A 72089-nucleotide genomic window follows, 5' to 3' on the forward strand; every position below is an offset into this window, starting at 1 on the left:
TGAAGCTCCTGGTTCCTGCTTTCCATCTGGATTCTTGCCTTCCTCCTTGCCCAGCCATGGGTGTTATGGGCATTTATTGGAGTCAATCAGCAAGTGGAAAATCTCCCTTTTTCTCTTCACTCCTCTTTCTATAACTCTACCTTCCAACTAAATAAAAATATATTAAAATAGATAAACCTTAAACTAGGCAGTGTATATCCTAGTACTCCAGTCTATTTGGGTAAGTCTGGATGACAATAGGCTTATTTGCATGAGGACATGTGAAACTTCCTGTAAGATTGTTTATGATAAAATATTAAATTTGATGAGTGTTCCATGTAAAAATACTAATGCATCTACTTTAACCTTATATATTTCTATATTTAGAAATAGAGTTACATTTGAGAGTTCAGTTTGCAGCAAAGTCCCCATAGTTGTGCTGTCATTCAATTATTCTGTAAAGTGAAGGATACACTCACCTTTAAAGATACCGTTAAATGGATGATATCTATTTTGGAGGTATTATCTTCATTGCAGCCCTATAGCTACATATAAATGAGTCAAGTTCATGTAAGAGTAGATAAAATGAATGTAAATGTGTGTTCCTATTTCACAGCTTATTACGTGACTCTGAAATTACAAAGTGTACTTGATCTGATTTGAATGTGATGTTATATGCCTGGAGCTTCATGTGGTAAACCGTGGAATAGCTAATGATGAAGCTCCATGGACTGTAATTTACTTGTGATTTCTTTATCTTTTTTTTTTTTTAAAGATTTATTTATTTTCGTTGGAAAGGCAGATCTACAGAGAAAAGAGACATAGAGGAAGATGTGTGAGTTGATTCGCTTCCCAGATGACTGCAGTGGCTGGAGCCAATCTGAAGCCAGGAGCCAGGAACCTCCTCTGGGTCTCCCATGTGGGCACAGGGTCCCAAGTCTTTGGACCATCCTCTACTGCTTTCCCTGTCCTTAAGTAGGAAGCTTGATGGGAAATGAACAGTCAGGCCATGAACTGGTGCCCATGTGAGATCCTGGCATGTGCAAGGAGAGGATTTATTCACTGAGTTACTGAGCCAAGCCTGATTTATTTATTTATGTATTTATTTTTTATGATCTTGAATTTTGCCCCAGAACCCTAAGGAAAGATAGTAATTCCTTTTGCAGTTGTTATCTGGGATAGTTTTATATTTGGAGGCATTTATAGAACTGTTGAAAGAAAGCAAGAAAAAGGCAGAAAAATAGACATACATATATAAACAAGCCAACAATTAATAAAGAAGCTTTCCTTTACATGGTTTCTTGTAGATAGGTTTCAGGAATGTTAATGTGAATGGTTAGTTCAGAGCATGAAAAAACTGTTTTCTATTGCAGAGGGAAGAGAACTGTTGCTTGTTAAAGTGATTTTTTCCCCATTGGAATTTCTATTACTCTTCTTAAAATTAGTGATCAAAATTCTGAGTGTTAATACGTTTGTGTACTCTTTACTAAATGAAGCATCCTCTAAAGCTTTTCATATGTAAAAGAAGCTACCAGAAAAAAAAAAATAACCATTCTCTTGGTAAAAAATGTCAGGTTAGGGCCCGGCGCGGTGGCGCAAGTGGTTAAGTCCTCGCCTTGCACGCCCGGGATCCCATATGGGTGCCGGTTCTAATCCCGGCAGCCCCGCTTCCCTTCCAGCTCCCTGCTTGTGGCCTGGGAAAGCAGTCGAGGACGGCCCAAAGCTTTGGGAACCTGCACCCGCGTGGGAGACCCGGAAGAGGCTCCTGGCTTCGGATCGGCATAGTATCGGCCCGTTGCGCTCACTTGGGGAGTGAATCATCGGATGGAAGATCTTCCTCTCTGTCTCTCCTCTCTGTATATCCGCCTTTCCAATGAAAAAATAATAAAAATAAATCTTTAAAAAAAAAAAATGTCAGGTTAAGAATTCATTGTTTCAATGATCAGGTTGACAACAATAATGATATTGTGAATCACACATGTGAAGAATATGGCTCCTGAAATTATAAAATGGCAAAACAGCCAAAGTGAAACAGCTGTTACCTGTTGCAGACTCACCCTAGTAATGTTTGTATTAGATAAAGGGGGAAGGATCTTATGAATATCCGTAGCCTTCACATCCTAAAGGAACAAAACATTCACAGAGAGGAGGGTGAAAAAGGATCAAAATTCTAGTTCGTTCACTTCCTAAATACATTGCAGACAGAGAAAGGGAAGCAAATGAAAACCCCAAAGCAGGAAGGCACAGGCTTGTTCAGGGAACTGTTAATAAATGGATTTGGCTGTGATAATGTAGCATTCCTGAAGAAAGGCACTCAATAAGAACATTTTAAGAATTAAAGAACAGAGATGTTTTAGAGAAGAGCAACTACTCAATATGATGCTATAAAGGTGGGTATGCATTATTATACATATGTCTGAAACTGAGCTCTAATGTAAGCTATGGACTTTATAGCATAATGATGTGTCAATGCAGGCAAGCTCACTAATAGTAACTAACGTAATATTATGGTGTGGGATATTGACAGTGGGGAAAGATATGTGTGTTGGGGGGAGGGGAAGAGAAGGTATATGGAAAATCTGTGTTAGCTCTTTCGCTCAGTTTTGCTGTGTACCTAATATCACCCTAAGAAACAGTCTATTTAATGATTTAATCATTTATTTGAAAATAAGTTACATATACACACACAGGCAGAAAGGGAAAAAGAAGGAGAAATCATCAATGTTCCGTCCACTGGTTTACTCTCCAGACAAAAGCTACATGACTAGAACTGGGCCAGGTTGAAGCCAAGAGCTAAGAGTTTCTTCACGTCTCATATGTGTGGCAGGGACACAAGCACTTGGGCCATCTTCCATTGCGTTTTCTAGACTATTGCTAGGGAGCGGGATCAGAAGCGTAACAGCCATGACTCAACGTATAAGATACGTCCTCTTAGAAAATTTTAAGTGTACAATGCAGTATTGTCTATAAGTACTAAGCTTATAGAGTAGATCTCCAAAACTGATTGATCCTGCAAACCTTAAATGTACCTTTTAGTCACCACCTCTCTCTATGTCCTCCTTCTTCCCAACCCTTAAAACCACTGCAAATAATGCTTCTATGTATTGGACTATTTTAGTTAAAATGTAGAAGTTTTCCTGTCCACCAACTTAAGAGTTCTCTGTTCTCAATTCAACAATGTGTCTTAAAAAAAAATCAAAAGAAAAAAACAAAAAATTATAGATTTCTCTGTTTGGCACTGCCTTAAAATGCAAAAGATCTGTGAAACCTCTATACTTCGTAAAATACTATAAAACTGTGTGTATATATATATATGTATATATATACTCTAAATATTTTACCACCCAAAATGTGATTCTCAAAAGTGTTTATGTCTTATAGCAAAGTGCTTTTGGTACTGTGCCAAAATGTCCTGTTTTGGTGAAGTATAGTTTTGCAAAAATCATTTACCTATTTAACCATTTTCAAAATCCAAACTGATGTAAAGTAACTATGGTTTAAAATTCTACATTTTCTTTTAAAATATGTCTTTTAATTTAGAGACACTGAGTTTGTGGTGTGAATTAAAACAACCAATGTATAGGAAAGAGAGATGTAGAGATAATATTATAAGCATGAGAAAATACTGTTGGTAATGAAAGCTTAACAAGACATTTTGGCAGAAAGAAAAATTTGATAAGGAGAAGGAATAAGCTCTTTACAGATGGTTTGTGGAAGTCAAATACTGTGCAAGGTCAGCTTGAGCAAGATTAAACGGGAATTTTAAATGTATACTCTTCTTAAAAGACAACAAGATTGCCCGATTCTGACACATTTAACTGTCCTCCTTGATGAGTTTATACTCTGATATCACATGACAATTTTTTCATGTAAAGTTTTTTTCTGTGTTTTGCACCTGACCTAGGTAACAAAGTCTTATGCATCTCAAAAAGGTTTAAGCTTTCTGTTTTATATACATGTATATATATATACACACATATAAATGGATTTAACATTTGAATCTTAGAGGAGTTAACCTTATAACTTTTAAGATCTAATTTACAGTTTTGATTAAAATGTCCAGAGCAAGCTTCTAATTTGACTGAATGATTTAAACCTGTGACAATTATTTTATATCTAAAACTCTAAAACTGAGTCCTTGACATTGAGGCCAGCCTTGAGGATCCCTGAAACTCAAACGATAAGGCTGTCAACTGAGAAAGATCATAATTGCCCTATGTTTTGTGTTACTCAGGAGAAAACACCAAGAACCCTTCAAGTTCCCTTGACTGAGAAGATCCATACTCTGCCAGACACCATCAAAAGAATGCCCTTCAGCTGTCCCTCAACAATTATGTCTATTCTCAGCATGAAGCACCCTGAATGGTTGTCATCCCATATCCATAGCAACATTTGGGGGTCTAGTTTTCTGGGGAAGGGATTTCTGCCAAAAATGGATGTAAGTAATCAAAAACAATAGTGTTTATGTTATCCAATGATAAATCTGGTTATTCTAACTTTTATAAAAACAGAAAGGTACTCTACCAAAAGAGACAACAAATAGTAAAAGAAAAAGATGGGTATGTGGTACCACTAATTTGGTTATTGCAACTTTTACAAAATCAGAAAAGGGGAGATGTCACAGGCAGTTTGTAATAAACCACAGCATGATTTGATATGGAAGAGCGGGACAGTCTGTGTCTAGATTCATGAGTACACAGACTCCTGGTGTCTGTCAGACTGAGGCCAAAAACTGCAGGCAATGGCTTATGAGTAAGCAATGATCCAAGGCCATGACTGTGTGCTTTGAGACAGTCACACACTGACTTCTGTACTTGGGTCACACTATTGCTTCCTGATCATCAAGCATTGGCTAGGTAACATAAACAAGAACCATAGCTATCAATACTTGTGCCATATCAATTCCTGTCATTTGACTCCCCAAGAATTTCAGTAAAAGATTGAGGCAGCAAGCCTTCTAGGTCAGCCTTCTTCCTCAGAGAAGTGCGCTTCCCTCTGGCTGTCCACTTTTGTAGTCTTTATCTCATGCTTGTCTCTTTTCTGATTTTCTCAATTATACATTGACCACTTTTCAACCCTGTTCATGCCACTGAAGGCAGTGAGTGGTAGGTATTAGCTGATTTTGAAAGGGAAGGGACATAGATTGCCCTGATTAGTTGAAGAGAAGGGTCATAGAAAAGGAATAAACAAATAATTTGTTGAAAGCCAATATAGATAGTCACCTATAATTTTAAGCATGTGGACTTATTTTTGGTTCTCAGCTTCTTTTTTCCTAAGAAATGATACTACATTATTTTCTGACATGGAGGCATTTTGTATTGCATGGGCAGTATTTAGCAATAGTGTTAAATCTACTCATCATAAAAATTAACATTTCTACTATGAAAAATATCTGTTCAAGGCTATTAGAGTGGGAATTACAATGACGTATAGATCATTCTTGCCTTTTTATTTGCCACACAATGTTGGAAAAGGTGAGATAAAGGAAAAGATGGTTCAAAAAGTGGAATAATTTATATATATATATAGTTTTTGGAGGTAGTAACTACATATTGTTAAATTTTTGTGAACTAAAAATATTTCATGTACAGTCAGCATGATTCATGAAGGGATGAAACAACTCAATGTATTAAAATATCAAATGTTTGCCAGTTAAGACAAGTATGGATTCATTGGCAGCAGGCTAAATGAATCAGAAGAGAGATGCTAATGGTATGAATATGTAACGAAACGCTTACTACATTAATAAAGGTATGGGAGCATTAATAAAGGCAGCATTGTGGTGCAGTGCTTTAAACTGCTATCTGCTATGCTGCTATCCCATAGCAAAGCAATGGGTCATTTCCCAGCTGCTCTGCTTCTCTGCTTCCTGTTAATGTGCTTGGAAAGAAGCAGAAAATGTCCCAAGCAATTGGGCCCCTAGTACCTGCATGGGAGACCCACATGAAGTTCAGGGCTCCTCCCTTTATCCTGGTCCTGGCACAGCCATTGCAGCCATCTGGGGACTGCAGCAGCATAAGAAAGATTCATTCTCTCTTTCCTCTCTGTCTCTCTCCCTCTCCCTTTTCCTCATCCTCTCTTCTTCCCTCTCTCCCTAGTTCTAGTCACTCTGATTTTCAAATAAGCAAAATGAACAAAGAAGTAAATAAGAAAATCACACGTAATACTTAGTTGAAAGGAAATGATAGCCCTGCTTTGTTCTGTGCTGGTTGGACGAAATCTTGATTTTTGTGCCCTATTTTGACTTCCACACTTTAATCAGACACAGAAAATTCAGATAATGGATTAACGAGAATTTGAAGGTTAAATTTACATAGGCTGGAGTAGGGGGGTAATTGTGTACAACTTCATTTCTATCTCCAAATGTCTATAAGAGTGTCCTTTGGCAATGTAATTCCAAAACGCAGATTTTTAAAGTAGCAATAGATTAATCTAAATAAGTTCGTTTTAACCAAGCTTCCCCAAACTGGAATCAACTATTATTCAAAGTATGAAAGCAGAGACTAGATGGCCATTTACTTTAGATATAATAGAAATTTAATCAATACATTTTTAACATTATTTTCATTCCTAACACTACGTTCCTAAAATTTTGAATAATCAAGGAGGGATCAGAGTTAAAGATATTTAATTCATGACAAGCATAGTATGTTTGGTTTCAAGTGTAATTATGATGAAATGATAGAGAAGAAAAATGAAATTTAGTGACATAATTTGGTAAGAATTAGGCATAGGAGTACTTTTTGGGCTAGAATTTGGCAGTGGGATAACTGAGCTGGCATTAGCCATTAAAGTGCATTTGTGCTGAATTCAGAAAATGAATTGATGTGAATTTACTAGGCTGCCAAACTCACTCCTTTTGGAGTTCCATACATCCAAGATCAACATATACGTAAGCAGCATTTCCCCAAATGTTTTAGCTCACACAGATCTCTCCATCTTGGCACTTTAGATTACTTTGTTGCCTTCTTGTTCCCATATATATATATTTTTAACACTTTTTTTTTTGTGTTGTTGGAAAGGCAGATCAGGTTTTTTTTTTTAAATTAAGATTTATTTATTTATTGGAAAGTCAGATATACAGAGAGGAGGAGAGACAGAGAGGAAGATCTTCCATCTGATGATTCACTCCCCAAGTGAACGCAATGGCTGGTGCTGCGCCAGAAGCCAGGAGCCAGGAAATTCTTCTGGGTCTCCCACATGGGAGCAGGGTCCCAAGCACAGATTGTGTGTGTGTGTGTGTGTGTTAAAGCATGTACATATGTGTATGGCAGTGTAGTTGTTTGTACAGTCACGGTACCTCATATTCATGATACCACGTAAAATTTTAAATTTTAGTAGGTGAAAATATTTTTGATAAAATGATAGTCATCAGTTGGGTAACAGACTTCGCATTCTACTCAAAAAGTCCCAAAATGTCTGGGAAAAGGAGTGGCCCATAGGGTGAGAGTCTGGTAGTGAAGTTCCTAGGAAAGACATCCGTCTTGCCATCAGCTTTAAATTGTATAAGATTTTAGAAAAATAAAAATATACTTAACATAGTGCTAAAATAGCATGAAGTACAGTAAATGCTACCTATTATTTTGTTCACTAAAGACAGTGAAGTGATGTAAAATCCTAAGAGAGGTAATCCTTTCTCGCCTGAAGTATTTGGGTCCTGGATTAATGAGCTCTTTTGTAAGTATAATAGAATCAGTGCCATGCTTTAGGAATATGAACTTGGAGGTAACACATAGGACAGGCAAGCTAGAGAGGAGACTTCATTTGGGAGTATTTTCTGAAATATTTTAGAACTTTAGTTAATAATCACAAAACCTAAGGTGGTGGATGTGTGGGTGAATATAAAGGAGGAAAGCAGAAGAGGTGCAGTGAAGGGTGATTTTTTCTAGTTACTCTTTAACTGGTTCCATTGCTGAATAGCTAACACCCAACACTTATTAATATATTTGGCTTGTTCTCTAAAGCGACTATCTTGATTTAGTTTCTATTACATTTCCTGGCCTGCTCATGATATCTGGGTTCCTAAGTCACTTATATTTGAGGTTAAAAAGAGAGAAGCTGAGATACACCACAGAGTGACACCTGATACCTGAAGGATGATCTTAAATAAAAATGTCAGAATGGATGTGGTTGGTTTGGATATGGCTTACGGGGCAGACAGGCTAGAAAATTGCTGAAGAGTCACATTAGTTAAGCTTTGTTCACAAGGCTGTAGTTCACAGAATAGTCCCCATCAAACTCACTACATTTTACTCTCATTTAGTGCAGATATAGACACAGAGCTTAAGATAAAAATTCCAACATAAAATGAAACACAGAAATAATTTGTCAAGTCAGAAATGTGCTCCAAGTAATTCACATAGTTTCTTGCAGAAACAGGTGGCTTAGTTCAAGTCCTGCCAGAATTACACTCAGGTATTTTTATACTAGTCGAGTGTTCTAGTCTTTATGTCAATTAAGTTTTCATTAGTCTGCTGAAACCGTATTCTACATGAAGAAGGCAACTATATATACAAGGTACATTCACTCAAAAAATTAATTCTTTCAGCAGGTTTTTAAAGGTATATCTTTATATTATAAAATTGTTAAATAAAAAAACATTAGCTCACATCAGGAATATTGAGATAGGCATAGCGTCATTCTTTTGCATTTTGGCATAGCTTCAATATTATTACATATTCAGTTTTGCAATATATGGAATGAAATTTTCTGACCTAATCTGACCTTTATTTTTAGTTCACAACATTTGTTGCAACCTAACTTCTTTTAACTCCCAAGATAATTAGTTCTTAGGTAATTCAGTAATTATTCAACTGTTGCTGGATTAAAATGGACCTTTATGTAAATAAGTTAGCTACTATGGAGAGCAATAGTCTACTAAGTCCTTCAATTTTCCTTCAGAGAATCTATTTCAAGAATTACTAAGATTTCTTTTGAGTGGTAAGTACATGTAGTGAAAATTGGCAGCACCTTTGGAGAAAAAGAATTGTGAATTGTTGTGGTTTAAAACCATTTGTAGGAAAAATACTCAGACCTCAGAATGACAATTACAAAACAGATTCATTATAAAGAAGACACAAATGATGTCTTCTGCCATGGCATGGATCATTATCACAATAGAAGCATGAATGCATATTTCTCATATATGCATAACAAATGATACCACTACTGGCAAATATAGATTAGAAAAAAATACTGGGACTCAGCTGCAGAAAAGCAGTTAAACAAATGAGAGTTAAACAAATGAACAAACACAGAACAGTACTCAGGGCAGAGGTTTTCAACTTGGGTTTCTAATATTCTTTATTGTCTTTCAGAATCTTTAAAGATTCCAATACTATTCTTGTGATTTCTGGTTCTTGTTAAAGATCAGCTTGGATCAAATCCAATCAGGCTGGTTTGAAAGTTCTTGTTCCAGGACTTCGAGTTCAGATCAGTGGGTCAATTTTTGAAGCATCCAGAAATATAGCCAGAAAGTAATTACAGACTGTGTATTTGGTGTACTTAACTAAACTGGAGTTATCACATCCAAGAGTTTTTAAAAAGTACCTGCAAAAAAACCAAATGGGTCATTAATGTGGCAGAATTGGAATAGCGTGGGGATACAGAACCCAGTTTTATGGGAAACAAGGTAGCAGAAATAAATCCTACCTGGAATAACATGCTAAAACAAGTTATAGTTCAGCATCCAAATGTACTGCACTCTCTTCTAACCTCTATATGATTGAAAGATAAATTACAGGCCATTCAGTTAAATCTAAACTTCAGATGAACAATGGGATTCAAGTTAGGGTAAATATAGCTCAAGTATTGCCCCAAATATGATGTATTTAAAATGTTGATTTTTAATCTAAAATGTAAAATCCACAAGTCTTGTTTTTCTCTGTATTTATCACCTCTGCATGTATGTATGTAGATATTTAACTAAATTTGATCACCTTACTACTTTGCTATTATTTATCATCTAGGTTATTCTAACTTCTACCTTTTTTGAAATTCCCTTTTTACCACAAGCCAAGAATGCTCCATACTGCTTTCTAGCTTTGTGGTTATTTGTCTTCCTAACATCACAAAATGCCTGGGAAATTAGCTGAGGACAATTTTTTTTCCCCCCTAGAAGGTAAGGATTGAGAAACATTTGAGTTTGAGATGTAGGAGGGTAGGATATAAAGTTGAATGCTTAGTAAATACATATCGGGTCAAATAAAAAAGAATGAGTGGTGGCGGCTGATTGTATAATGTCTCTGTCCCTCAGCGATGGACTTGGTGCACGGAGCTGATAATAACATGCATGGACCCTGACTGATGGTCAAAAGTCAAAGTTTATTAGGGGCCTCAGACTTTATACACTGAGAGTCCGTATGGGGTAAGGGAGGAAGTATCGAGCTCATTAACAAAACCCATCAACTGTTTCCGTACTCTTGATTGGAATTCCTTTTGTTTTGTATAGTCCACCAGGTGTTCTCATTCACATGCTGTCTATACAAATGATCTCCCATCAGGTATACAAAAGGTAGCCATTTGGTTGTTCCCATGCAAATACTGTCTAATGAACTGCAATCCTGTGCTCGCTGACCTTCCACAGTCACAATGTCCTCCTACAGTATAACATTATAACTTGATAGAAGCAGTCTGTTTCACTTGGGACCTTTCAAATGAATTATCTTGAGATATGTTTAAAGGTCTATGGCTATCAGTTGAAGAATAATGCCAGCATTACAAATGCAAAGCCTTATGGCTAAATAACGCTTTCCGCATGTATAACATCAGTTGGACAGTTTCAACATTCGGAGCTTCTAATTCCCCATGTTTAAAATAAGCATGGCACCTATACCTCCTTTGAGGGGCTTCTGACAACAGAATGACTATGCAGTGATCACCAATTATGGCATGTAGCAACTACTCTGTGCATATTAGCTAACATTGTTACAAGCAAAGAAAACAAGTCCTGGATCTAGGAACATAAATATGAGTAAGTTAAAAAATGGCAGAGAGAAAAGGATGATGAGTGCATGTAACATTTAATGATGGAAGAGTCTCCATGAACAATGTGGAAACTCTGTGGTAAGCTCTGAGGTTCTGGGTCTAGTCCTTTATAATGTGACTGTTAAAGTCTTTAAAGATGTGAATAAGTTAAAATGAGCCATTTAGCTTGTGGTCCTAATCCAATATGACTATCGGGATGTGCATATGTGGGAGAAAGGCCCCATGGGACATGCTGAGAAGGCTTCCATCTGCAAACCAGAGTCCTAGTGTCAATTCTCCTAATATTTGACCTTTAATCTCTAGAATTATGAGAAGCTTTCTATTTTTCTTTAATGTATGAACGTTTTTATTGTTTAAGCTAATCAACATGTAGTGCTTTGTTATGGCAACCCTAGCAAATTAATACTTTCCAGAAGCTTGCATTTTTTTTTTATCAATAGAGATGAATAGGAACTGTTTTGTGTTATTTATGCAAGAGGTGGTGGAGAGAAACAGTTGTGGAGCTCATGGCCACAGAAAAGTCACAGTGGAAAATTTTCAGGTGTCAAGCTCATTAGGGTATCTTGACTGTCTCTTTGTTGATCAGTGGAGAGACTAATTCATAAGAGAGATTCAGTGTCATCATTTGACCTTTGTTCAGTTCTCTAGAGCTACCCTTGTTAAACTGAATATAATGTAATCTTAGATTGTTGATGACCCATCATCAGGACTTTCTGTAACTTTTGCTTTTCAATTAAATATAATAGAGTACATAGGAGCAATTAAGCTCTGGAGAGAACATAACAGATCTGTTGAGATAAATATTAACACAGGAACAATCAAAGGGCTTTGACAATGCTTCTAACTTAGCCTCAACAGAATTCTTCTCTTGATCTTCTCATTTGATCTCAATAGGTTAGTGTAAAACCTTTGTTTATCTTTCTGGTTTACCAAAGTGAAAAGATTAGGGGAAGAAAAGGTAATCCTATCTGTGGGACAGACATTGTGGTGTAGTTGGCTCTGCTGCTGCCTTCAACTGGCATCCTTTACAGCCACAACTTTGAATCCTAGCTACTCCACTTAGAATCCAGCTTATTGCCAATGCATCTAGGAAGACCAGTGGAGGATGGCTCAAGTGGTTGTGCTGCTGTGCCCACACAGGAGACCCACATGAAACTCCTGGCTTCTGGTTTGAGTCTGGCCCAGCTCTGGTCATTGCAACCATGTAGGGAGTGAACCAGCAACTGAAAAACCTCTCCTATAAAACTCTATCTTTCAAATAAGTAAGTAAGTAAGTAAATATCTCATTTTATCAATAAACTTTAACAGAGAAGGTGAAGCTATATGTCAAAAAGAAAAAAGACATAAAAGAATATGGCAGTCTGTTTCTTCTACATTTGGTTCTTCATAAAGTAATATTGAGAGGGCCTGGCATGGTAGCCTAGAAGCTGAAGTCCTCGCCTTGAACACGCCAGGATCCCATACAGGGGCCAGTTCTAATCCCAGTGGCCCTGTTTTCCATCTAGCTCCTTACTTGTGGCCTGGGAAAGTAGTCGAGGATGGTTCAAAACTTTTGATCCCTATACCCACATGGGTGAATTAGAAGATGCTCCTGGCTCCTGGTTTTGGATTGGTTCATTGCTGGCTGTTGTGACTACTTGGGAAATGAATCAGCAGATGGAAGATCTTCCTCTCTGTCTCTCCTCTCTGTGTATCTGAATTTCCAATAAAAATAAATAAATCTTAAAAAAAATATTGAGAGTTCTTTAATTCCAGAGTAGAGATACATACTGCAATGTATCTTGTTGGTTTCCATTATGAAATTCATCAATGAGAATATATGTACATATTTCTTCACCTATTTATTTATTTGTATTTTTTAAAGATTTATTTAATGTTTAAATTATCTGATCAGTCTCTGAAAAACATGTTTGTTGATGATAGATGTTGGTGCTCACCTCCAATTGGAGCAATGACAAGCTTGGATAATGATGCATAAATCTATACATATGTTCAAGTTATCTGTGTAGGCACACAGATTATATTTGACTATGTACTGAGAAGTGTAATTGATGGATCATATGATAAATCTATTTAGATTTTTTTTAAAAAAAAGATACTGCTAAAATGTTTTATGAAGTGGCTTTTTGACTTTGCTATATTTCCATCAATGAAGGAAAGTTTTGATTTACCACATGGTTGCCAACTTCTGATGTTGTGTTTGCCAACTTCTGATGTTGTGTTTGGCCATGCTAATAGGTGGGTAGGGGTATGTTACCACTCTTACATGCCATTCCCTATTGATATACATTGAACATCTCAATACGCTTATTTTCCGCTTGTGAATATTCTTGGATCTTTTGCCTGTTTTTAATTTTTTTTTATTAGTGAGTTAAATTTTAAGAGTTCTTTTGTAATCCTAAGATATCATGGTATAGAATTCTTTAGATTAAAAAAAAACCTGTTATTTTTAATCTAAGATTTAAAAATATTACAATAGTCTTCAGTTTGTCAGAGGTTTGATAACTTTTTAAGATATTTTTATTTTTTTTTTTTTTAGGGTACAAAGGGTCATGGGCTACAGGGTGAAAGTGGGTAATATCATTGTTTCCACACTAATATAATCATTTTGCCCTGTATCTAGGGTTAGGGGAGTAACAAAGGGGAAAGCCCCACCCTACCTCCCACCCATCCCTGATCCCCAGCATGAGGCGCGCTCCAAGGGTCCTGCTCATACAGTTTTGATAGTTCATCAGTTCTGGATTGCTGCCAATCTCTCCGTCCCAACCGTAATGAAACCTATTCAGAGTCCACTGGCTGACAGTCTCTTGATGGTTGGGGTTCCACGATCAGCAGTTCAGTTCGAGAAATATCCAAAGAAACTTCATCTGAGTTGATCCCAGATCTGATTCTTGAGTGAGTTTGCTAGTACAGACTCCAACACTGTTCGTCACACCAATCAGCTTATGCATATGCTGGTCGTTGCGATTACTGGGTCCGTTCGGCTTCCAGCCCTGTCTTCCTTGTGAACCAATGAGTGTTGTAGTCCAGCTCGATTCTACCCACTTCATACTCGGTCTTCATGCAAACCAGTTGGAGCTGCAGCCTAGTTGAGGCGACTCCCCAAAACCCCTACCAGTTCTGCCCCCTACCCTGGTTCCCATGCTTGCCAGTATGCACTGCAGGCTTGTCCAGTCTGTCCCACATCCCAAGTAGCTCTCGCACACGTCAATGGACATTGAAGCCTGGTTCAACCCAACCAACCTATTATCCAGCCCATACACCCACTGGCAGGTGCCTTTCTGTCAAGCCACCCCTGCTCCTAGCCTGGGTTTCATGCTGTCCAGTGAGGGTGGTAACCCTGAGGGAGGTGCCCACTATTTCCCTACTAGGCCACACCCACTCCTAAGTATGCAGTCTTCAGGTAGTTTTGGCATTTGACTTGTCAGAATTGGCTCCTAGTACCAGCCTCTGCCAGCTGGTACTTATCTTGGGAAATATATCTTTTTCGGGTAGCTTGTGTGTGTTTGTGTGTAAGAATTCTTGAAGATTTATGACCCTGACAGTTTTTCAGCAACTTGAGTCAAACACATAGAAACAAAAAGTACATCAAAAACAGCAAGACTGCTTCCCTCTCGCACGTGAAGTCTTCAGTTTTAATTCACCACTTTTCCCACTTCCGTCATGAAATTTTTGTTGTCCTCCAGGGTCTGGTATGACAAATGTTCTAGTCTCTCATGCTATAAGGCCTCTGATATTTTGATGTATTGTGCTGGCAGTAAGAGTGCTGTCATGGTCGGAACTATCATTGCTTTCCAGCTGCTTAAACTTTCGTTCATGCAGGAACTGTCTCATAAAACTTGATCACTGACATGGCATGTGCCGCCCTGTTTATCTCAACATGCAGCTGATATCTTCCCCATTCCTGGCCTTTGAAGACAAACAGATGCCTGGTAGTTGAGCCAGAGCTACCATTGTTTGTTATCTTAGGGGCTCTTTCCATTAAACTTGCCCTTGACCATTCTTCTGTAAGGGAGTTTCCCCTAATAAACTGCAAACTTTACAATCCTAAAGTTGCCTGCTGCTATCTTCAGTCTTTTGGTAAATTCCATCTTTGACAATTTTTTTTTTTTGTACAAAGAATTTTCCTGAAAAATTGCTACATTGAAGTTATTCTGTGTCTATACTTAATAATATTTTAAGGCAGTTTTTGTGATACCGTTTTCTCATGTTGATGGTCAGGATGATGGTGGCCTCATAAATTAGTTAAAAGTGTCTGAATGATTGGTGTCCTTTAAATTTTTTTTTTCAGAATTTAGATGAAGACATCAAGCCATAGTACTTACGCTGGGAAGTATTTAAATTACTAACTTCATGTCTTTAGTTTTTACAGGTAATATCAATATTTTTCTGTTTCTTGTTGAATGTTTTTTTTAGTCTGTGTCTTTCTAAACAAATCGTTGACCACACGTAAATTATCTAAATTGTTATTGTGAAGTTATTCAGTGTGTTGTCTTTTGTGTTTTATTTATTTCCTTCAATCTTGGAATTTTCCTATGTTTCATTTCCAGTTTCAGCAATTTGATTCTCTTCTCTGTTTTGTATGGTAGATCCTAGTAAAGCATAAACCAAGTTCTTGGATCTTTAAAAAAATCAGTACATGACTTAATAATTTTTCTGTTCCTTATCTATTTCTGCTCCAATCTTTATGATTTCCTTCCTCGTTATCTTGTGTTTAATTTGAGCTTCTCCTTGTAGTCTCATAAAGTGGAAGCTTGTTATTTATTTGAGATCGTTTAAAATATGGGCGTTTACAGCTGTAAATTCCTGCTTGAGGGCCATTTTTGTTTTATTCTGCAAGTTTAGGAATGCTGCATTTTGGTTTTGTTCATATTGAAAGATTTTCAAATTCCTGTTATAAAGTTTTTTGATTTAGGCATTTGTTGTCTAACTTAAGGGTATTTTTGAATTATCCAGTTCCCCCTTGTTCTTAATTTCTAATTTCTTCTGTGTGGTGGGAGTTAATGTTCTGTATGATTCCAATATTGTTTTTTTTTTTTTAAATTTATGACGCAATGTGAAAGGCACTGGGGTCTCCCTTCCCCCTCCCCAAGTTCCCTCTCCTCCAGACTTACAATGGGTGTCTTTCGTGAATTTTCAGAAGTCCATCATGCTGCCTCTGAGGTGTCTCCCAACAACGTAGGAGATTATCAGCCATTTTGCTGAGTCCATCCTTGTAGTGCCTGAATGGGGACATACTTCTCTCTGTTTCCACCTATGAACATATTAATTTCTGCTGCACTTCCGTTAGGCATCCCCTTAGGCACAGTCTACCAGGGGCAAAAATGGTGAACCTTCATCCCCATGAAGTTGACAAACATGTAACCAAGGTATCAATGTGATGTTAGGGTGGTAAAAAAGAGTGTCCAATGTTTTCCTGTAGGAATAAGTGCCGGTGTGTATCCCATGTGGCTCTAATGAAAGCACAATAAGCACTAAATCATCGTTACTTATGGGCAGTAGCAATAACAGTGGAAAAAGATTACAATCAGTCTCTTATGGATGATTGATTAATGAATTAAATCACACAATCTTCTGAAAGGTACAAATAACTAGGAGGTGCAATAACATAAAATTCACATGTAAAATCCTTATTATCATATTATATTAGAGCAAACATATGATATCTGACCTTTTGGGAATGGCTCATTTCCCTTAGCATAATAGTCTCCAGCTTAGCCCATTTGGCCACAAACAATTGCATTTCATTTTTTTTAAACAGCTGAGTAGTATTCCATAGAGTAGATGAACCATAGCTTCTTTATCCAGGCCTCTGTTCATGGGCATTTAGGTTGCTTCCATGTTTTTGTGATTATTGATTGTGCTCCAATGAACATAGGGGTGCAGGTCACTTTCTCCTGTATCATCATGTCTTTTGGATATATTACTAGAAGTGTTATTGCTGGGTCATATGGTAGGTGGATTTTCAGTTGCTTAAGTATTCTGCATACTGACTTTCATAGTGGTTGTACCAGCCTGCAATTCCAACAGCAGTCTAGTAAGGTTCTTTTTTCCACGCAACCTTGCCAGCAGGTGTTATTGGCACTTTTCTGTATGTGGGCCATTCTTACTGGACTTAAGTGGAGCCTCAGTGTTGTTCTTAATTGAATTTCCTGTATTGCCAGGGAGCTAGAGTGGTTTTTCATATGCTTGTAAGCCATTTGGATTTGTTCCTTTGAACAGTGTCATTACCTTTGCCCATTTACCCCTGCCTGTTTCTTGACTGATTTGTTTATTTTGTTGTTATGGTTGTTCTGCAATTCTTTGTATATTCTGGAAATTAGCCCCTTGTCTCCTGTGTAGTGTGCAAAGATTTTCTCCCATTCTGCTGGTTGCTTTTTTACTTTGTTGAATGTTTATTTTGTGGTGCAGAAGCTTCTTAGCTTAATGTAGTCCCATTTGTTTATTTTGGTCTTGACTTCGTTTTATGGCCTACCATGTTTTTTTTTTTCTTTTCTTTTTTTTTTTTTTTTTCTGGTAGATTGTTTTATGTCAGTAAGGAAATCTGGGAAACTTTCCTAAGAGATCCTCTTCTGAGACGGTGCAGTGTGATTTGTAAGAAATCCTTACTTCCATGAAGAAAGAATTCTGTGTTGAAGAATTGTGACTATTAGAGAGGCTGAGAGACTTTTTTTTAGATTGAATTCAAACACAGGAACAGCGCACCAACTTCCTGTTCTAAGACAAAGTGCACCAGAGTCTGCAGTATAAAAAAGAGACACTAGGTGGCGTGCCAATACCTAAGTTTACTGTCACACTAAAGAAGTTTCAGTATTACTGGCTGACACAAGGGGGAGCTCATGAGTAGAAACAGCAATGGTCTTCAATTAGACTATACACACTGGGCTGAAAGGGTTCTTTCCCCCAAAGTATTGAATAGTTTTCAGAATTACTAGCTGAGTTTGAGTGGAGAAAGTGCTTCTTATATCAAACGAGGACATGAAGTTTGGAAGAGATGTTTTGTTCTTCAAATGCTGAAATAGCTACAAAAATGTTAAAACACAAAACTGGAAAATATGGGGGTATTTAATGGAACAAATTGAATCCCAAGAAACTTATCCTAATGAAGCAGAGATTTATTTATTACGAAGAAAGAATTCAAAATTACCATAACGATGCTCAAAGAGTGAAAAGAGAGCATGGATAGATAGCTAAGTGAAATCAGGAAAACGATGCTTGAACAAAACGAGCATATCAAGGATGAGACTAAAATTATGACAAAACAAAAATTCTGTCAGCAAAAATGTAATAACTAAGTTGAAAAATCTACTAAAGATACACCATAGTAGACTTGACTGCGAAAAAGAAAAAAAAATCAGTGAACTTGACAACAGGAATTTTGGAAAAACTCAGAAAAGGTGCAAGAAGGAAAATAAATGAAACAAATGAAGAAAGCTTGAGGTGCATATGGGAAACCATTAAGCAGAAACCCACACAAAGTGTAGAAATTATTGAAGAATAATAGCTGATATTTTCCAAATCTGAGAAGTGGTGGTATAAATTTAAGAAGCTGAAATAATTCTAACTGGAAGAAAGCCAGAGACCCATGCTGAAATACAACCAAGCTGTCAAAAAGTCCCTAAGAGAATCTGGGACACAGAAAGACAAAAACGACTCATCATGCACAAGGGCATTGCCATTAGTCAGTCAGCACATTTTTTAGCAAGAACTTTGCAGACTGGAATGTAAGTAAGATGATATATCCAAAATACTAAAAGAAGAAAAATATCCACCAACCAAGAATACTGTATTCAGAAATGCCATCTCTCACAAAGGGGAGATGAGAACTTTCCAGATAAATAAAAGATGAAGGAGTTTGTCACCACGCTGCCTGCCTTATCACAAAAATTGAAGAGAGTCACTTGAGTTGAGAAATGATGGTAAATATCAAGATAAACACTTTGGTGAAGGCATATATAGAGTCAAATCTTTAATCCTGTGGAATTTTAATCAGATTATATGTTAATCTGATACAGATTTAAAAATAAATGAATGTCAATTGATTAAAATATTTGTTAATGGGTATACATTACAGACAGCTAATTTGTGTCATCAGTTATGCAGAAGGGAAAGAAATATAAAGGAGTAGAATATTATTTTTTCAAATGTGCTTGTTTGTAAGACAGAGTGGCGGGGGGGGGGGAGGCAGAGAGGGTGGGTGGGGATCTCCACCTGCTGGCTCATTCCTCAGCTGACTCAGTGGCTGGAGCTGGGTGAGGCCTAAGCCAGGAGCCTGGAGCTCTATTGTGGTATCCTTTGCAGATCCAAGGTCTTTTCTAAAGTTCTTTTTAAAAAAGATTTCTTTTTTTTAAAAAAGAAGCAGAGACAGAAGATCTTCCCTCTGCTGGTTCGCTCCCCAAGTGGCTGCAATGGCCAGAGCTGTGCCAATCCGAAGCAGGTGGCAGGAGTTTCCTCTAGGTCTCCCATGTGGTTGCAAGGTCCCAAGGCTTTGGGCCATCCACTACTGGTTTCCCAGGCCATAATCAGGGAGCTGGAGAGGAAGTGGAATGGCCGGGACACGACTTGGTGCCCATATGGGATCTCAGTACATGCAAGGTGAGGATTTAGTGACTAGGCTACCGTGCTGGGCCCAATCCAAGTCTTAAGCTTTGGGTCATCTTGTGCTATTTTCCAGGTGCTTCATCCGAAAGATGGGTCAGAACAATCATTCAGGAGATGCCAAAATCATAAGTGGTAGTTTAATCCATTGCACCACAAAGTGCTCCACAAGGAGTCAACGCTTGATATGTGAATAACGTTAATCTTGTTTTGTTTAGTGTTTAGGAGCCTTAAATGCTTCAACTGAATCACAGGCTAGATGTTTCATGAATTTGTTGCTTCCAAGCAGAGCCAGACCTTGCCCTGCACTCAGAGTGATGGCTTCAGAGCAGAGAAGGAGCCCTGTACAGTGCACGACAGTGCTTCCCCACCCGGAGGTGAGAGAGCAGAGAGCAGAGCATGTCACCGGCAGCACATATGCCCGGACTGTGCTGGGCACTGCCAGGTGATCTCTCAGTAATCTGGACACCAAGGCCGGAGGGGCAGGCAGTCCCATCTCACACAAGAGAATCCTGCGGCTCAGACAGGTTCATTCATTTGTCCATCATAAAAGTTCACAAGTTCCAAACCTGGGATGAAAATTCAAGTCTCCTGGTTTTCCCATTTTGCCACATGGAACTCTGACCCAGCCTCGTTTAGAGAGCTCACTCCCAGCATCCTGTGTTATACTTAGTCCTGTCGCCATGCGGAAAGCACTGCCTGAAGGATGCTCTTCTATAAGGATGGAGAATGAACCCAGCAAAAATGATCCCTTGGAAACAGCAAATGTAACCTTAGCAGTCGCTTTGCAGGTCACTCTGCTGAGCCTAGGGCACCAAAGCGGCAATGTGGTGGAGCAGTCTGCAGGCACCACAAGGGGGCTGCTTATTCCTGTGGAGTCAGAGACCAGGAAACAAAGCATGCAGTGCCCAAAGGAAGGCCATGATTGCAGGAATCAGGAGCATGCAGAGAGAGCGTCAAAGTGTTGAAAGTAGGTCAGAAGGCAGTTCAAGAGATCAAAACACATTTTTGCTGGTGACAGGAAGCCCAGTAAGATTTTGCCTCCCTGAGCGGGGTGGAGAGCAACCTTATGCTTTTGCAAAAATGATCTGGGGGATTTGAGTATATCCTACACCAGGCCCAACGGCAGTAATTTTGTTAGCAGTAGCAGCCCCAACTCAGTCTTCTTGACAACAGCCTCCCAGCCCTTTTTGACCTGCGTGTTATGGTAAGAGGAGTGCAGCAGCCCATCCATTTGGACCTCTGGCATCAGGCCTTGCAGTTCTATCGTGTCCAACCACCAGCTATGGCCTCACAGGCTGCACACACTGGGAGAGGGTCTTGTCACACATCTGAGCAGCTGCTCTTGCTGCTTGATGGGCAGCTCTGTAGAGGTAAAGTTGCGCTGACTTAGAGCCAGGCCATCCTTTTGGGTGCAGGCATTGTGATGCAGTAGGTTACGCGACAGTGTTAGACATCTGCATACCATATCAAAGTGACACTTTTAGTTTTGGCTTCTTGGCCTCGTATCAATCTAATTTCCCTGTTGGTGTGCAGCCTGGGAGGCAGCTTCGGCCTCTGCCACCCACGTGGGAGACCGGGTTGGAGTTCCAGCCTTGGCTACTGTGGACATTTAGGGAGTGAGCCAAGGGAGGGAAGACTTTTTCTCTCTTTTTCTTTCTGTTACTCTGCCTGGCCTAGCTCACTTAAGTTAAAATTTTAACACTTTAAATGTGTCACTATTAAATGGTATCTTGATAATAGGATGCCGGACTTTCTGCCATTGTCTATATCTACAATGTCAGGATACACTTCAATAGCAGAATGATGGACCTATGACTCTTTTTGATGAACTATGTTATTGTTATAATATAGGGGAAATCAGTGGCGGGGAAGGGGATTGGGAAGGGGGAAGGGAAATCCCAGAGTCCATGAAAGTGCATCATAAAATAAATAAAATCTATTATTGTAACATACATTCAATTTAATTACAGTGACAACAAAGAAAAAGTCTACAGAATCTCAACAACAACAAAAAAACATACCACTGCAAAGAATCCGAAATGCACAAAAGAACCCAGAGGAGAAGAACGGAGTATCATTAAGGCTTTTAAGAGTCAGAAAAAGCCATTAGCAAAATGACACTAGCAAATCTTCTATCCGGAGTTACTGGAAAGGTAAATAGATTAATTGCTTCAGCTGAAAGATTCTGGCTGAGTGGATGAAGAAAAAAAGACCCAAATATGTTGTGTTCATGAAAGACTCTTTTTAGATCCAAAGGCACAAGTCAGCTAAAAGTTACAGAGTGGAAAAAGATGCTTCACTCAAGCAGGAACCTAAAGAGAGCAGGATTGGCCAAACTTACACTAGATCAAACATAACAGAATATAAAAACTTGCACAAGAATCAAAGAAGGACTATAGATGATGGGCCCGGTGTGGTGGCCTAGTGGCTAACATCCTTGCCTTGAACACACTAGGATCCCATATAGTCACTGGTTCTAATCCCGGCAGCTCCACTTCCCATCAAACTCTCTGCTTGTGGCCTGGGAAAGCAGTTGAGGATGGCCCAAAGCCTTGGGACTCTGCACCCGCGTGGGAGACCTGGAGGAATTTCCTGGCTCCTGGCTTTGAGTCGGCACAGCACAGGCCATTGCAGTCACTTGGGGAGTGAATCATTGGATAAAGATCTTCCCCTCTGTCTCTCCTCCTCTCTGTACATCTGACTTTGTAATAAATCTTTTAAAGAATAATCAAAGAAGGACTATAGATGATGATCAAAGGATCAAGTAACCAGGAAGATGTGATTATCATGAATGAATGTGCACACAATATTAACTTTCTCAAATATGTGAAATAAATTGATCAAAATGAAGAGACGAGCAGCAACACAGCAAGTGTAGGAGACTTCAATACTGTGCTTTCAACTCTGCAGAGAACAAACAAGACAGAAGACCAATAAGGAAACAGAGAGATTGAATTACACTAGACCCTATGGACCTCCCAGACCTGTATAGAGTGTATCACTCAGCAAAATATGATTGATATTTTTCTTCAAAAAACATAGGGCATTCTGCAAGACAGACCACACTGTGGTCCAAAACTAAAAAAAAAAAAAAAAAAAAAAGTCTTAACAAATATAAAATCAAAATCATTCTATGTATATTTTCTGACCACAATGGCATAAAACTAGAACAAACAGCAGAAGGAAAATAAGGAAGTCCACACATGGGGGATACATTTGGGGAAGGGTAATTACTTCCATTTGAAATAATTTCATTTGACTGAATTTTTGTGCAAATAAATGTCATCGTTCATTAAAAAATCTGCTTAGAACACGTTAGAAAAAGTCAAAATCAGCTTTCTTTTCTAAAAGTTTTACATACATAACAAGACTATAGTTCCTACGTTGTGTTTATTTCACTTATGATTTAACTGATTCCAGCCACTTAGGAAACTTGGAAATTATGCAACCATATTCATATTTTTGGCCATTGTACTTAGGAAAAAAATCCAACGTGTCTTTGGTTCTAATTTACTCATATTTTCTTTCTGAAAATAAATCCCTCTCACCCAAATTTCATACTGTTTTTTTTTTTATTGTTGCTTACATTGTATTATGTAGTACAGTTTTATAGGCGCTGGGGATTCCCTCCACCCCTCCCATACCCCTCCCCCCATGGTGGATTCCTCCACCTTGTTGCATAACCATAGTTCAAGTTCAGTTGAGATTCATTGCTTGCAAACACTTGCCTAGCATGAAGTTCAGCGTCTTATTGTCCAGATAAGTTCAGTGGCCTCTTGGGGAGACCTTCTATGGTCTGAAGATAGGTCTAACAGAGTAAAGATCCGGTCAGTTAAAAGCCCCAACAAGGCCTCAGTATCAATATACAACATTATGGAATTAATTGACATAGTATTGGGTAAACAATATGTTAAAAATAATGCAAGTTCCCTTCTTCGAAACATCTGGGTTGAGACAGTATCAATGACAGGTTCAAAAAATAACAAACAACCAAACAAAAAATTACAGGTTAAATCAAGGCAAACATGTGGTATCTAATCTTTTGGGATTCGCTCATTTCCCTTAGCATTTTAGTTTCCAGTTGTGCCCATTTAGCCACAAAGAACTGCATTTTGTTTTTTTTAATAGCTGAGTAGTATTCCATGGAGTAGATGAACCAAAGCTTTCTTATCCAATCTTCTGCTGATGGGCATTTTGGTTGCTTCCATGTTTTTGCAATTACTGATTGTGCTGCTATGAACATAGGGATGCATGTTGGTTTGTCGTAAAACAGGTTATGTTGCATAAAATACAAATAAAAACCAACTTTGCCTAAACATAAGTACAAATGGGTTCATGTGGTATTTGGGTTCCCAAATGGTTCTAAAGGTTAAAAATAAAAAGAATAAAGAGAATATCCATTTCTGATCTAATGAGAAAGATATGATCCTTTGTTTGGCTGATGGTGTGAATATAACATTTTTCATTTACCAGGCCCTCAGCACATTTTTTTTTCCCATTCATGTTCATAACCATTCTGCAACATTCCTTTCTCCCATCAAATCTAAAGAGACTCCACTTGTCAGCACACAACTGTTCTTCATGTGGTAATTTGTACAAGAGATAAATTAACTGCTCAGATTCCTTATTTTGGGTTCAAATTATGGGCCAAAGTTGCTATCATTACTAAAGGACTCTGATTCCATTGTAATGAACAGTGATTTAAATATCCTTGATGATTTAAATAAACATGCTGAATTATTTTTTGAATTATTTATTTTAGATGAATTTCTTCTCTTGCCTTCTTCCATCTTCTGGGTATCAGGAGTCTTGACCAGTTTAGCTGACCCAGGCTCTTCAACCTGTACACTATGTTTGCCATCAACTGAGGAGCAGCAAAAGGGCTTTGACAAAATTTCAACCCATGAATTTCTGGGAGGAATATTTTACCAGATCAGTTTCTGGAGAGATACCCTTTGATACTCAAGGGCAAAGAGAAGGACAAGTTGACTGAGATGACAAATGTGGTGGTGTGAAACGGTTATCCAGAGATTTAGGAGAAGGGTTGGAATTCTCTGAAATTGGGCTATAGTATACTCTAGCAGAGATATCTCATTCTTATAGGAGATTGGCCAAGTTCCTACTGAAGATTATAGTAAAATCTCATTGATGATTATTTCACCATGAATAAAACTATAAGACATGCCAAATTCATACAGAAGTATGTTTGTTTGAATGTTTGTTGAAATGCTACCTCCATTTCCTAGGATCATGAAAGGAAATCATAGGTAAATGTAACCTAAGAGATGTCAGCAGCATGTAATATCCTACAGGTAGTGAAGGGGAGTACTGAGTTAGTGCATGACAAATGCTTTTCTGAGGTTGAAATAGCAATTACAATTGATCTTCTAGTGAGCAAATGAGATCTCTACTTACAGGTTTTTTTTTTTTTTCTGCTTGAAAAGACTGGTGAATCTGAAAGATGATGTTCTTCATGTTCTTCTAGGTAAGGGATAGGAGAGTTGACCTCATTGCTGAACTGGGTAAATCTATTAGTGATGATTAGTGATGACATCTGTTAGTGATGACATCTGATCACGTGCCAAAAATGGTCTCCAAGTTTAAGCAAAATTGTGCCAACAATACAGTTTGTGATTGTTCAAGGAACTTAAACTTTATAGTTTTTTGGAATGAAACTTGGAAGGCAACTGGAAGGTACTGATGACAGCTGTGATCTCAGTTCCTGGGAAGGCAACGTCTCTGTGAGAATGCCACTGCTAACTCTCTTTCAGATAAGCAAGAACCTGGACCTCATTCTCTCATTCTTCAGCAAGTAACTCATTTTCACTTAAATTATTTCGATATTCAGGCCAAAAAAAATGCTGCTTTGGCTAAATTCGCTATCTCTGGAATGGCCCAGTTGGCCCATCTTCTGAGAATCCCCTGCAACCTCTGTTAAGTTGTTGTTGTTCTTGTTCAGAGTGTTTTATGCTCTCTTCATTGTGAATTATGACACTTTGCATTGTTGGAGCTTGGGTTTGGTAGCACATCTGGGAACTGGGAAAGAGCTCATGGTATCATTGCCAACCCAGAAAATATTGAATGCATGGATTTCTGTTGAGCGGGTTTTTGTTTTTTTGTTTGTTTGTTTGTTTGAAGAGAGAAGATTCCTTGTTCAAACTTGGCTTTATATGAATGATATATTGGATTTCAGCCAGTAAACATGCTACGGTAAAATCTTCATAAGACTAAGAGAAGCAGAGATGAGAAGCACAGTCAGATCTACTACCAACAGTTCTTTGTATTCATTTAACTTTTTATATTTATTTTTGTAACTTCCATAGCTCCATTGCCAGTCAACAATGGAAATCTTTGTATTCTTCTTTCTGAATCGTATGTTCTGTAAGTTTGTACAGGGTTCTATAATGTCAGACAAGAAGTATTCTTGATATCAAATCAGTTCATCACTCTTCCATGAAAGTTCTTCAGTTATTTTCTAAATCTGAACATTGATTTCACACAGTTCTCTCAATTTTTGATGAACTGTTGTTTTTTCTCTTCATTGGTAAAAGTTTCTGTTGTTATATGACAGGATTATGTTAAAAAACCATCCTCTTGTCTTCCAGTTCCTTCAACTTTTCTTGCTGTGTGCATAACTTCAGCAAGCCTTCAGATAAGCCCAAAGTCTCCTGGAACTATGAAAGCGTAACACATCTAGGACCGGTTTTATTCTCGTCGGAATCAGTGGAGATAATGAAGGATAGCTCATTGCTCTTGGATCGCTGAAGCTAAAGATGAAACATGTGATCCAAAGCTTACATTCCTTGATGCTCCTGTAAGGCATTATTCTGCTCAGGCAAACCCAGGTAGGCTGTTGGAGAGCCTCCCAATTTGAGCAGCCAGCTCTAAATCATAATTTCTCCTCACTAGTATAATTGGGTGTAATGGGGTACAGGTAACCAAAGGGAATTATAAATGCAGGTGAATAATATATTATTTGCTGGTTATGGACTTTAAGGTGAATGGTTTTCATCATGCTTAATGAAGCACTAGAATTCCAAATACAATACTCTGTCTCAAATTGCATCCCAATAATGCTTTGGATCCACTCACCCATGTAGAACATCCTGTTGTGTTCCAGTTATGTTAAGATCAGGCCAGCATTTGGCTGTTTACCTTGAGGCCTTACCTGTTCTTTTTGATGTACCATTAATCACAAAAGCGTCTAGACAAGGAGAAGCCTAGGGCAAAATGTCTTTACTAGAGAATTCTTCAAAAGCCTTAGGAGTAATTAGTATTTATATGTCAGAGACAAACAAAAGGGAACGCTCAGTCTGTGAGGCCAGCATTGAGCTGATACCAAAATCTCCCTCAGTAAAAAACTAAATTACCAACTCACAGCTCACCTCTCAGAGGAAACACTATAGGCCAGAAGAGAATGGAGTGACATATTCCAGATCCTAAAAGGAGAAAATTTATCAGCCCCAAATTACATACCTCCATGTTCTCATGAATTGATCAAAAAATGTGTGAAAAATATACAACACGTTTTTAGAAAAAAAAAACCCACCATCAACAAAATAGAAATATAAAGAAAACGCCTTTGCACAATGAAATGCATCTGTGAAAATCCCACAGCCAGGTTCATACACATAAGATTAAATACTTTTCCAGTAAGTTCAGGAACAAAGAAAATGTACTCACCTTCACTACTACTATTCAGCATATTACAGGAAGTCTGAGCTAGGACAAGTAGATGAGAAAAAAAATGTTCTAAGAACAGTGAGAAAAGAAGAAAATTATCAATGTTTCAGAGTACAGGATCTTAACGAACACACTCTTAAATAATCCATAAAACAGCTACCCTTAATAAAATCAACAGCTAAATGCGTAGTGTTTTTATGTATTACAGTGAAAAATTTTAAACTTTTATTTTTAATATCGATTACATAGTTTTTTTTTATTGTTGTTAACATTGTATTATGTGATACAGTTTCATAGGCACTGGGGATTCCCCCCACCCCTTCCATACCCCTCCCCCCATGGTGGATTCCTCCACCTTGTTGCATAACCATAGTTCAAGTTCGGTTGAGATTCGTTCCTTGCAAACACATATCTAGCATAAAGTCCAGCGTCTTATTGTCCAGATAAGTTCAGTGGCCTCTTGGGGAGACCTTCTCTAGTCTGAAGATAGGGCTAACAGAGTAAAGATCCGGTCAGTTAAAAGCCCCAACAAAACCTCAGTATCAATATACAACATTATGGAATTAATTGACATAGTATTGGGTAAACAATATGTTGAAAATAATGCAAGTTCCATTCTTCGAAACATCTGGGTTGAGACAGTATCAATGACAGGTTCAAAAAATGACCAACAACCAAACAAAAATTACAAGTTAAATCAAGGCAAACATGTGGTATCTAATCTTTTGGGATTTGCTCATTTTCCTTAGCATTATAGTTTCCAGTTGGGCCCATTTAGCCACAAAGAACTGCATTTTGTTTTTTTTAATAGCTGAGTAATATTCCATGGAGTAGATGAACCAAAGCTTTCTTATCCAATCTTCTGCTGATGGGCATTTCGGTTGCTTCCATGTTTTTGCAATTACTGATTGTGCTGCTATGAACATAGGGATGCATGTTGGTTTGTCGTAAAACAGGTGTTTTGGATATATTCCTAGGAGTGCAATTGCTGGGTCATATGGTATGCAGATTTTGAGTTGTTTGAGTGTTCTCCAGACTGATTTCCATAAAGGCTGTACCAATTTGCAGCTCCACCAGCAGTGGAGTAGGGTTCCCTTTTCCCCGCATCCTCGATTACATAGTTGAGAGGGATAATTTATTTGAGTCTCTGACGAGGGAATGGTTGAGGGATGGGGGAAAGTGAGATAAATGTTTCAGTTTTCTTTTCTCCTGTGTCCATGGTGTGGGGCAAGGGAAGAGGAGGAACCTACTCATTGCTGTCAAGCTACATCAGCTTTAGGAGTGGAGGCAGTCATTTGAAAGACCCTCTTGTGGGGAAGAGTGTTCTGAGAGTGTTAACTTCAGTGGTCTTGATAATTCTGAAACATTGTTGGCTTTGTTGCACCAGGGTGAGGAAATCTTTCTAAGCTCTGTTGGCTGACCATGTCTACTGGTCTACAGGTTGATCAGTGTATTCAGAGTCCTAGACATTTGCTACCAAAACCTGGCCAGCAGAGTTGTTTTAACCTGTTTTACTGTCCTTCTTTGATGAGGTACTCAGCATCCTCTGTTGGCTTAGATGAGCTGTCTGCCTTATGTTTCATGTGCATCTGGTTGTATTTTCTGTTGCAAAAGTGTCCTGAGTCATATACTCCAAGGTCAGACCATATAGCCTTGTGATTTTTCCCTGAGGCTGCGGTTTGAGCCCAGCTGTCTTGTTGGGGAGTTTTCCAATAAATTTTGCCTGGAGAGTCCTCAGACTTCTGTGTGCACCAGCTAGTGCATGATCAGGTTTGTCTACCTCCTAACCAAAATGGCTGGAGCTGAGCTGATTCATACCAAGGAGCCAGGAGCCTCTTCCAGATCTCCCACATGGGTGCAGGGTTCCAAGGCTTTAGGCCATTCTCAATAGCTTTTCCAGGCCACAAGCAGGGCCACAAGCAGGATGGGAAGCAGGGCCACTAGGATTAGAGCCGGCTCCCATATGTGTAAGGCAAGGACTGTAGCCACTAGGCTTACCATACAGGGTCCTATTATTATTATCAATTTGTGATACAGTTCCATAGGTCCTAGCATTTCCCTTATTCTTTCCCCAAGCCCTTTCTCTCCCACCCCCATTGAGTTCCCCTATATTATTACAAATGTATAGTACTTTACAAATAGTCATATGTCCATCGTTGCTGACTTGGATTATGGCAGAGAGCTCAGTATCTTATTGTCACAATATATTTAACAGTTTCATTGGGGGTCCATCTTTGATCTGGAAGTAGAGATGCATACTACATTGTATCCTCAAATCTGGATATGATAGTCTCCATTATGCAGTCACTATACATTCCCTTAAATGAAAAGCCTGAAAACCAACTCAACAACAGGAATAAAAATAGAAATTCACAATGCCATGAAGTTAAATGACATGCTACTGAATGACTAATGTGTCACTAAATAAACGAGAAAGTCAAGAACCTCTTTGAAGCAAATGATGCTACCGCATGATCTACAAATCAGTGAAGAATCTAGTGAGAATAAAAGTGTGTTGAAGAAATCACTCACTCACACACACACACACACACACACACACACACATCAAAATCCATGAGATATAGTTTCTGCTGACCTGTTTTTGGTGGGATTTGTCTCCTGAAGTCAACAAATAGATAGATTTCATTTAAAAAAAAATCCAGTCTACTAATCTATGACCTTTGATTAATGAGTTTAAGCCATTTACATTCAGGGTTAATATAAATGGGTGGTAATTTGGTCCTGTGATTTAGCAATAGGTTGTCCATTGGTTTAGTATTTACCGTTATACTCTTCACATTTGCCTTTGATTTTGGTGGGTGCTATTCCTTTTCTCTGTCAAGAGAACATCTTAAAATATCATTTGTAGACATTCTCTTCAACACCATCCCTCATACTTTCTCAAAAAGTAACACATTACAGTGCTGGAGATAAGCTGCTCCCTCTGGACCTGGCATTATATATTGGAGCACTGTTTCAAGTTTTGGCTGTTCTGATTCTGTTCCAGCACTCTTATAATGTGCTTGTGAAAGCAGTGAAAGATCGATTGTGCCGCTGCATCCATGTGGGAGACCAATGAAACTTTAGCTCCTGATTTTTCCTGTCCCAGATGCATTCATTGCAACCATTTGAGGAGCGAAACAGTGTAACATATTCTCTCTCTCTCCTCCATATCCACCTCTGGCTTTCAATCTTTCATGTGAGTAAATGAAACAAATATTAAAAATAAATGATCTAAGTTAGAAACTTGCATGAATTTCTGAAGTATGTTTGTCATTTTATTAACAAATTAGACAGAACCTGAGACATGATATTGATGCACACCATCTGAAAAATCACAACAGGAGGTATCTTCAGGAAATGTGCACTTTCTCAAAACCTAAGCTGGAATAGCTCCAAGCCTCTGCATCATGCTTCTCTCCATGTGTTTGCAGGAATTTGCAGCTCGAATGGGAATATATCCAGAAATGATCTCCAGTTGGCAGCTTCCACTCTGAAACCATTCCCGATTGTGTGATTTCAGAAAAAGGAATATATGCACCTCTCCAGTGAACAGTTGGGTATTCTTAGGTTACAAGATGGTAAGAAAAGAGTGTATTTCCCCCATCCAACCTCCTTGGAGTCTTCTAGTGAATATTTGCTCAACAACAGCTGTCATTATTTACTTGGTACATATGCTTCTTCTGTAAATTATGTAGCTGAATCAGAGTCCATTTTTAGAAGTGGTTTCAAATTAAAAACAACTTTTTATTGCCTTCTTTTTCAGAATTTTGTTCACTTTATAGTTGCTGGTTTTCAACAATGGCTCACCTGGCTTAAAGTTGCTGCACTAAGGGGGGACCAGAAGAAGAGGTTTTATCTCTATTTTGGTGAGCTATATTTTTTTAAAGGCAACTATAGCAAATCAATATATTATCTCTCAATTATTTGAATTTGATGTTATTATATATGAGAATTCATTGAATAAGATATTTCTGTTCTTTTTTTTTAAAAGATTTATTTTATTTTTATTAGAAAGGTAGATATACAGAGAGGAGAGACAGAGAGGAAGATCTTCCATCCGATGACTCACTCCCCAAGTGAGCGCAACGGGCCGATACTATGTCGATCCGAAGCCAGGAGCCTCTTCCGGGTCTCCCACGCGGGTACAGGGTCCCAAAGCTTTGGGCCGTCCTCGACTGCTTTCCCAGGCCACAGGCAGGGAGCTGGATGGGAAGCGGGGCTACTGGGATTAGAACCAGTGCCCATATGGAATCCCAGGCGTTCAAGGCGAGGACCTTAACCACTGTGCCATCACGCCGGGCCCAAGATATTTCTTTTCTATAAAAATGAAAGATATGTATTGCTTTCAATCTGAATGACAAACGAATTCAGGAAATGGGAAGCTACAGAGAGGCATAGTCTTCTGTATTAGTTAGGAGCCCAGGAAACTATTTACCACACTTATCTAAGTTACAGTTAAACATTTTCTTGGATCTCTGAATCAGTATGTGATCTTAGATAAACAACAATAAAAGTAACCTAGTTAATTTGTTGAATATTTCTCACACAATTCATAGATCTGGTAACAAGGCAAGAGACTTAAATTTAGAGAATGGGCAGGTGCTAAGGAGGCTAGAAAGCAGAAAAGATAACCAGGAAAGACCACGGCTCCAGAATTGGTCTGTTTGTCATGCTACCATTGATGCTTCTTCAGTCACTGTTTTTCATCACTGTCATTGGCAATACTGCTGCTGGCCATCTGTGGGCACCACTGATATATATCCTCAGTTATAATGCAAACACTGTGAAAACTTGTTTTTATGACATTCTACCAAGAATCAGAATATCATACAAGAAGAATGACAATTTATTCTCTTACCTCGTTCAGCTTCAGTGATGTGATGTTGGATCCTGCACATTTACATTTCAAAATCAGCACAAGCATTGCAAACATGGTTCTATGTTTAATATAGTATTTTACTCAATACAGTGCGGATAGAAGCAGCAAGCCAGTTTCTCCACAGGTTCTGGTAGAACCCTGATTTAGTTTTTTGTGTCTTTTAAGGATAGGAAAAATGAAATATTGTTAACCCCATAGATGTATGGACCATGAGTTTAGTTATATGAGAAGTTTCTAGTAGAACCTGAACCTTAGTCAGTATGCAAACTATGGAAAGTCAGTTACAGTTGGTATTTTGGGCCAGGGTAAACTAATGTGCAGGTGGAGAATCCAGGAAACATTAGGGCTAGAAAAATCAACAGGAACCATAGAGGAAAGAACAATAAAAAGTAGAGGGTTTAGTATCATAAATGATCCTGTTCAAGTATTGCATAATACGTGAAAATTTGGTAATATTTCTGAGTCTCAATTTCTTCTTGATCTTGGAAGTGAGAGTTGCAATACACTTTAGTTGTGGGGATAATACAAAATGAATGTGTCTACATTATGTGTTATTTTTATTAGTGGTGATGATTGTGGAGAAAAAGACAGACATAGAGATAGTTTTAGCTATGAGTAAAAATGTCAATATGGATGAAACATTGATTCAATTTCTTAAATAAGAAATTGTCAAACTTAAAAAAGAAATTGAAGAAGACCTCAAAAAATGGAGAAACAGTGTCCGGCAAGGTGGCGAACTGGTTAAGGTCCTCGCCTTGAACGACTGGGTTCCCATATGGGTGTCGGTTCTAATCCCAGCAGCCCCGCTTCCCTTCCAGCTCCCTGCCTGTGGCCCGGGAAAGCAGTCGAGGACGGCCCAAAGCTTTGGGACCCTGTACCCACGTGGGAGACCTGGAAGAGGCTCCTGGCTTTGGATCAGCATAGCATCGGCCATTGCGCTCACTTGGGGAGTGAATCATCGGATGGAAGATCTTCCTCTCTGTATATCCGCCTTTCCAATAAAAAAATAATAAAAATAAATCTTTTAAAAAAAAATGGAGAAACATACCATGTTCCTGGATAGGTTAAAATAAATCTCATCAAAATGTCCATACTACCAAAAGCAATATATACATTCAATGCAATCCCAATGAAATTACTCAAAACATTATCATAGAACTGGAAAAAATGATACAAAGGTTTATCTGGAAACACAGAAAACCATGAATAGTTAGAACCATCCTGAAGAATAGGAAGTTAACAGGGGGGATCACAATTCCAGACCTCTGGACATACTATAAATTGGTGGTTACTAAAACAGCCTGGTACTGGCACAAAGATAGAGAGGAGGATCAATGGAGTAGAATAGAAGCAACAGAAGTGAACCCACACAAATACAGCCAAATAATCTTTGGCAAAAACAAAACAAAACAAAACAAACAAACAAAAACACCAAAAAACAGATGACAATCCAGGGAAATTGGAAGGTCTCTTCAATAAATGCTGTTGGGACAATTGGTTGATATAGCCTGCAGAAACAAGAAGTTAGACCCACATCTTTCACCATACACTAAGATCCAATATACATGGATAAAAGACCTAAACCTACATCCAGAAACCTTAAAACTTTTGGAAGAAAATGTTGGAAACACCCTGCAAAATTTAGATGTAGGCCCTGACTTCCTTAAAAAAAAAAGCAATAGCAATCAAGACTAAAATAAACAAATGAGACTACATCAAAGCGTCTGCACAGCATAGGAAATAATCAACAAAGTAAAAAAGCAATCTACAGAATGGGACAAGATCTTTGCACACTACATAGATGATAGGGGGCTAATCTCCAGAATATACAAAGATCTCCAGAACAACCAAAACACCAAAATAAGCAAACCACTCAAGAAATGGGCATGGGAAATGGGCAGACACTTCACAAAGGAACAAACCCAAATGGCAAACAAACATATGAAAAAATGCTCAAGCTCTCTGGCAACAAGGGAAATCCAAATTAAGACATCGATGAGGTACCACCTAACACCAGTAAGAATGGCTCACATACTAAAAACCACCACCAACACTTGCTGGAGAGGATGCGGGGAAAAGGGAACCCTACTCCACTGTTGGTGGGGCTGTAGGTTGGTACAACCTTTATGGAAATCAGTATGGAGAACACTCAAACAACTCAAAATCTGCATACCGTATGATCCAGCAATAGCACTCCTAGGAATATATCCAAAACACCTGCTACACGAGAAACCAACATGCACCCCTATGTTCATAGCAGCACAATCAATAATTGCAAAAACTTGGAAGCAATCAAAATGTCCATCAACAGAAGATTGGATAAGAAAGCTATGGTTCATCTACTCCATAGAATACTACTCAACTATTTAAAAAGCGAAATGCAGTTCTTCATGGCCAAATGGGCCCAACCGGAAACCATTATGCTAAGGGAAATGAGCGAATCCCAAAAGGTTAGATACCATATGTTTGCCTTAATTTAAGATGAAATGATGTCAATCCAAAAAATAGTACCTATAAATTGTAATATTATTTAAATCTCAAACAGCCTGTATCACATGCAATAAGATATTGTGATGTAACCAATGAACCAACAACCAATGACAGTCAGTAGGCTTGTGATCTACATCAAAGAATTGTAAAACCGAATATACTTTTAAGATCCTATGTTATTCCGTAATGGGTCAGGAGAGCAGAGAAATCTTCCACCTGATTAGAGTGGGTGAGGAAGATGTAACCTATCAAGATTGTAATAGGTAACTTACAGACAGCAGACTCAAATCTGCATTAGACATTAGCAAAAACTATAAAGACATACAGGGGGAATCAGGAGCGATCCTGGCAGCCTCTTAACAACAGGTCATACGCACAGAGCAGGGGGGAACCCCACAGTGGAGCAGGCAGACAGGAGGAGGCTTGTATCCCAACCTTGGAGTCTCCCGGATCCTCACCAAGGACTATCAGCATGGGCTCCAAGGTCTATGTCCCAAAGGCCAAGGAGAATGTGGGGAATTGGAGTGCCCTTGTAGGCCGACAACTCTGAGGTCATTCATTCCCTATCGAATCTCCTACATGGGATGGAAGAAGCCCAGATCCTTCCTCACAGAATCTAATGTCATTGGAAGGACAGCCAGGAGCCCTGAGTGGTGTTCAGAAACAGAACAGTAAACTTCCTTTGGGACTAGGGAGAGGAGCTTTCTCTGGTCCTAACTTAGTTCCAGTTTTGGATCCCCCCACCCTCTCTTGCAATGACCATCAGGGTCACTCTGGAGCCCACCCAATATTAGATCATATAGACAGAGAACAATGAGGAAAGCTTAGAACCAAACAGGAAAGTCAGCTTGGACTCACATATAACCCTGCTAAGTAAGACACAAAGATTGGTAACTCCTCACCAAGGTATTGAAGATTTCTCTGCACACCCCTCCTATAAATGTTCTGCTCCTCAATTGTTAACATACGCCTTGTTAGAGTTATACGCCTGTTTAGACTACCCTAAAATTTGCCAAGCTCAGTAAAAATCATGCTTTAATACCATAAGCTGCTAAATATAGAAATGAATAACTAATTTGACAAAGATTTAAAACAAAGCTTATCGAAATACTATATTTGCCTCAAAGTTGATCCACAGAAGTATTTCTTTTTTTTTTCTTTTTAATTTTTTAAAATGTTAGCTCCCACTTATTAGAGAGAACATGCACAATTTTTCTTGTTAGGTTTGGATAACTTAACATTGATGTCTAGTTGCAACTGTTTGGACAAAATAGTGGAAGATATACAGATAGGAGGAGAGACAGAGAGGAAGATCTTCCATCTGATGATTCACTCCCCAAGTGGCTGCAATGGCCAGAGCTGAGCCAATCCGAAGCCAGGACCCAGGAGCCTCTTCTGGGTCTCCCACATCAATGCAGGGTCCCAAGGAATTGAGCTGTCCTCAACTGCTTTCCCAGGCCACAAGCAAGCAGCTGGATGGGAAGTGGAGCAGCCAGGACATGAACTGGCTCCCATATGGGATCCCAGCGCATTCAAGGTGGGGACTTTAGCCGCTAGGCCACTGTGCCGGAATTTCACCTTTCTAAGTGTAACTTACTATGAGTCAATGAAACTTTTCCTATCACATTTTCTCCCTTCCACTTCCAAATTCTAGTAACAACCCATTATACTTTCAATTCCTATCGAATGGCTTTTTAGACAAAGATTTATTTTTATTTATTTAAAAGGCAAAGTGCCAGAGAGAACGAGAGGCAGAAAGAGAAAGATAATCCACTACTCCTAGTTTAAAACTGTAAAGAAGCACAAAACCAGGGCTGGACCAGACAAATTAGGAGTTCAAAATACCTTATGTGCTTTCTATGTGACTGGCAGGGCCTTAAGTACTTAGTTCATCATCGGAGTACATTAGCAGAAAGCTTAATCAGAAGAAATACAGGCCGTCCTTTAGCTGGTACTCTGAGAAGGGATACGGGCATCAAAGGCAGCAGGTTAACCTACTGGCCCTATATAAGATTACTGTATTTTTTAGATTCCACATATGAATGATATCAGTGATAGTTGTCTTTCTGTGCTTTGTTCATTTTCCTTAATAAAATGATTTCCAGTTCAATCTTTGCTGTTACTAATGACAAGACTTAGTCCTTTTCTATGGCTGGGTAGTATTCCACCATGTTTGTCTACCATTTTCTCTTCATTCATTCGCAGGCAGACACACACATATGTTGTTTCTGCTTCTTGGCTATTGTGAATGGTGCTACGATAAGCATGACAGTGCAGGTATCTCTTTGACAAATGAATTTCATTTCTGTCAGATATATATCTAAGAGTTAGATTGCTGGATCACATATTCTACATTTAGTATCTTGCAGAATTTTCATAGATTTTCCATAACAGTGCAATGATTTACATTCCCATCAAGAATTGAAAGGATTGGGCCTGGTGGTGTGGCCTAGCAGCTGAAGTCCTCGCCTTGAATGCACTGGGATCCCATATGGAACTGACTTTCCAATAAATAAATAAGTCTTAAAAAAATTGCAAGTATTCCCTTTTCTTCATATTTTTGACAGAAATTCATTGTTCATTACTTTAATAATAGCCAATATAATTGGAAGAACATGATACCTCATTGTGGTCTTGGTTTTCTTTTTTTTTAAGATTTATTTATTTATTTACTTTGAAACATTTATTCATTTTTATTGCAATAATTAGATATACAGAGAGGAGGAGAGAATGAGAAGATCTTCTGTCTGATGATTCACTCCCTAAGTGACCACAGTGGCCGGAGCTGAGCCAATCCAAAGCCAGGAGCCTTAAGCCTCTTCTGGGTCTTCCACACAAATGCAGAATCCCAAGGCTTTGGACCGTCCTCGACTTTTTTTACAGGTCACAAGCAGGAAGTTGGATGGGAAGTGGGGCCACCAGGATTAGAACCTTTATCCATATGGGATCCTGGCACATGCAAGGTGAGGACTTTAGCTGCTAAGCCACTGTGTCAGACTTGGTTTTGATTTTCATTTCTTCTTTTTTTTTTTTTTCCCACAGATGATTAGCGATTTTGAGCATTATTTTTCAAGTGTGTTGATTAAAATTTGTATTTCTTCTTTAGCTCTGCTGTACATTTAAAATTGTGGTTACTTGTTATTTCTGCTATTGAGATGATTACGCTCCACATATATTCAGGCTGTTAGCTCCTTGTCTGATGTATAGCTTGTATATATTTTATCCCATTTTCACGTGGTTTCTTTACTCTGTTGATTGTTTCCTTGGCTGTGTAGAAATCTTTTCATTTGATGCAATCCCATTTGTCTATATTTCCGTTGTTTCCTGTGCTTTTAGAATCTGATCCAAAAAAATTCTTCCCTATTGCAATATTCTGAATTGTTTCCCTACTGTTGATTCCTATCATTATAAATTTTTAAATATTGCATTAAGTCTTTTATACATTTTAGTTTATTTTGTATGTGATCATAGATAAAAGTCTAGTTTTATTCTCTGTACATGAATATCCAGTTTTCCTAGCACCATTTATTGAAAGGGCCATGCTTTCTCCAATGAATTTTCCATGTTTTGTTGTTATTATTATTATTATTATTGGTGAGGAATAGAGTCTATATTAGATTGGCTTATGGGTCACTTTTTATGCTATTGCCATGACTCTCTCTTTCTTTCTTTCTTTCTTTCTTTCTTTCTTTCTTTCTTTCTTTCTTTCTTTCTTTCTTTCTTTCTTTCTTTCTTTTTTAATCTTAGGAAGTTTTTTCCAGTGGGCCAGGAACTGGACAGGGTGGTGGGGAGGCAAGAGGGAAGGGGGAGGGAGGAAGGGGTGGCAGGCCAGAAGGAGAAGAGCGAGAGAGCCGCACCTGAGGCTTTTTTGTCACTCAGGTGAGCCTGCAAGGTGTAGGGGGTGGTGATTAGGAGAGTTGAGGGCAGGCCCCATGGGATTGGCACCAGAGACTGTCACAGGTGATTGCCTGAGACTAATTGGTAGGTGGACAGAGTTGGGGAAGGCACTGGGAGATTGGAGGTGGGATTCTCAGGTGAAATGCTGGACTGGCTCAAGTTTCGTGAGCTGTGAGGAAGAGGAAATGGTGCCAGGTCCAGGGTGGGATATCCAGGGATTCGGCTGGAAATCCCAAGGTCAGGAGACTTGGTTTAGAACTGAAGAATTTATAGGTCTAAATGAGTTAAACAAAAATCAGTCACACCTGCACCCAGTTCAAAACAAGAACAACTACTATGACCAAACATATACACAATCACCAAACACTTCAGAACTGAGAGACATAATCACACATGATGTAAAACTCTCAAATCTTTTGTGACTTCCCTCACCTTCTTCGACATACTTAAACCTGGAAATATATTGTAAAACAAGCACATAGGTTTATCTGTTGCTTTGGAGTAATTTAACAGTGGGTTAGGACAACTCTATATCAGATTATTTTATATATAACTGTTACATTACATTAAGTTACAGAACAAGTTGCATTTTTCTTTTCTTTTTTTCCTTTTCCTCTTTTTTTTTTTTTTAAAGAAATGTTAAATCACTTACTGCTTACTCCGCTTCTCTCAGCTAAGAGGTGGGAGTGGGAGGGAAAGCTGGAGAAATGTAGGCCCTGAGGGTGGCTGGGTGTGGTCAAGTTGAGAGAAACTGGGAAAGCAAGTTAGGCCAAAGGTTAAAACAGCCAAAAAAAAAAGTTTTAAATAGGAAATCTTTGTCTGCTACCCAGTGAGGAGAGCAAACGGAGACCTTCAGACGGGAAGCGGGAAGTGAGAGAAAAGGCAAGATGGTGGACAGAGGGATAGGGTGGGGGCTGAGACCACAGTTCGAGGAGGATAAGATGGGGGTTTGTTAACAATATGCCAGAAAAGATAGTGGAAACATGAGGCGCCACAGCCCTGGAAGCGGGTACTGGGATTTCCTACTTCATGGCTAGAAAACTATGAAAAAGACAGACAGAAAGCTGAGAGTGAAGAGGGAATGAGACCCCCTCATTTTTCCAAATGCATGCAGTAGTCAGCTAGATTCCAGAGGATGTCCGGAACCAAAGTGCCATTAATTGGAGGAGTTAGCTAGTGAATACCGGGGCCAATCCAATTACATAGGCATATTAGAGTTTTATGTTTTAGATAATGAGCCAGTTGAAGTGTTTCTGAATTTGCTAGAAGATATCCCAAGGAGGTGTTAGGGGGAACCAGTGAAGAAAAGATAGCTCCCATGATTACAACTTAGGACTGATTACAACAGTGGACCCGGTAGTCTGAGAAAATGAGCCAGCAATCCCACCCAATGGTCAGAAAAAATGGCTCTAGTAGAAGGTCGTTACCCCCTACGTAAGGGACAAACCAGGTCCCAAAACGCCACCTGTATCTGAAGTCATTAACTCAGCCCAGTAGCCTGACCTGGAGGTACAGCCCCCCCTCACCCCCAGGACCAGTGGTCCAGGGGACTTCCAGCCCAGTGGTTAAGAGACATGGCATCTGACCGGGGTTTATAGAACTGATCTCCTAAATGTGGAAAATCAGACCTAGTTGGAGGAGTGCAATCATGTCAAACCACACCCAAAACTCCAAGGGCTGAGGGAGGGAGCCCTACCTATAACAGTGTATGAATACAACAACTTAGCATTCAGAAAGATCTCCTCCTGTGCGCCACATGGAGATGGAATAGCAAGAGCACGTGTCTGGGTTATGTCTTTGCTGGATGGAGGCAGATGCTAGCACAGCCAGGTGTAGATGAATTCAGGAGTGACCACGTGGATGTGGAGAATGGTGGAGCCGGCAGGTGAAAGCAAAGTCAGGAACAGGCCATTGGAGGTGAATTCTGGAACTGGTGGGTGGATGGAGATGGATTCTGAGAGCTGCTACTAAGTCTCGGTGGCTTGGATGAAGACAGTTATAGATGGATCGCAGTTCTCATGGTTTGGGTCCTGGTAGTGGCTGAAGGCCCTAAGGCTGCATGGCTAAGTGCCAGGGAAAACTGACCCGTCACAGCACCAAATGTTAGTTATTTAAAACAGTTTGAATTCTAGTTCATACAATATTATGACATTATTACACTCAGTTAACTCCCAAAACCTGTTTCTTCACTGTGAGCAGAAAACATGACACAACAAAGTATCTTAGGAGGTTTATTCCAGCAGGGCAGGAACTGGACAGGGTGGTGGGGAGGCGAGGGGGAAGAGGGAGGAAGGGGTGGCAGGCTGGAAGGTGAAGAGAGCAATATTTCTATTAATGTAGCTTTCTGATGTATTTTGAAATCGCACAATGTCATACTTTGCTCACATTACTTTAGCATTTTTGGGTCTTTTGTGTTTTCACATAAATTACTGTAATCATTGTGGGTTTTTTTTTTTGTATATGTGTGAAGAATGGCTTACACTGAATTGCAATATATTCATTATGAAAGTTTTTATTCTTTTGTCCTTTTCTTTCATGCGCCAGGAACCCATATGGGCTCCAGTTCCAATCCTGGTGGCCCCAATTCCCATCAAGCTTCCTGTTAGTAGCCTGGGAAGGCAGTCAAGAATGACCCAAAGTCTTGGGACCCTGCACCCACATGGGAAACTGGGAAGAACTCCAGGCCCCTAGCTTCGGATCAGCTCAGCTCTGGCTATTGTGACCAATTATTGAGTGAATCATGGGATGGAGGATCTTCCTTTCTGTCTTTCTTCCACTCTCTCTATATAACTTTCCAATAAAAATTAAATAAATCTTAAAAATAGTTTTGATACTTATCGAGAACCATATGAGGTCGTCCCATTTCTTTGTATTTCCCTCAGATTCTTTCACAGCTGATACACAGTGTTTATTTTCTAGATATTTCATATTCCTGGTTAAATTAATTATATATTTTATTTTTGTGTGTAGTTTCTAGAAACAGGATTGTAGTTTTCATTTCTTTTCAGATAGTTAACAATCAATGTGTAACTGCACTCTACTCTTTTTCATGCTGAGTTTATGTGCTTCAGCCATTGATGAATGTGTTTAATTATAATAGACCTCGTTAGAATCTTCGAGGTTTTTTTTTTTCCTACATAAGATCATGTCTTCTACAAGCAATGACAGTTTAAATTGGATGTGATTTATTTGTTTCATAATTGGATATGATTTGTTTTTTTTCTCCCGTGTCACAATTTGGATGTGACATTTCTTTCTTTTGCTTAATTGCTCTATGATTCCCAGCAACAAGTTGAATAACAATGATAAAAGTGAGCATTCTCATCTTGTTTGAGTTCTGAGAAAGCCTTTAGCTTTCTCTCGTTCAACATGATGTTAGATTTGGGCTGAAATTATGAGCCATTATATTGAGGTATGCTCTTTTTATATCTTGTTCTGAGTTTAAATCATGAACAAAACTTGGATTTTTATCACATGCATTTTGGCACCTGTTGAAATAATCATATGACTTTTGTCCTTTGTTTACTAATGTGATATATTACATTTATTTATACAGATATAGTAAAACATTCTAACATTTCTGAAATTAATTCATTTAACCACAGCGAGTGATCTTTTTCATGTGCTGTTGGGTTCGGTGTGCCAGTATTTGCCAAGAACTGCTGCATCTATGTTTATCATGAAAATTTGCTTCCAGCCTTTTTGTCATGCTGTCGCCTGGTTTTGTTATCAAAGTAATGATCACCTCACAGAATGAGTTTGGTAGGATTTCTTGCTCTTCTGTTTTTGAGATAATTTAAGAAAATTTTGCATGGAATTTTTTTAAATGTTTGTAAGCTTTAACAGTGAAGCCATTTTGTTCACACTTTTTATGTAATGAAGTTTTTTTTTTTTTAAATGACTTTGTCTTGCCACTTATTATTGGTCTCTTTAGATATTCTTTTTTTATGATTCTATTGTGGCAAGGTGAATGTGTCCAGGAATTTTTCAGTTTCTTCTATATTATCACATGTGATGCCTGCCATATTCTTGTTGAATTTCTGTGGTGTCCAGGGTAAAGTCTTCATCTGTGATTTTACACACTTGAATTTTTTTTCTTAGTCTATGTGGAGGCTTGCCATTTTTCCCCAAGGAATTAGCTCTTCATTTCATTGCTTTTTAAATTTTTGATGTTTATGTCAATTATTGGTACTTTGAATTTTATTTTTTATTTCCTTATGCTAATTTGGGGTTTAATTTGTTCTGTTTTTCCAAATCACTGAAGTTCACTGATAAGTCATTTGAGATTTTTGGTATTCGATGCACACATTGACTCCTCTAAATACCCCTTTCTGCTTGTCTGGGAAGTTTTCTGTCGTTACCTCTTTGAATGTACTTTCTACAGTATTGGCTTTCTCAAGTCTATCTTGAACTTGTTTTGCTGCATTTCATAGGTGTTTAATGTTGTGTCTATTTCAAGATATTTTAAAGTTCTCTTTATCTATTGGTTGTTCAGGAGTTTCTGGTTTAACCGCTATGTATTTATGCAGCTTCTGATTTTTTTTGTTTGTTTTTGATCTCTAGGCTTTTGTTTTAAGATTTATTCATTTCCATTTGAAAGGCCAAGTTCTAGAGAGGGAGATGTTCAAAGCCAGGAGCCAGAAGCTTCCTCCGGGTCTCTCCTGTGGGTGCCAGTACTCAAAGCCTTTGTCCATTCTCAGCTGCCTTCCGAGGCCATCATCAGGGTGCTATATCAGAAATGGAGCCCCTGGAATTTGAACTGGTGCTGATATAGGATGCTGACACCACAGGTGGAGGCATAGCTCACCGTGTCATAGCACTGGCCCTTAATTTTTACTTTTATTTCATTGTGTTCAGAAAAGATACTTGATCTAATATTTATTTATTTATTTATCTATTTGAATTGCTGTGACTTAAAAAAAAAACTACCTTATGATCTGTTTTGGAGAATTTTCCACACACTGTTGAGAAGAATGTGTGCTCCTCAACTGTTGGATGGAAAATTTTTTTTAGCTGTCTTTTAGTGCAATTGATCTAGAATTCAATTAAACTTTGTTGCTTGCCAATTTTCTGTCTGCATGATCTGTTCATTTCTAAAACTGGAATGTAAGTCCTCTACTATTGCTGTAATGGAACTTGCCTCTGTCTCTTTGAGTTTGGAGTCTTGTCCATTTTCCTCCATTTAGAGCAAGCATTTTGAGAGTCTGTTTGTTATGGAGGGGACAAATACCGAGTATGAAGTTATCGACATAGGAACTGGGAACTCAATGTGCCTTGATTTAATTCCCTCTCCTTCACCCCAACAGGATGCACCTCTTTCCATGCTTACATTACTTGCAGCTCAGGGATGATAGGCAATTATTTCCCTCTGACTTTCTTTAATGGAATTTTTTTCTTGCTGTTTAAATATATGCACTGCTTTCTCTTAGGTGGCTTCTAAAGATCTTGTGGTGATGACTTGATGCATGAATAGCTGGTTAAACGGTGTCTGTGCAGAGGCGGTCATGGAAGCATCTCATTCAGCCCATCAACTTGCTTTGGTATCTCTCAACTGGTCTATTAAATGAATGGGTATCTATTTAAAGTTTTGTCATGTCTTAAACTTGAAAGAGAAGAAGTTCTTCCATATGAAGTAAAATAAGTAACTGATTAGTAGAGGGAGAAGGCCATTTAACATAGTGATCAAAACATGAATTTTAGCAATTAACTCCTTCATGGTCACTAAAGGCAGTTGAAGGTCTTCTGTGGCATTAATATGGAGAATATGTGTCACCCGGTGGCATAAATTCAGTGATCCAAAACAAATTTTATTTTTATGAGTAGTTTAAAAGTACTACTTAAATATTATTTGTTTCAGGTGTGTTTAGTGCATTGGTTACTAAGTTTTGATAATTTTGTATTTGGATGATTTATGCATTTTATCTGCTATCTAATTTGCTTAGCTGTTCAAAGTATTTTATTTCAATCATTATTTTTTTCCTTTTTCCTTAGGTCAGTTAGCAATGTGTCCACTTTCATTTCCAATTCTGTAACTTTATCTTTTATACCTTTTTAAAAAGGTTTAATCTGTCTAAAGATTAGTCAGTTTTCTTGATTGGTTTACCTATTTATTTGAAAGGCAGTTATAGAGACAGACAGAGAACACCAAATAGCTGTATTGAACTATATTATAACAATAATATAGTCCTTCAAAAACAGTCACTAGTCCATTATCCTATTGAAGTCATATTGCAGGCATAGACAATGGTAGAAGGACCAACATCCTGATATTGTAGGTAGGCATAGACAACGGTAGAAAGTCCAACATCCTTTTGTCAAGAGATATTTAACAGTTTCATCGGGAGTCCTCTTTTTATTCATTAACAGAGATGCATATTACAGTGCATCTTCACTTCATGATATACTTGCCTCCATTATACAGTTCCTTTAGACATCTGTTTTATCTTGTATTTTGCATGAAGGCTGCATTATGTCAGAGAGAACATATAATATTTGTCCTTTTGGAATTGGCTTATTTCACTGAACATAATGGTCTGTAGCTGGGACCATTCTGTTGCAAATGGTGGAATTTCATTCTTTTCAAAGTTTGAGTAGTATTCCTTGGAATAGACTTATTTATTTTGATTGGAATGATAGATTTACAGAGAGAAGGAGAGATGGAGAGAAGGATTTTCCATCTGCTGGGTTACTTCTCAACTGGCTGTAATGGCTGGAGTTGAGCCTATTTGAAGCCAGAAGACAGGAGCTTGTTCTGAGTTTTCCATGCGGGTACAGAGTCCTAAGGCTTTGGACCACCTTTCACTGCTTTTCTAGGCCTCCAGCAGAGAATTGTATGGGAAGTGGAGCAGCTGGAACATAAAGGGGCACTCACATGGGGTACCAGCACTTTTAGGCAGAGAATTAACCAACTGAGTCATTGCACCAGGCCCCAACAACACACTTTTAAAAATGGGAGAAGTACTAAAAAGAAATTTATAGTGGCACAACCAGGACACGAACTGGAATCCATATGGGATCCCGAAACTTGAAGGTAGAGGATTAGCCAATTGAACCATGGTGCTGGGCCCAATGACACTTACAAAGAGCTAATTTTTGGTTTCGTTGATTCCCTTTACTATATTCCTTTCCTGCCATTACATTTATCACTACAGTAATTACTCTGGGTTCTTCTTTTCTTGAGGGTTTTGTTATTGGCTTTGTAATTTTCTAGCTCATTAACTTACTCAAAGCATTTACTGCCTTAAAATATTTTTTAATGTGTGAATTTATAGCTCTAAATTTTTCACTGCTTTTGTTGTACCCCATAACTTATATATGTTAGTTACATTCACTTTAGATAATGTAAACGTTTTTGTGATTTTCCAAATATTTAATTTTTGACTAAATGACTTAAGTTATTAATTTCCATGTATTTTGAATTTCTTAGATTTTGCTTTGTTATTAATGATTTCTAGTTTCATTGCAGCAAGAGTGGGGGGACTTATGGTTTAATTTCATTTTTTTTATTATATTTTTGACAATCTTTACATTGTTAATTAGGGTAAAAAGGTTCAAGGGCTATAGGGAAGTGGGTAAGACTATTATTTCCATATTCTTTCCTTCATGTATCTGAGGTAAAGGGGGATATTGAGGGAAAAGCCCCACCCAGTTTCCCACCCACCCCAAGTCCCAGATGTGGGGCATGCTCTGAGATACTTACTCAAGTGGTTTTGATAGTTCACCAGTTATGAATCGCTGCCAATCTCACCACTCCAAACACGATGAGGCTGTTAAAGAATCCACTGATTGACATAGTCCATCATAGAGTCTCCATTTGCCCAGTATTTCGCTGCGAACATATACCTGAGGTGGTTGATTGACTTGTTCTGTCTTCTGTCTTTTCTTGGTTAGGGTTCTGCGTCCGACATTTAATTTGTGGAGATCCCCAAAGAAACTTTGAAGTATTCCCAGACAAGATTCTTGTGTATTCTAGCAAGCACAGGGCCCGGCACAGACCATCATCCCAATCAACTGATGCAATTGCTGGGTTGGTTCTGATTCCAGCGCTGTCTTCCACTGGAACCAATGTGTGTTGCAGTCCAGCCTGATTGTACCCAGCACATACTTGGCCCTCACATAAACAAGTGGGAGCTGCAGCCTAGTTGGAGTGACCCAGAATAACCCCCAACAGGCCCACCCCTACCCTGGTTTGCCAGTATGTGAAGCAGACTAGTCCAGTCTGTCCCACATCCCATTTGGCTCTTGTACATGTCAAGGGGTATTGAAGCTTAATTCCATCTAACCAGCTCAACTATCTAGCCCTCACGGATGTTGTCAAGTGCCTCTCTGTCTAGCCACCCCAGTCCCCATCCTAGTTTTTGTGCCCTCCCGTGGAAGTGGTAACCCAAGAGGGAGGACCCCACTATTTCCCTCCCAGGTCTCTCTCACTCCCTGTTTATGCACTCTTCAGGTGGTTCTGTGGTTTGACTTGACAGAATTAGCCCCCAGTGCTAGCTTCTGCCAGCTGATGCTGTGGCTAAGCCCAAACAACGCTCACCCACTCTAATTTATGCTTGCACCAGTAGGAGTAATCAGCCCAGCCTGGCTTATGCCTGATCTAGTCCACATGAGGCACACAGGTGTTGTTGTCCTGCTTAGTCTGGTCTGTCCCCATCCCTGCCCACGCTCTCCAGTGGGAGTAACTGTCCGGCAAGAGGACTCCCCCTTATTTCCCCTGCTGGCTCTGCCCCCTCCCTTCCTGGTTCTCACATGTGATTGTTGGGTGCTGCAGTCACATCTGGTACAGGCAACATCACCTTGGCATTCCTGGTAGTGCACTGGTTTTTGTCGCGACCGGAACCTGGCCTGATCCGCACTCTGTTCCAATGTTTGGATTTGCCAGTGGATGACGTGAACTGATTCAGCCTGCTCTGCCCCCAACCCATGCCAAATGTATGCCAGTGGGAAACTTTCCATGGTCTGTTCTGGGCTGTTTCCTATCATGCTTCTTGCGCTTACCTACAGGGACTGTGTCTTGCCAGAGGAGTTGCCCAGGCTCCTCCATCAGAACCCCTCCCAATGCCAGATTTTGCGCATACCAGTGGGTCCATGAGCCAGGCCTAATCAGTTCACCTCCTGTCCCAGCAGGAACAGTGGCTTTTCCTGACTGGGCTTCAACCCAATATGGTTGTTGCTGTTGGATATTTCAGTCCAGCCACGGCTCGTCCATACCCACATATGGCTCAATAGGAGTTGAGACCTAGTCTAGTCCATCCCACATCTACCCTGGTCCTCCAGGACACCAGATCATGTTGGGGCCTGGCCTGGCCTGGCCTGGTGCATCCAGTCCCTGTCCACACTAGTGCCAAGAGAGACTACAATCATTTCCTGATTAGAACACAGCCCCATTCCAGCACATGCATCCCTTGGTGGGAACCTCAACCCAGCTAGGGTGTCCCCTTAGCTCCCCAATTGGGCCTGTTCCCAGCCATAGATCATGCACATGCCAGTGGTTGCTCTGACTTAGCTTATCTCATCCTTTCACCTGTCCCGGCCTCTGCCTTAGACACTGTGGCTTAGCGTCCCTGATTCTCACAGACCAGTAGGTGTAGGAGCCTAGCTCGGCATGACTTGTGCTCCATGCTGGAATCTAGTTTCACTTGTAGGCTAAGGTTTGCTTAGTCCTGCTTAGTACATCCCATTCCATTACCAATTTATACATCAGCCAGCTGTTGGAGCTACTTTGCCCAGCTTGCCCGACCCCCAGGTCTGGACCACATGTTCACCAGCGGGAGCTATGACTCGCCAGGGGAGTTTCCCAAGCTCCTCCACTTGATCCACTCCCAGACCCAGTTCTCATATATGCCAATGCATTTTAGGCCATGTTCTGGCGAAGTCTGGCCTTTCATTTGGCTTTGTATGAGCTGATGAATGTTGCAGCCTGGCCCACCCCACACCCTATTCAGGATGCACATTTGGGTGCTGCTGCTTTGACCAGTCCAGCCTATTGCAGGTTCCTTTACCTCTGATTGATGGCATGCTCCTTGGTCACATCTAGCTTAGTCCATCACCACTCAAACCCTTGATCTAACCAGTGGGGCTAGAATTTCCACAGTGTGTGGCCCACACATCCCCCACAGAATATACCCCGGATATGGTTCTCAAGTGCTAGCTAATGTGATGGCCCTGCCTAATGTGACCCATCTGTTGACCCATCATTATGTCAGGTAATAGGATCTCCTGCTGGACAAGCCCCGACTCTTAGCTTTTGCATCAACAATGCTCTGCATTGTTCAGTGATTACAAGTTCTTCAAAGGAAGAGTTACTGTCATTGGGAATTTTTAGGATTGACTCACATCCCAGAAGCACAGTGGGATCACTCTGGAGCTACCTAAGCAGCAATTCAAAGAACCAAAACCCCAGAGCTCCCTGGCCAGGTGGCCAGTAGGCAGAGCCTGGCGCCAAAATGCACTGAGCACCTGGGGACAGCTCACCATTTGCACGTGGTGGCTGACCTCTGGGATCCAGCATGAGATGCCCCGTCCTGAGGCCCACCAGCAGCCGGGAGGCTGCAGGAAGTTTAAACCCTGAGGCACAAGGTCGCACCCATCCCCAATCCCATTCACTGCCCAATGATGTTGGTGGGTGGGCCCCAGACCTACCCAGTCACGGAGACTTCCCCTCTCAGTGTACTTACTCCAAAGGGAGCAGCCCTTGAACCCAAGTAGGCCCGGGGATGGCTCACCACGTGCACATGGAGATTGGCCTCTGGGATCCGATCAAGGCACCCCATCCTGAGGCCCATCACTTAATTTCATTTCTTTTAAATAATATCTTCAATATAAAATGAACAAATTTCATATATTTTACAAAACAAATTTAGGAGCATGATAATACTTCTCACCTTACCCTACCTTCAGTCTGCATTTTCTACTCCCCATTTTCATTTCTCTTATCTTTTTTTTCTAATTTTTACAATGGAATAATTACATTTCACTTCACAATCACAGGCTTAGTATTTCATTAGTTATGTGTATGTGTGTGTGTGTGTGTGTAAACACATAGCAATAAAAATTTAAAATAAACTATTCAATTTTACAAAATGTATTGAGATTTGTTCTGAGGCCTAATGTATTGTCAATTCTGAGTAATGTTCAAGAACACTTCTAAAGAATACATACTCTGTTGCTGAAGGGTGAAGTTTCATATGTACATATTTTCTAGATTTTTAAAGATTTATTTATTTATTTTTATTGGAAAGTCGGATATACAGAGATGAAGAGAGACAGAGAGGAAGATCACCCGTTCGATGGTTCACTCCCCAAGCAGCCACAATGGCTGGAGCTGAGCCCATCCAAAGCCAGGAGCCAGGACCTCTTCCGGGTCTCCCACGCGGTACAGGGTCCCAAGGCTTTGGACCATCCTTGACTGCTTTCCCAGGCCACAAGCAGGGAGCTGGATGGGAATGGGACTGTCGGAATTAGAAGCAGTGCCCATATGGGATCCTGGTGTGTGCAAAGTGAGGGCACTGCACTATCATGCCATGCTCAAATTTTATTTTTTATAATGATTACACGGTGGATCAAGGTGGGAAAGATCAAGGTTTAGGGAAAATTGGGTGAACTCATTGCTTCCAAATTTGCTATTTCTTCTTGTTGTTTCTGGGGGAAGGAGAGAGACAAAGGGGAAACCATGTATGACTTTCCAAACATCACAGTACCCAGGGATGAGGGACCACCACTTCATATCAACCCAGAGTCTCAATGTATACATATTCTGAGGGGCCTATCCAAGTGATTTAGATAGTTCTAAAATGCAGGCGATTTCACTGATCCACTGTCTATTGGCTCCATTCATTGATACATATATTTTTTTACTATCATCGTTTGTTTGGAGTAGTTGTCCAGTTAGTTCTGTTCTTCTTCTGTTATGGCAACAAATGAGCTGTTCTATTCTCATTTTACAAAGGGGCCTGGGTCTACTGTTCCACCTTTTCATTAAGTAGCACATGTTCTTGAGACAAGTCCAAAGACCCAGGCCAGGTATCCCAAGCATCTCTGGATCCCCCACCTCTGGGGCTCACGAACCCAGCATCCACATAACAGGCATGCCCCGGGACCAAGGTCAGGTGACCAAAGCTCCACAGAATCCCCTGTGGGCTCACTAACAAGACACTCTCACCTGGCAGGCAGGCCCCAGAACCCAGGTTAGGTGACCCAAACCCCACTGGTTTCCCCATCCCTGGAGCTCAGGAACCCAGCCCCCATCACATAGGTGGACCCCAGGACCTGAGCCAAGCTACCCTAGCCCTGTCAGATACATACTCTATTGCTGTATGGTGATGTTTCAAATATTTATTAAAAAAAACTTCATATCAAAGTTTTTTTTCTGTCTAGATCATCTAGTTAGTATTGAAAGTGACACATTAAAACACCTGATTCGATTGTAAAATGCCAGTTTCTCTCTTCAATTCTGTTAATGTTGTGTCATATTTTGACATACTGTTGTTTAGAGGACATGTTTATAATTGTTTTGCTTCTTTATGTATGATGTTTTTATCACTATGTAGTGACCCTCTATTTCTTTCAAAGACCAAAATGATCAATAACCTAATCTTCTTAGCGTGATATAGTCTCTGTTCTGTGACTAAGGGTTGGGTAATGAAAGGGAAAACTCTTATCAACCTTACAGGAATTCAGCCTCACCAATAGGTACTTGAGGACAGAACAGAACGGAAGCATTTTCATTCTACTAATCCTTGGAAAAAGGCTCTTATATTGGATTCTGAATGACTAGTAGCTTTGTGTTTTTAAAAATCTTTTATTTATTTGAAATGCAGAGTTGGAGACAGGGAGATAGAGAAAGAAAAGAAATGGAGGGAGTGAGAGAGGGACAAACAGAGAGAGAGAAAGAGAAAGAGAAAGAGAAAGAGAAAGAGAAAGAGAAAGAGAAAGAGAAAGAGAGAGACCTACTATAAGTAGGTTCATAGGTTCACTTCCCAGTGGCTGCAATGTCCAGGGTTGGGCGAAGTTGAAGACAGGAGTTGAGAACTTTATCCAGGTCACCCACATATGTGGCAGGGACTCCAGTACTTGGGATATTTTCCCCTGCTTTCGAGGCACATTTGAATTGGGATTTTACCCAGCGCTGATATGGATGCTGATGCTATATGTGGCAGTTTATCCTACTGTGCCACAAAGCTTCCATCACCTCTGAGTTTTTGCACGTATCCTTTTTGGCATGTGGTTTTCTTTGCAGTGGGCCGAAACTGGTGAAGGAGCAAAAGTTGATTAATGCTACAGTCTTATTATTCATATTGAGTTCCAGTATGCTTTTTTCTTTTTTAAAAATTATATATATATTCTTAATTACATTATATTATGTGACACAGTTCTATATAGGCACTGGGATTCCCCCCACCCCTCTCCCACCCCCCATGGTGGGCTTCTCCCCCCCCCCCCACCCCCGTTGCACAACCACAGTTTAGTTGAGATTCCTTCATTGCAAGCATACACCAAGCATAGAGTCCAGCATCTCATTGTCCGGTCAGGTTCAGCGGCTTCTTGGGGAGACCCTCCCCGGTCCGAAGGCAGAGCCAACAGAGTAGAATCCCGGTCAATTAAAAGCCCCAACATAACATCAGCAACAATATATAACGTTAAGGGCTAAATTGACAAAGTATTGAGCAACCAATTTTGACAAATTGGTTGCATGGTCTTAACAACTTCCTGTGACTATTTCAATGACATTTCAACAATTGAGGTGCGAAACAGTTTTAGGAAGGGTGTGCAGAGAAATCTTCCATACCTTGGTGAGGAGTACTTAATCCCCGTGTCCTACCTAGTAAGGTGTGTGTGAGTCCATGCTGACCAAGCCTTCCTTGTTGTTCTCTGCCTATCCATCCCAATTTGTGTGTGTGTGTGTGTGTGTGTGTGTGTGTGTGTGTGTGTGTGTGTGTGTGTGTGTGTGTTTGGAGGGTGAGGCTCTGGAGCGTCCCTCATGGTCATTGCAGAGAGGGTGGGGACCCGAAGTTGGAGCTAAGTAAGAACCAGAGATACCTCCTCTCCCTAGTCCTAAAGGGAGTTTACTGTTCTTCTGTTTCTGAAGACCATGCAGGTTTCCTGGGCTTGCCGGAGCGCCTTGGAGTACCCACGGAGCTCTGTGAAGTGGGTCCGACTGCTCCACTGCTTGCCTGCGGGCTTGAGCTGGGGGCAGGACCGGGAAGGGGTGGAGCTTGAACTTGGGGAGGTAGTCTTCCAGCCTCCACATGGGGGCTGGAAGGCCCAGGACAAGTAGCTTCTCGTGCCTGGATCGCACGTGGCTGCCACCAGTATGCTTTCTTGAATAAACATTTCTCTGCTTTCTTTACATATTTTCTTTTATGACTATTTCTCATGGCTTAACATTTTTGTAATTGTCTTCAATTTCACTGAACAGATAATGGAGTTCCTCATGTTCCTATGACACAAGTGTAACTCATTTTTATCAAAGTTTGATTTGAAAATTTTATGATAAACTATGATCTCACTGGAGATAACTTTATATCACTATATTTAATCATTAATAGAGTAAGTTAACAAACAATGTCTAGGATACTTAATATGTTGAAGGCAATAATGTGAGGGCTACTGATAGTATGAGCTTTGATTTATACTTTCATGGATCTTACATTACAAATTTGAAGCAAAACCTAAACAAAATGATTATATGTAGGAAACTACAGCTAAATATTAGGTACTCAGGCCATAGAGTTGCATATGGAGCGGAATAACTGGACACATATTGTCCTCCTTCTGGGCTGCTGGCACCGCAGGTACAGGCTTAGCTCACCACACTATGGCTCCTGCCTAGAGGTTTTTTTTTTTAATTAGATTTATTTATTTTTAATGGAAAGGCAGATTTGTAGAGAAGAGGAGAGACAGAAAGAAAGATTTTCTGTCTGCTGGTTCACTCCTCAACTGGCCACAACGGCCAGAACTGAGCTGATCCAAAGCCAGGAGCTTCTTTCAAGTGTCTCATGTGAGTGCAAAGTCCCAAGTTTTGGGGCCAGTCTCTTCTGTCCTTACAAGCCATAAGTAGGGAGCTGGATGTAAAGCAGAGCAGCCCGGACACCCGACTTCCAAATGGGATCCTGTTGAGTGCAAGGTGGGGATATAGCCACTTGAGCCATCACGCTGGGCTCCCCACAGTTATTTTCAAATACTGCTTACCAGTGAAGTCTATTCTGTGAAAAAACAGTTTCTATGGAAAAACAATATATAAATGAAATTAAATATTTTAATATTATGAAGATAAAGCTCAGATTAATCATATTTCCTTATAAAGTCAGATTTCAAGAAAATGACAGCTATTCTGATAACCAGCGACTTTATATATATATATATATATTTATTTATTTATTTTGAATTTTTGAATCTCACCCCTCAACAGATTTTCCCCATTTTACTACAACCAGAGACGTTTGCAACTGAGTGTTATGGATGGCATATGTTTATGGTCAGCATTTATGTTTAGAGAGCTTTGGTTGTATTGAAAATATGTGTTCATCTAAATAAGTGGCTATACATTATAGTAAATAAAAATAATCATCTTAAATTTTCAGGTAATGCATTAGTTAAGCAGTTGGTTCCAAATGACTTGTACTGAATTCTGTCTAAGATTCAGACTTTTTAAATCTACAGAGTGCCAGCTATGAAAATTGGGAAGCTCAGAGAGTTGCTATCTCTGCATCTATTACTTAGATACTATATAATGTGTTTAAAACCAAGCAGTAGCTTGATACCTTTGGCCTAGTTAAAATTTCCACTTAGTATGTGGTTGTAATTATCCTGTTTGTTCTTTAATCATTGACTCGCAAATCAACACATCTCACAAATACCAACTATGATCAAACCTAATGGTAACCATCAGGAGCGTGTGCATGAATTCTCCCTTCACACATGAGTTCTTCTTAAACTAAATGAGCTACAGCTCTTTCTGGGAAGCATAAGTGATAATGCTCACAGTTCTTGATAATGGCAGTCCCACAGGTCTTCCATCTGTCACTCTTTGGCCATCTCTTGCGCTCCCTTTCCTCATCCACTTCGAGCCTCTCCCATGTTTATTCCTTCTGTTAGCCTCCCTCTCATGAGTACCCCTGATTAATCTGGGATTTGTCAGTGATATTTCTTCTGTTTCATGCAGCTTGGTTTCAGCTCCTCAAGGTCTTTTATCTAACACATGTGAACATAACCTTTCAGGTTAATGCTCCGTCTTAGAAAATTATCTTGATGGGGATAAGCTGCACAAAGGTCAGAAAAAAGATGTAAGTGTATCTTCCAGTCTAAGCAAATTTCCTGTGAGAGGGACACTTGGCTACATGTCATTGACATTAGGTTGTCTGCCAAGATACAGAGCAGTGTCCTGGGAAAAGGAAACTGTAAATATCCACAATTGAATTTCTGTAGCCAAATCCTTGAAATTTCAGTCAGTGCACAGAACTAGAGCTATAAAATACTCAAGATAGAAATCCTAAAAGTGAACAGAAAGAAATCGCACCCCTTCCCTTGTTTTCGCTTCTTTTACAGGTTCCAACTAAACTCACTGGGGGGTCCTCAGGGAGGGCATTGTGGGTCATATTTTAAAATGAAATCACTAACAATACATTACAGACCCATATGAATAAACACTCCTGAAGACAATATTGTTGGGGGGGGGTTACAATTTGGTACCAGACTCATGCTTGGGAGGAAATTCTTTTTTCTATCTTCTCTCACTTCCTTTTTGCACTTTTCCTAACTATTTCTCCTCCATTCAGAGTTCTAGTGCATCACCTGTTTGACAGAAAAACCATTGATGCACAGTTCTGAATTGGAAGGAGATAATCAAAGTTCCTGAATATGGAGAAGTTTATTTATTTAGTTTTTCTTTTACTGGGAGCTAAGAAGACATTATCTTGAGTAAAGTTTGCTGTCCTCAAGTTTTCTCTCAGGAGAATAATTTCTAGACCTGAACCAGCTTGGGAATGGTAGAGCGGAGTTTGGTAGAGTTTTAATTCTCACAATGAGTTTTGTCCTCTAACCTCACCTTATCAGTAAGCGAGGGAAAATATTAGTGCAAAATTTTATTATTCTGCTACCTTAAGGGGGAATTTCAAAAGTTTGTGGAAAATGAAATTAAGGGTAGTTGATCTGAATCTAAAGTGAGACTAACATAGATAGGATATAATTAAATCATATATTTATTTTGAAATTCCATGCACTTTATTTATTTTTAAAAAGATTTATTTATTTTATTGGAAAGGCAGATGCACAGAGAGGAGAGACAGAGAGGAAGATCTTCCGTCCGAGGACTCACTCCCCAAGTGGTCGCAACGGCTGGTGTTGCGCCGAAGCCAAAGCCAGGAGCCAGGAGCTCTTCCAGGTCTCCCATGCAGGTGCAGGGTCCCAAGGCTTTGGGCAGTCCTCAACTGCTTTCCCAGGCCACAAGCAGGGAGCTGGATGGGAATTGGAGCTGCCAGGATTAGAGCCAGCGGCCATATGGGATCCCTGTGCATTCAAGGCGAGGACCTTAACCATTACCCTATCACGCCGGGCCCATTCTGTGCATCTTAATGAGAGGAATTATCACATTTGCATTTTATGTAATCACTGATGACAAAATATTTCTGTTGACTGTTTTCTATAACATAATTTTTCCTAGCGGCTAAAGTCCTCGCCCTTGAACACGCCGGGATCCCATATGGGTGCCGGTTCTAATCCCGGCAGCTCTACTTCCCATCCAGCTCCCTACCTGTGGCCCGGGAAAACAGCTGAGGACAACCCAAAGCATTGGGATCCTGCACCCACATCAGAGATCCGGCTTTGGATCGGCACAGCACCGGCCGTTGCGCTCACTTGGGGAGTGAATCATCGGATGGAAGATCTTCCTCTCTGTCTCTACTCCTCTCTGTATATCTGGTTTTCCAATAAATAAATAAATCTTTAAAAAATATAACATATTTTTTCCTAACTTTATTAGTTTCCTATTTTGTGTGACATATTTTATGTTACATCATTTCATTCTGTTAGCAGCTTTCTTTTTAAAATTTTATTTATGTCTTCTTTACTTTAAGGGCTGAGGGATAAAGATAACAAATACCTGCAATATCCAGCGCTGAGCTTAGCCAAGCCCAAGAGACAAGAAATCTATGAGAGGTTGCAGGGATCTAAATGTTTGATCTATCATCCACTACCTTCAAAAGGACATACTAGCATGAAGCTGAACTCAGGAACAGAGTGAGTATCCAAACCCAGGCTCTCTAAGATAAATTTCCGGGGGTCCATGATGCATCTTAACTACTATACCAAATGTCTGTTCCCATTCTGTCTTTTACAGATATTATTTTCTTACTGCTTTCTCCTTAGGGTTACATTGAACATCTTATTCTATAGACACTTACTTTAAATTAATGCTAATTGTTTACCCCATATGAGAGTTTAAAAGTATGTGGAAAATGAGATACATGATTTTATTTTGTGTAAATAGATTCTGAAATCCACACACAGTTTTTGCGTAGCATGTATTTTTCATCAACTTTGGAAGACCAATGTATCACTATACCTTTCCTCATTTTTGTAATTTCCACAAATTGTGCTTTTATACACTATGTATTGTAAACAAATTTATGTATATTGTTGTGGGTAAGTTACCTTTTCTTCAGTTCTTTTTTTTGTTTGTTTTGAATTTTTATTTCAACCCAAACACAAATCTTGTGTGCAGCTTTGGGTGTGGTGAACTGGCTTGACCTGCTCCTAGGCCTGGTCTCACACACACCAGTGAATGCTGTGGCCTGGCCAGGTCTGCTTCCAAACCCAGCTCTTTTCTGTACCAGTTGGTGCTGTGGCCTAGTCAGGAAGACCTATGAGGATGCCTTTCAAACTTGCCCTCTGACCTAGCTCTCATGTTTGCCAGTAGGTGTTGCATCCTAGCCAGGCTTGGCCCACCCACAGAACTGCCTTGTATGTGTCTGTGGATGCCTAGCTGGGCCCAGCCTGCCCCCAGACCTGGCTCTTATTTGTACCTATGGGTGTTTTGGCCTAGTCAGGGAGTCCCCTGAGGACTGCTAACTGGCTGGCCTGCAGAACCAGCTCACGTTCTCTGGCACATGCTGCATCCTAGCCCTCATGTGTGTCAGTTGGTGCTGTGGCTTAACCCAAACTGGTCTGACCCTAGTTCTGGCTCCCACATGCACTGTCAGATACTTCAGCCCAGCCCAGCACACCCAGAGCATTGTCTCTCTTCTGTGGGTTCTGTGACTTAACAAGAAACCCAAGATCCCTACAGACCTGTTCCAGCTCTGGTTCTCATGTTTGTTGGAATGTCGTATGGCATCGCCCATCCTGAGCCCTGACAATTGCTGGTTAGTGCTGTCTTAGTCAGGGAAATTGCAGAGTTCATACCAGATCCATTCTCAAATATGTCTTTTATGAGTGCCACCTGGTACTGTGACCTAACTCAGACTGGTCCACCTCAAGCCCTGGCTTTTGTGTATATGCATGGTGGGTGCTTTCGTCTGATCCAGGGATGCCCTCCAGATTCCCTCTTATGATACACACGATTTTCAGCTCCTTTAATTTCCAGTGGGTGCAGTGGTTTGGTGCATGATAACCTCCAGAAATCATTTTATATATGTCAAACAAGCCCTCAGTAGCCCCCAACCCAACCTATGCTCAGTATCCCAGCCCCTAGCAATGCACACCTTCCCACCACACTTGTGGTGGCAGTGATGGCAGTGGAGTGGTCCTGGTTGGTGTGTACCCATGGTAGCATGGCAGGCACTCCACTCGCTTGCTCCCAGATCTTTTTTTTTTTTTTTTTTTTGAAGATGTATTTATTTTTATTGGAAAGTCAGATATACGGAGTGAAGGAGAGACAGAGAGGAATATCCTCTGTCCAATGATTAATTTTCCAACTGGCCTTAATGGGTGGAGCTGAGCCGATTTGAAGCCAGGAGCCCGGAACCACCTCCAGGTCTCCCACAGGGGTGCAGGGTTCTAAAGCCTTGGGCCGTCCTCTACTGCTTTCCCATGCCACAAGCAGGGAGCTGGATGGGAAGCTGGGCTGCCGGGCTTAGAATCGGTGCCCATATTGGATCCAGGCGCATTCAAGGTGAGGACCTCAGCCGCTAGGCCACCATGCTGGGCCTGCTCCCAGATCTTTAACCAAAAAAAAAAAAAAAAAAAAAAAAAAGGTAGAACAGACAACTGTTGGCATACTGGTTTAGTTAACACAGAGTTAGCATCAACCAGGGGCAGAATGCCCATCAACTATTGGTTGCTTTTCTCCCAACAGTGTAATATTTCCTTAGGTACAAGGCAACCCAGGCAGGATACTGCCTATAGCTGGGAAAGAGTTTTATTTATTTCATGAAAGGGTATTGAATCATATCACACATTTTCTATGGATCTATGTATGGATCATTTGGTTTCTATTCTTCATTCTGTTGATCACACCATATTTGTATTGATTTGTGAATGCTCACCTATAATTTTTTAAATACAATATTGGACTCAGTTGCTTTTTTATGTTCTATAACTTTTTATTTGGAAAAGAGAAAATGTCAAAATTTTAGAAGAACACTAATATGTACACTATACATACTATCTCGAGTAAAAATTGTTAATTTTGACATCCTTTTATCTATCATCTATACTTTTAATTTTTTGCTGTACCGTTTGAAATTTAAATTACAGAATCAGATACTTTCTTATGTAATCTCTACAAGTGGGGAGATTCTCATACATAACATGAAATAATTATCTTATCTAAGAAAATTTTGCCATAATTCCTGAGTGTAATCTAATAACCAGTTCCTTCCCATTATGTCTAAGATTTCTTTCACAGCTCCCCTCAACTCCCAAATTAGTCTAATGTCACATATATTCTTAGCTATCATACCTCCTTGCTTTCTGTTAACATATAGCATCCTGTTCTGGGAAGCAGGGGTATAATGAGCGCTGCTCCTTGGTTAGCAAGGCTGCCAGGCGTTTCTGGCTGCATGGCAAAGCCCAGCAGAATGTCTCGCTAATCATCTCATTGCTGCCTCACCTCATTGTATGGACACTCAATCACCTCTGACATTTTACAGAATTTTCTTGTGGGTGTTGTTTTTCTGCGAATATGAAATGATTTCTGTAACTGGAAATTGGTTTTATTAATTATGTTGTGGTAAAGGGGTCTTTAGCAACTTAAGACAATGAGATACAGCTAAAAGCGTACAGCAGCACAGTTGAGCCTATATTGTTTCCAAATGTGTTACTGTGTGACCTCTTTTGACCTGGAATTTGCTCTAAGATGCATGATATTCTCCATAAGAAATGGATTGATAATATCTTGGAAGAGATGTTGATCGTGGAGGTACAAAGGGTTTGTTTACTGTTCAGCCTTGAACTGTTAACAACACGTGAAATGATGCATTTTGGCTTCCCCTCACATAAAGCAGAAAGTATATGGAGTATCTTCTAAGGGGCTACAAATTTTGTGAGCCCTCAGAGGAAAATCGTTTAAAACTTCTACCTTACATTGGCATTAATATTTAGGGAAAGAAAATAGTTTGAAAAGATAAAAATAAATTTCTTATAAAGGCCCTCCATTTATAGAGAGGCTGAGCTGCCCTGATCTTTCCCACTGTCATTCAGCAAAAGAACAAAAACAATTGAATCAGTACTAGGTGAAGGTGATGGATGTTAGTGTATGATTGATTATAAGATTTAATAAAGAACCTATTTTATATGTCTTTATAAATTTCTTTCATTTATAAGCTGCCTTTTAAATTTCATATTCTTGATATTTTAAGTAATGTTAGTTTAAGTTTAGTGAAAATTGATTTTGGATATAAGTAAACCACCTGTCACTATGTAACCACATGTGCTGCCAACCGTGGAGTTCCTGGCTTCAGTCGGGTGACTACAGGTTCGAATAAGTAATGGTTCGTTGAAAATGTTTTCTTTGAAGTAAAATAATAACAAGATTTTTTAGAATTGTTTTTGAATTCTTTTAACCATGAGGTAAAAATGAGACAATTGTATGTTATGCAAAAATGTATGATAATTTCTGTATAAATAAAGAAGGCAGCTTTTTTGAGTTGTTCATTGTGAGCATCATACCATAGTGGTTCACATCCCTTCTAGTCTTCTTTCCTGATGATTCACATATCCTTCCTGAGCTCCAAACTCAGCTGGAGCTGGTCTCCGACATTCTTTCCCATGACAAGGATTTTTTACACTTCATCTTAGCCAAAAGGCCGAAAAGCGATGACATGAATTTTCTTTAAGGAAATTTGTTGTTGTTATTTAGCAATTTATTTATTACCTTTCTGTTTATGTGAATGGTAGAAAAACAGTGGGACAAAAGAGACAGAAAGATATCTATCATTTGCTATCATTTGATATCTATCATGTTGCCACTTCCAACATGCCCACCACACCTATGGCTAGGCCAGGGTGAAGATGAAACTCTATGTAGGTCGCTGATATTGGTGGTAGTAAAACAACTGCTTGAAATATCATCTACAGCCTCCGAAAATTTGATCTGGCAGGATGTTGGATTGACGGCAGAAGAACCTGGTTTTGAACAAGGGTGATCATCTTTTTTGTTAATATTTGAACCTATATTCCTCAATACTGCTATGTGTGCGTGTGTGTGCTGTATCTTTGGTTTTACCCACAGAATAATGCAGAACTCTAAGCAGAGTTTGGTAGAGTTCCAGTCTTCAATATTTTGGAATAGTGACTGCTGTCGAGCTCAATAGATTTCTGTGCTGCTAAAACTAGCAGTTGCCATTTAACTTATCTGCAGAATCTGATATTGATGACTTTTGTTTTTCTGAAATAGGCATACTTTGTCTTCTGTGATCTTCCTCTGGCCCCAAGTTTTATGACTCACCTCCCACATTTAAAAAAATTGTTCTATAGATTTTTAAAAAAGATTTATTTATTTTTGGCCTGGCATAGTAGCCTAGCACCTGAAGTTGTCATTTTGCATGTGTCAGGCTGGGATCCCATATGGGCGTTGGTTCTTTTTCTGACTGCTCTGCTTCCCATCCAGCTCCTTGCTTGTGGCCTGGGAAAGCAGTAGAGGATGCCCAAAGCCTTGGGAGCCTACACCCACGTGGGAGACCTGGAGGAAGCTCCTAGTTCTTGGCTTTGGATCAGTTTAGTTCTGGCCCTTGTGGCCATTTGGGGAGTGAATCAGCATATGGAAGATCTTCCTTTCTGTTTCTCCTCCTCTCTGTATATTTGACTTTCCAAATTTATTTAATTTTCATTGAAAAGGCAGATTTATTTCAAAAGGGAGGAGAGACAGAGATCTTTTGTCTGCTGGTTCTCTCCCCAGGTAGCCACAATGGCCAGAACTGAACGGATCGGAAGCCAAGAGCCTGGAGCTTCCTATGGGTCTCCCACGTGGGTGCAGTGTCCCAAGGCTTTGGGCTGTCCTCGACTGCTTTCCTAGGCCACAATCAGGGAGCTGGATGGGAAGTGGAGCAGCTGGAAGCAACTGGATCACATTTGATGCTTGCAATGTGAGAATTTTGCTACTGATCTGTCTTTAGATAGCTGGGCCTTATATTTAGACTTTTATGAGGATTCTCCATATCTGCTAGCATCTGAATTTCCTCTAGAGTCACCCCTTAGCAGCCTTTATTTATACTTTTTTCCTTAAGGAGCTGGTTCAACCCCATGGATTTGTTTCACTTTAAAAAAAAACACGTTTTAGAATATTTGAAATAAAAAATAAAACAAAATAAAAACTTTAATCATGAATTGAATAGTATGAAGATTGGTTGATTCAATAAAGGTTTTGTTTGACAAATGCACACTAACACAATACTCGGCTGTGAAAAGTAAAAAAAAAAAAGCTTTCCTTCTAAGATTGAGAACAATGTATACATATTTCAACGCATAATGTTGCACATGATATACACAATTTTTATTCAACAAGTAAAATTTATCGGGTCATTAAGAAATACTGTTTTTTGTCTATCTCTGTGGTAATATTTTTTACTTTATATTTCAGAATAATTTCAAATTTACAAAGCAAATCTTGTGTAGCACTACAAAGAAATCTCATATGCCTCATATTGAGTTTCCTGCATTGTTATCTCTTATTAGTATATTTGTAAGAATAGTTTTCAAAAGTAGTGCAAATGATTAGCAAATAGGAAAAAAATGCTTAATTTCACAACTCATCAAGAAAACGAAAATAAAATCTGTAATGAAATATTACCTTTACACTATTAGAATGGCTATTATCAAAAAAGACAAAAAACAACAAATGCTACCGAGGATGTGAATATAGGAGGGTTCTCATACACCGCTGGTGGGAGTATAAACTAGTACAACTGCTATGGAAAGCACTACAGCTACTTCTGTAGAAACTGAAAATAGAATTATCATATGATTCAACAATCGAACTCTTGATTATATATCTGAAAGAAACAAAGTCACAATGCTCTTAAGTTTTTACATGTGAAATATTTTCACCTTTCATTAAAAAAAAAGTTTAAAAAATAGATGCCTAATCTACCACATTTATTCCTGGACTGTTAACAATGGTTCCAGAAATTTTGAGCACTTGCATTAAATGTTCCTTGAAGTGAGATGAAACAAGTGGTTAATTTCAGAGTTTCAACAGTAGTTGTCTTTAAAAATCTACTTTAATATCTATTTAATACTTAGAAGTTTTGGCTAGTTTGAATAACTCATCTCCTTAAAGGATATTATAAAATACAAGTATTTAGTATGGACGATTTGATTGAATATTTTTGGGAGGTGCACGCATAGAGGAAGATAGTGGTTTACTGTTAAAAAATGGTAATGACTAATTAAAGAATAAACCCACAGAAGATTACTTAGTTCACTTGAATTTATTTGTTTTTTCTCTCCATCTAAGTTGCCTTTTTCTGAAATTTGACAGAAGTGCATCCTGCAGCTTGATGTTGTATCTGGATAAAAGGAGGCTCATTTTTAGCAATCTCTATTTTAGCTTTCAGGACACATGGATGTTCTGTTTTCCGTAGCAGCACACCTTTTCTTATTGCTTCCATCAGGACACTTCTTGCATTATTGTATATGGGTGGAGTTGATGGAGCTAGTTCGAAATCTTGACAAATTGGAACTTGGGAGGACTGAGACACTGATAAGGCCTGGGAATTTGGATCCCAAGAGTTTGGAATGCAAGCTGATGATGACTGTACAAAAGAAACCAATGGCTGGAGGCATGAAGACTTCACATTTGAAGATGTGGATTGTGGTGGAATCAAACGTCCTGCTGATTGTGGAGCTGAGCGGCTTGCTGAAAGAGCAGTGGGTGATTTTCTTGATTGTGCATTTATGCTTCCTGAGGATGGATGAACAGAACCTTTTGTTGACTGGAAAACTGAACAGCTTGATGGTGGAACTGAAAATCTTGATACTTGTTGACGTGACAGCGGAACTGAAGTTTTTGACTTTCGTGGGCTTGAAGGTCTTGGTAAGGGCATGAATGAAGATGTAGTTGCTGAAATCAGATATCTTGTTGGTGGTGTAACTGAAGATCTTGCTGATTCTACAACTGTAGATCTTGGTGACTTTGCAGACACAGACCTAGCAGATGGACAGACTGATGATGCTGGTGGGTGTTCAGCATGGCTAGTTGGATTTGTAACTCTGATGTTTGTTTCAATTTTACGTGAGATTACTGGAGAAGGAGATATAGGTGGAGATACATCCTTTTCTTTTTTTTGTGGGGATAGCTCATTTGCTAACATTTTGTAGCACTGCAAAAGTTCAGGTACTGGTGGAGCGACGACTAATTTAGGTGCAGTAAATGTAGGGGCTGCCTCAGAAATAGTTGGTGGATGAACAGGATGCGCTATTCCTGGTGGATTTCCCGAAATCGGTGATGGATATTGAGATGGGTAATGTATGATTGGAGGTTGCTTTGCCATCTTTGAAGCTCTTAAAGCAGCCAACCAATCTGGCGGTAATGGAGGTGGAGAATTCGGGGCCATAGGGCTCACAAACACATTTGTTTTAGGTTGAATTTGAGGTTGAGGTGGCAACTCTTCTCCCATCCCAGTTCCATAACTGATGCATGGTGGTTTCAGGTCCCTAGCTCCATCCATCGGTTTGCATAAAGGCCTGGATAGCATCTTTCCTACAGTTCTTGTTAGAAGCCTACCGATTTCGCTGATTTCATTAAATTGGTAACTGGTCAAAGAAGGCTGAGTTGGTTGACTTGCATGTGAATTAGTGATAGCTCCACAGGTGGTTTGCATATGGCTGACTGAAGCATTACTTTGGAATCGATGACTTTCAGGAACACTTTTTGAAACATTGGAATTAACCAGGTGTTTATTCTTTTGTTTGAACTTTTCCAACTTTAGTTCTTTACTTTCATGTATGCTCTTTTCTTTATAGAGTTGAAAAACACAGGAAGTTCCATGAGGAAGCTGTAAATCTTCTAAGTCATCTTGGCAATAAACAACAGGAATGTGGAGAGGCAATGTCTGTACGCAAGCATCGTGGGTTTCATACGTTTTAACAACTAATGGTCTGCAGTACTTCTGCTGGTTTTGAATACCTGTGCTTTGAGAAGTCTTCTGTGATTTCCCAGCTGACAAGGACAATCTTTGGTTTTCATTCTTTTGAGTAATATTGTCAGTTAAGTGGATTACACGTTCTTGTAAAACCTGAAGTCTTTGATAGAACCAATCAACCTCTTTGGATATCCCTCCAAGTAGGTCTTCAGCATACTTATTTAGATTATTTACTTGTACAGCTATATTGTTTAAAGATGTCTGAATTACATGAGCTAACTCATCTTGTATTTTGGGGGGTATCGCAAGTTGTTTTGGACACCCCTCATCTTCCTCTTCATTTAATGACATTTCAAATATCTATAAGTCCATTAAAAACGCTAAGAGACATTGTTTCTTTACCCTCGTCTGAGCATTTGTGTCTTTTTCTTAGACACACTGATCTTCATCAATTTTTGAGCCTCATTGGCAACATCTGTCTCTGGCACAGGCTGCTCTGCTCTGGTGATGTGAGGGCTGTGCCTCCAGTGTTTGAGAGGTAACCTGGCAACAAAGCTTTATGTCAGAATCTTATGATTGAGTCATCAATAGACAAAGAGTGCCCCCATCTCATCATCATATACCTATAGCTTGCTGTCTCCTGAAGCTTAGTTACAGAAAAATGAAAAGAGACCCCTGAGAAGAAAAAATAAGGCTATTACCTCCACCATTCACTTAATATTTTTAGGATTGAGAGCAAATCATCCCAAACAATTGCCAGTTTACTTGTTTGACCTTAAATAATATCTATCTTTCTTATGATTTCAAAATTGTCTTCCAGTTTTCATTTCTCAGCTCCACCTGGATATTATAATGCCACCTCAAAATTGTAATATGCTTTATAATCAACCAAATCTGTCTCGTGGCCCTATATTTCTTATCTCTGAGTATGAAAACTCCATTCACTTTTTTTCACATCCAAAACTTAGATGCTAGCTTCAGGTTTAATATCTCTCTCTTACTCCCACTCCAACTTAACAAGATCAGTCAATTTTACTGTGGAAATATATCTTAAATTATACCCAGTTTGGGGCTCAATTGACTAATCATCTACTAGTTAGCACTGGCATTCCATATGGGCACCAGTTTGTTCCCTGGCTGTTTCACTTCCCATCCAGCTCAGTGATTGTGGCCTGGGAAGGCAGAAAGTGATCGCCCAAGTCGTTGGGGCCCTGTACCTGAGTGGAACACCTTGAAGAAGCTCCTTGCTCTGGGCTTTGGATCAGCTTTGCTCCTGCTGTTGTGGCCATTTGGGGATGAACCAGATGAAAGAAAATCTTTCTCTCTGTCTCTTCTTTTGTGTAAATCTGGCTTTCCAATATAAATAAATAAATAAATAAATAAATAAATATTTTTTTTTCTAAAAATATAGTCAGTTCTCCACTTATCCTACCACTCTAAGTCTATGTCATCACTATCTCACTAATATGATTGGATAAATCTTCTGCCTTGCCTTCCTGAACCTATCTTGTCTCTTTTCAGTCTATTCTCTGTCTTTCTATTCATGCATTCACGTTTACATCCATCTTTCATGCATCAATCCATGCGTGCAAGTGACCTTCTAAAATGGCCTTAAGATCGCTAACATGGTAAAACCGGGACACAAAACTTCTCTTTCAGGAAACAAATGATAAGAACACAAATAATTTTTTTTTTAAATTTTTAACTTGGTGGTTACAATGTCGTATGGGGTACAGTTCCATAGGTACTGGGATTCCCTCCCACCCCTCCCCCCATGGTGGATTCCTCCACCCCGTTGTGGGACCTCAGTTCAAAATCTGTTGATACCCCTTCACCACAAGCATATACCAGACTCAGAGTCCTGCATCCCATCATCCAGACAGGTCCATCTGCTTCTTGGGGTAACTTTCCCTGTTCTGAAGGTATGGCCCAAAGAGCAAGATCCCACTTAATTAAGAGCCCCAGCAGCAACAGTATATTTCGTTATGGAGTTAATTGACATAGTATTGAGTAGACAATATGGTAAGATTACATGTAAGTTCTTGACAAACTCCTGCAACTATTTCAATGACACCTCATCAATTGAGATGCACAACGAGTTTGGGGGGTGTTGCAGAGAAATCTCTCATACCTTGCTGATGGGTACTTGTTCTTTGTGTTCCATCTAACAGGACATGTGTGAGTCCTTGATGACCTATCTTTCCTTATTGTTCTCTGCTTCTCTAATCCTATTAGTGTGTATATGAGAGTGTGTGAATGTGTGTGTGTGTGTGTGTGTGTGTGTGTGTGTGTGTGTAGGGGGGGAGGGGGTTTAGGAGGAACCTTGTTGGTCATTATAGAGGGTGGAGGCCCAGAGCTGGAACTAGGTAAGGACTGGAGAAGGTTCCTCTCCCATTGTCCTGCAGGAAGTTTATTGATCTTCTGGTTCTGATGACCGATCGTGGTTCCTGGCTGTTGTTCTGATGTCGTTAGTTCCTATGTGGAAGGACTCGGGCTTCTTCCATCTTGTGCAGTTTGTCCAAAGAGGGGGGATGTCTGTCCTCTGGGTTCTTGGCATCCGGAGGCATTCCAGATCCCTGTGTTCTCTTTGGCAGTTGTGATGACGTTCTTGGTGTCCGTTCTGATAGACCTAGGTGGGAGTCCAGGAGTCCTTGTGGGTGGGATATAAGCCTCCTCCTGTCCCGCTGTTCTGCTCTGGGGTTCTCCCCTATTCTGTGCATATGACCACCTGTTAATAGATTGTTTGGGTCGTTCCTAATCCCCCCTGTATGTCATTGTAGTTTTTGCTATTGTCTAATGCTGATCTGGATCTATCAACTTTAAGATACCTGTCCAGTTCCTGTAGGTTACACTACGTGGATTCCTAGCTTTTTCAAAGGAGATGAGAGATTTCTCTGTGTTCCCACCCAGTTACTGTGTATCATAAGGAATTGGCAGTATATTGGGAATTACAATCATTCATAACATGTGGGGTGAGACCATATTAGCTGCAGGTTCGTCTGAGGAAGATTTACAGTCATTGGAAATCTTTAGGGTTGCTTGATGTCCCCAAAACACTGCAGTTTCGACATGGAGCTGTCTGAGTAGCATACAGAGAACCAAATTCCCAGGGCTCCCTGGCTGGGAGGCCAGCAGGCAAAGCCTGGCGCCAACTGGCGCACTGGTCGCCCGTAGCAGTCCTCCGAATGAACGTGGGGACTGCTTAGTTGCTTACCAGGTCAGAAGCGGCTGGGCCTGGGGACCCCGGCCGCATGGCCGCTGTGGGACAAAGCCCCCGGGCGCAAGCTCCACCTCTCTTCCCCTGCGCGGGCTTGGGTCTAGCCACGCCCCTAGCGACCTCGGCCCAATCGGATTAGCTGGACAGGTTCCCCGATGCTTTGCCCAAGGTGGGCTGTGCGTGCGGGTCCAGCCAACCCATAGCAGTCCCCCGAGTGAGCGTGGGGACTGCTTAGTTGCTTACCAGGTCAGAAGCGGCTGGGCCTGGGGACCCCGGCCGCATGGCGGCCGTGGGACCACAAATAATTTTTAAAACAGAAAATTCATCATCAACACTTACTGAAAAAGAATGGATCATACTCTCCTAACATGTGCTGTAGAAAATGGCATCCAGGTTCAAGAGGTAAAGACTTTTAGATACTGTCACCTGACTTCTATCTACATTGCTTGAAGAGTGGATCAGTGATGGGACCAAAATTGCTGTCCCCCTTAATCTAAAGGGAAGTGTGTTGAATTAAGTGAATGATTTTTCCTTTCATGATTCCTTGCCAAAATAGAGTAAATAAAAAACAAAAAACAACAAAATGAAGAGAAAGAGGATGCAAAAATTCTTCCTTTGTTAGATATAATTATCTTTAAAACTAAGCAGATATTTATCAAATTCAAAGACAAAATGGAGTCAATTATAATAATAATAGTAGAGGGAGTGTGCAGTCTGTTGAGAAAAAGTATAGGGAAGATGCCTATTTAAGTGTATTACCCTTGCTGTAGAACAGCATGTACTAACAATAATCCAAAGCTGCAACATTATGATTTCCAGAACAAAGTGTTAATATTATAAGCCTAAAATATGCATTGATAACAGAAAGCAAAAATAGCTAGAGAATTAAAATTTTCCCATTTACATTATATTTATTTTAAATTCTCTCATCAGTTCTCCTGTTAATGTGACATTAATGTAAATAAAATAGATTCAATGAAGTTTGTAGGGGGCAGACATCAGAGCTTTGTGAGGTGATTAAACCTGCTGCCTGAGGTGCCGATATCCCATGCGGGTGCTGGCTCCTGCCCTGACTACTCTACTTACGATCCGGCTTTGTGTTAATGTGCCTATGAAGGTGATTGAGGATGGACAAATTGTTTTTGTTCCTGAACACATGTTTGAGACCTTGGAGAAGCTCCTGGCTTACGATGGGCCCAGCTCTAGCTGTTGGGACCACTTGGAAGGTGAACCAGTTAATGGAGGTTCTCTCTGTGTCTCCTCTTTTCTCTCTGTAATTATGCCTTTTAACTGAATAAAATCTAAAAATATATAGTTTGTAGATGCAAGCCTAAAAATATAAACTATGTCTTCTTTTCTTAATTTTTAGATAACATATTTCAAAGTTACACTATAATTAGATGCCTATTCCTCCACAAAATAAATAACTCAACAAAGTAAAAGAATGTGATTTAGTAGGAATGTAAGCAAAGTTTACAAATGATAACTAAATAAAAATATTTTAAAGAGAGTTGTATAATTATAGCAAGGATATAATAAATAATAAAGAGGTTAAAATTTTGAGTATTAAATTATAGAAATTATTTTTAACCATATTTATTTAAATACTATATTAGCTTTAAAATATTTATTGATTTTTATTGATAAGGCATATCTACAGAGAGAAAGAGAGAGACAATCTGCTGATTTACTCCCCAAAAGGCCACATGGCTGGAATTGAGCAGATCCCAAACCAGGGAAGTTCCTCCAGATCTCCCATGTGGGTATAGGGTGCTAAATACTTGGGCTATGCTCTGCTGCATTCCAAGGCCAGAAGCAGGGAGCTGGATGAGATTCCAGCACTTGCATAGACGGATAGCCTGCTGAGCCACCACATTAGTCCCTACATTAGTTTTTTTTTTTTTTTAAATAGATGTCATATGAAAACATCTCAAATTAGGTGGTTAAAAAAATCTGGAAAATTTTGGGCAGGAGCTATGGTGCAGTAAGTTAAGCCACTACTTGGGATGCCTGTATTGGAGTGGTGGTTTAAGTCCCAACTACCTCACTGCTGATCCAGCTCCTTGCTAATGTATCTGTGAAATAGCAGATGACAGCTCAAGTACTTGTTATTGCTACCCATGTGGGAGACCCAGGTGATAGTCCCAGTTCTTACTGTTTGGGTGGCCAAGACTTAGTGTCTGGAAGCTTTTCAGGAAATGAGCCAGCAGATGGCTCTGGAGTGGACTCAAATTGTCACATTTGTAATCATTGTATTTGCAAATAACATTACTCTATGAGACACAAGGTGTCAGTATTTCAGCATATATCTTTTATGATGGGAAGAGCTCAACCAATAGCAAGTGGTTAATAAAGTCAAAGAAAGGATAGTAACAAAAAGAAACTTGCAGTTATAATATTGATGGCAGGCAAGGTAGAATTAATATACACAAATTAAATAAAATATATAAGGATTACTTCACTAAATGCATAATCCTTAATGATTTCCCAACGGTCAGAAATCCCTGTGTAGCAAATACCGTGTTAAGACACATAAATCAAAAGTGAGAGTTTGACATTGGCTGCTCGAGTGATAGCAGCCCTCTGCAGTGGTAGATACCCACTTGCAGAGAGTACCTGGGTCAGGTCGGACCCAATACCTGGGAATTGACCCGTGGGCACTCTAGCCGCCTGGTGACTGAGTCCTGGCAGCTGGGAGGCCAGAGAGAGGGAGAGATTTCTCCCAACTATGGTGAGTACACAATGAGGAAATTGTGGGACTGGATTAAGGCCTCAAACCACTCCCTGCAACCACCACCTTGTGGTAGCAGGAAATCAAGGGATGGGAGTTTGACCTTGGCAGCTCAGGTGACAAGCAGCCCTCCACAGTGGTGGTGATCCGCTTTGGAGAGCAGCTGGGTCAGGTCGGACCCAATGCCCCGGACTCAACCCATGGGCACCGTGGCCACACAGTGACTGGGTTCTGGTTGCTGGGAGGCCAGTGTGCCCTTAGGCATCAGGTTCTGGCTGCTGACCTCAGAGAGCTCTAGGGATTTTAGGGTATGTAATTGCTGCCTAGGGATATCCAAGGATAAGGCTAGTAGTGTGAGTGCAGGTTGAGGGATGAATTTTGAGTGATTCCTAGTGATGGAGTCATGGAACTTGCTAGCAAGCATGGGGACTGAGATCTGAGGGTTTGGAGGGGAGAGCCCATAAGTTCTATTTGGGCCAGACTGATTCACCAACCCACATGGGAATCCTGAGATGGGTTGTTAGCGCAGAGCATCACTGACTGCCACACACCATCCACACGAAAGCTATGGCCGGCAACCTGTCTGGCAGGGCTAGGTACCAGAACCTGACTGAGTGGCAAAACAGGGGATGGGTCACACTTGGCAGGGTCATGGCACTAACCAACACACAAGAGAACCTAATCCAGGGGTAGAATCTCTAGGGGAAGTGTGGGCCGAACCCTGTGGAAATACAAGTCCCTCTTGTTAGCTCAAGAGTTGAGGTGGTGATGGGCTGAGCTAAGAACCTGACCATGGAACCTGCCATCACTTATGGATAAAGGAACCAACAACAGTCTGGGCAGGTCAAGGCAGCAACACCCCAAATGTGCATCCTAAAACAGGATGTGGGGTGGGCTGGACAACAACTGGAAGAGGGTTGACAGAGCAGGGCCGAACAAACTTTAACTCACAAGGAAGAACAGAAATCAGGGTGGAGCACAGGTTATGCCAAATTAAGCTCTTACACCGACTGGTCTGCATGAGTCAGGGATACTAGGACACAGCAATGAAGGCAAAGGCCAAGACAGGTGAGGGGCTAAGCCATCTGGGACAGAGCAACCACTGGT

This window comes from Ochotona curzoniae, unplaced genomic scaffold (genome assembly GCF_017591425.1).
Source record: "Ochotona curzoniae isolate NIBS_2020 unplaced genomic scaffold, NIBS_Ocur_1.0 scaffold_1852, whole genome shotgun sequence".
NCBI lineage: Eukaryota > Metazoa > Chordata > Mammalia > Lagomorpha > Ochotonidae > Ochotona > Ochotona curzoniae.